This window comes from Papaver somniferum, chromosome 2 (assembly GCF_003573695.1).
Source record: "Papaver somniferum cultivar HN1 chromosome 2, ASM357369v1, whole genome shotgun sequence".
NCBI classification, from domain to species: domain Eukaryota; kingdom Viridiplantae; phylum Streptophyta; class Magnoliopsida; order Ranunculales; family Papaveraceae; genus Papaver; species Papaver somniferum.
Genome location: NC_039359.1, coordinates 60,411,344 through 60,482,781, shown reverse-complemented (window position 1 = coordinate 60,482,781; position 71,438 = coordinate 60,411,344). Strand labels below are relative to the sequence as shown.

General features: G+C 35.9%; 3 protein-coding genes, 1 long non-coding RNA gene and 1 other non-coding gene across 7 annotated transcripts; 2 read left to right on the top strand and 3 right to left on the bottom strand.

The window, feature by feature from the left end:
* The first annotated feature begins 17,330 nt into the window (after positions 1–17,330).
* LOC113353378 lies at positions 17,331–21,196 on the top strand. Its single transcript, XR_003361248.1, has 7 exons — positions 17,331–17,738; positions 17,903–18,086; positions 18,242–18,335; positions 18,927–19,000; positions 19,115–19,234; positions 19,358–19,474; positions 20,718–21,196. It is a non-coding gene; the product is annotated as an uncharacterized LOC113353378 (long non-coding RNA).
* A 1,718-nt stretch (positions 21,197–22,914) lies between these two features.
* Positions 22,915–23,003, bottom strand: TRNAM-CAU. Its single transcript is given in 2 exon segments — positions 22,915–22,950; positions 22,966–23,003. It is a non-coding gene; the product is annotated as a tRNA-Met (tRNA).
* Positions 23,004–23,888: 885 nt separating this feature from the next.
* On the top strand, positions 23,889–27,117 carry LOC113347797 (nucleosome assembly protein 1;2-like). Of its 3 annotated transcripts, none has more exons than XM_026591476.1 (12): positions 23,890–24,063; positions 24,171–24,214; positions 24,302–24,385; positions 24,994–25,086; positions 25,242–25,329; positions 25,414–25,478; positions 25,563–25,747; positions 25,833–26,010; positions 26,117–26,160; positions 26,265–26,475; positions 26,594–26,608; positions 26,707–27,117. In XM_026591476.1, exons 1-12 carry the CDS (start codon positions 24,003–24,005, stop codon positions 26,770–26,772), a joined length of 1,134 nt encoding a protein of 377 aa, XP_026447261.1. In that variant the 5' UTR covers positions 23,890–24,002; the 3' UTR covers positions 26,773–27,117. The 3 variants fall into 3 exon arrangements, with proteins under 3 accessions (XP_026447262.1, XP_026447261.1, XP_026447260.1); XM_026591475.1 differs by having other exon boundaries at positions 23,891–24,063; positions 24,290–24,385; XM_026591477.1 differs by lacking the exon at positions 26,594–26,608 and having other exon boundaries at positions 23,889–24,063; positions 24,290–24,385.
* A 449-nt stretch (positions 27,118–27,566) lies between these two features.
* LOC113347796 (probable ADP,ATP carrier protein At5g56450) lies at positions 27,567–30,743 on the bottom strand. The gene is made up of 2 exons (XM_026591474.1): positions 30,171–30,743; positions 27,567–28,534 (listed from the first exon to the last, which is right to left on the bottom strand). Exons 1-2 carry the CDS (start codon positions 30,492–30,494, stop codon positions 27,902–27,904), a joined length of 957 nt encoding a protein of 318 aa, XP_026447259.1. The 5' UTR covers positions 30,495–30,743; the 3' UTR covers positions 27,567–27,901.
* A 33,725-nt stretch (positions 30,744–64,468) lies between these two features.
* Positions 64,469–69,221, bottom strand: LOC113351167. The gene is made up of 2 exons (XM_026595204.1): positions 69,204–69,221; positions 64,469–65,131 (listed from the first exon to the last, which is right to left on the bottom strand). The coding sequence occupies exons 1-2, from the start codon at positions 69,219–69,221 to the stop codon at positions 64,469–64,471; spliced, it is 681 nt and encodes a 226-aa protein (XP_026450989.1).
* Positions 69,222–71,438: the final 2,217 nt, after the last annotated feature.

The window sequence follows — 71,438 nt, the reverse complement described above, 5'->3', positions numbered from 1 at the left end:
CAGTACACATACGGGTACGCGGACTTAGCTTCTGGACACCCTGAACCAGTAAAGTATGCATACTTTAGTTCAAGGATTTTGGAGTTACACAAGTATGAGTTCACATACAATGTTTATATCCATTCAAGGTTATATATTCTAAACTCTCATTTCAATCATTGAAACATTCTTAGAGGATATTAAATAGAGGTTATTCACATACTATTTTTTTTCATCAAAGCGATTTTCAATATATTCAAATAATCAACATTACTTTCGTCACTTGTACAGATGAACTTGGCCAAAGAGAAAGCTTACCAACACATATTTCAAGAAATATATACGCGGGATAAACTCGGCTCGAAATAGAAAACATGTGTAATCGAACTCTATATAGCAATACGACTTTTGTCTCAATATAGGAGATAGAGTAGATAGACTTTTGATAGATAAGTTCAAGTCTCCGCATACCTTTTATTCGATGAAGATCCACCAGTTCCTTGAGTAGTTCTTCATCTTTGCATGATGAACGTCGTGGAGTCTAGATCTCAACTACACTTTCTATCCTAGTCTGAGACTTAGCTATAAGTAGACTAGAAATCAAGACTTATAGTTTTGGCAACTAAACTTGACAAACAAGCTTGAGATAGCAACGCTTGCGAGTTCGACGGAGCAGTGCTCTAACAGGTTCACATATGCGAAAGCAATATATACCACTAGTACTGAAAATAATAACATTGTTCGGTTAATACATTAACTATGTCAAAATTTGTAATGATAATAAATAAATGATGAGAATAAACAAAGGGTTCTTACCTTCAACATTCCCCGAAAACCATTCAGGCTTTCTTTGATGCACGAAGAGCTTATACCGAGGATCATGTAAGGTTCTGATAATATTGGAGACTCCCAGTCGTATGTTGGTGCTCGCTCTAAATCTTCTAACGATTTGATAAAACCAATTAATGTCACCGAGATAGCATTTGTAAATATACATTGGCATATTGTCCACGGCAAAAACACAGGTTCAATCTCCTCATAATGTTCATGGAACAAATAGGTTATATTTGCTAACTTGTTTTCATTCATTTTTCTAGCATAACGTTGTAAAAAAACTTTCAATCCACCAAATTTATTCATGGGATTTTGGTCTTCTACGATCGGGATTTTGTTAGAGTAATACTCTGTTGAACACACAAGTTTTTCTATCTCAAGATTGTTGTCAATGTTAGATTATTAAAACTATATATTCATTTCTAGTCTACTAAGTCAAGTCTCAGACTAGGTTAGAATTTGATAGTTGAGTATCATACTTCACCCTCGAAGACTGAAGATCGACGAAGACATTTGAAGAAATCTTATATCTGGTATATGTGAATATTAAATCACTCTATTTTTACTCAGTATCTTACCATTCTATATGTCGTATGACTTCTAATAGATTTACAAAGAAGAAGTTCTGAATCAAGTTTGTCTTGTTAAAACTATCGATATATGTAGCAAAGATGTTCAACGATCTTTAAGCAATGTAAGTTCTAAGCAATTTATTATTTGAATTAATTTTTGGATCAATTGAAATTTTCCCATGCAAATGATTTTATCACGTGGGAATGTTTCAAATATCAGAAGAGAGAAATATTGAACTATTGGATATTTCTGCTCAGGGTAGGTTGGTGAACCAGTTCGCAAACCATAGATATTTGAGTTTCAGAAATACAAGAAGGTTGGAAAACTAGTTCACAAACCGTGAGTTCAGTTTGGACCGGTTCACGAACCGTCGTGAACTGAATTTTGAAGTTGGTATTATAGGCTAGAAGTTGGCGAACCCGGTTCACGAACCATTGTCAACTGAGTTCGGTATCTTGTAGGATTTGCAAACCCGGTTCACGAACCATGGTCATCTGAGTTATGTATCTTGTAGGGTTTGTAAACCTAGTTCACGAACCGTTGCACCCTGACTCGTAAACAAGCTTAACGGTTCAAGAACCGTTGTACCAACCATCCCTGTAGATTTTAGCAGATGCTCAAAGACTTTTCATTAATATGTGTCTGCATCATGAAAGAATTCTTAGGTTTTTAAATGAACATCAAATTGCTTTTAGTTATTTGGCATATGCCAAACCGAGCAGTCATTATACATGGTTCCATAACCGGTTCCTAGTGTATATTATTTTATTTTATTTTCAAGACCTAAAAGTGTTTGCTTGGTTCTGAAGTTATCTTATATTGAATTCTAAGCAACCGTGGTCTTTGAAAACTATAAATAGGGATGCTCTTTCAACTAGAAAAATAAATCCCTGACACTTTGTGTCTTAGTTGATTCTAGAATCACCTTCTATAGACCTAGGTTTCCTCTATGAAACATAATTAAGTGTATGACTAAAAGACTTCATTTGGGGATTCGTGATGCCAGGTCCGACTATCTTTACCTTGATAGTTCGTGAATCCTGACCTTCTTTTTCTGTTATCGAGGTTTTCGTAATCTCTTTTAGGAAAGATAGGATGATAATTATACTTTTAAAGAGTTTCATGTTAAGTTATTTGAGATTGTAAATGCTTCTTTCTCTCTTTGAAAGACTATTTCTTAAAAAGATATAATACGCAAGATTCTCAGATCGTTACCATACAGATACGAGTCTAAGAAACATGTTATATCGAAGCTAATGATATTTCCTCCTTATCAACAAGCACACTTGTCGGAAAATTAAAGATCTTTGATCAAGATTTTATGTCTAATAGGGAAAAATACACGTGCACATCGTTCAAAGCCACTTCAAGTTCATTGACTTCAAGTCCTGAAAACTCCAAAAATCAAGTCGCTATAGATGATGAAGAGGAAGCTGAATCAAAACATAATTTATGTCTAGTTACTCAACAATTTAAAAAAAAAAAAATTGAGACAACGAAAGAGAAGTTTTCTTGTATCATCCAAGGATCAAACTCCTGTCACCTAAAAGAAAGATAAATGGAATGACGATGACAATATTCCTCAATGCTACAAATGTCAAGGCTTTGGTCATATCCCTCCAGATTTTCCTACTAAGTATATTCAATGGAAGAGGAATGCATATACTGCAACTCTTGACTACTATCCTAATAAGAATAATCAAGAATATAAGACAGAATATGTTGTAACCATTGCAGAGATCTACAAACTTGATTCGTGATCAATATTAGATACACAATATGAGTTCGTTCCTGAGGATATTTCACAAAAACTTCTTTTTCAAGATAATATCATCAAAAAAGATCGAAAGGATAAAATCATTGCTTGATCAAACAATCTTAAGTTATCTTAGTGACAAGGAAGAGCTGAATAAGAGACTTGTAAAATCCGAACTATCACTAAGAAACGTGTCTCTAAACTTCCCAATAATGTTGATAGTTGTCAATATGAAATTAGGAAAATAAAAGTAAAAAATTCTAAACTGAGGATACTTGTGAATACTCCTTTAAATCAACCCAATACGTCTCTAGCAAGCCAAAGAGACACTCAAGGAAAAGGTTGGATAACTTTATCAAACCTAAGGCTTGTTAGCAGAATATATCAGCACCTTGTTTCCAACGTAAAAAATGGGGACACCATAAGAAACAATGTCTCGATTAGTCACATAATTGCATGAACAATTCAGAAAGGGGCTTACATCCATCTGGCAAAACTGAATCAAAGAGTTCTTCAATTAATACAAAGAGGAATCGAGTGGGGTACATAGATACCCTGATTTAAAGATATCAAGATATTATCTCCACCCTTTAACATATCTTTGAAGGGTGGAGATAATATCTTGATATCTTTCATATCTGGCTTGGAGGGAGATCTTTCATATCTTTCGAGATCCACCCTACAATATGGGGTCTACGAAAAGAACTCAAATGTTCAGGAATAAGGAGTTCTTGGGTTGAGGAAATATGTGAGAAAGCAACGATTTCTAAAGAAAAGATACTTAACATCTTTTGGATGCAATAAGTGGCCTTGCAGCAGAAGTCGCGGAAGATATTTTACTTTTCATTACTGGAGTTGTTAGCTTGTTGCTTGATGGTCAATGTCCTGCTGCGTTGGGTGAATTCATTGCAAGTTCTCCATTAACTCCATTATTGAAACCTGGAGGTGGTATTAGGCCCATTGCAGCGGGTACTATTTGGAGACGATTAGTTTCCAAGCTAGCTGCATCCTCAGTTTGCAAAGAGTTGTCTGTTTACTTGGGAGACCACCAATTTGGAGTTGGAATTCCTTGCAGCGAAGAAAGCATCCTACACTCAATTAATAGACTCTTGGAGAACAAATGACACCAAGCAGACATGTTTATCTTGCTAATAGATTTTTATAATGCGTTCAACTTCGTTGACAGATCAACTATCATCAAAGAGGTGAGAATTCAGTGTCTAGCTATCTCTAAGTGGGTGGAATTCTATTACATTAGACCTGCAAAATTGTATTATAACAATTTCACATTGTTATCATCTCAAGGTGTACAACATGGGGATCCCCTTGGTCCTTTACTCTTTTCCTTGGCTATGCATCCATTGGTTAAGAAAATAGCTTCTCAATGCACTCTTGACTTGCACACATGGTACCTGGATGATGGTACTATAGTGGGTCACACAATCGAAGTATCTAAAGCCCTAAATATTATACAATGTGAGGGTCAATTTAGGGGTTTGTATTTAAACATCAGCAAAACAAAATTGTTTTGGCCCACACCTGATCCTAGAGGTTTTGTGGAAGGTGTTTTTCCCAACAACATCAGCATACCATCATTGGGGGTTAAATTGCTAGGAGCTCCCGTGAGCTTGGATTTAAAGTTTTGTGATGAAATTGTGCAATGCAGGGTTGAGAAGACAATCAGTTTAATGGATAGCATCAGGAAACTAAAGGACCCTCAAAGTGAACTTCTTTTGTTACGCAACTGTACCAGAGTTTCCAGGTTGTATTTCACTATGCGCACCACCAACCCACAAGCCCTGCAACAAGCAAAAGTTAGGTATGATACTCACTTGTTGCAGTATCTAAGGCAGTTAATTACTGGAGATGGTTCTGGTTTTGGCCTTCTACAACAACGTATTACTACCTTGCCGATCAAACACGGTGGCCTAGGTGTCTACATCATGTCTGACATTATCCATTATTGCTACTTGGCATCACAACTTCAGAATTTAAACCTATAGAGAAGTATCCTCACCAACACAATTGTTCCTGAGACCTGTTTACTCCCACAACAAGTTATTTGTGACTACTTTCAGGTATGTGGCTTACCCTCTTCTAATCACAGCTTTTATGAAACCGCCCCCAATTCTATGATAACACTAGCGGTACCATACTTTGAAGCTGTGGTGAAAGAGATACCTGAGAAGTTTATGATGACTGAGAGAGATTCAATACTGTGGCAATGTAATAAAACTGCTCATGCTCAGGATTATCTGCTAGCTATACCTATTGGTGGGCTAAATAAGTGTATGGGGCCGAGATAATTTGGATCCATTTTATGTTACCGGCTAGGTGTACCGCTTTTTGAAGAAAATAGTCCTTGTCTCAGCTCCGGAACTTTTATGGATGCTTTTGGAAACCATGCATTGCATTGTGCAAGCGATGATGGGATCAAGTTCAGGCACTACTTAGTTCGAGACGTACTATCCGACATCTGTTTCAAATGTGGAGTTGCAGCTCGTAAAGAAGTTTCCTTGGGATTCCAGTCAGCCAATGACTCTAATTTGAGACCGGTGGATATTCTTGTATATAATTTGGAGAACGGTCGTGACACGTGCTTTGACATTACATGGGTCTCGCCGTCGAAGGTGGTGGCACTCATAATTTTACACCAGGTCAAGCCATCTCTAGAGCAATTACTCGTAAATGTATGAAGTACTTGGATAAATGCACTTCTCTTGGTTATGGATTCTGTGTGTTTGCTTTTACCACTTTAGGCGAAATTAGTGATGAGGCTGTGGTTTTTATGAAGAGACTTAGGAATTTTTTGTCGAATCATGATTTAAATGACAATGTAGGAAGGTCTCTTTTTCATAGGTTAGGTATTGTTATTCAAAAAGGTGTGGGAGCTTAGCTTGTTGCGAGACTCCCAACCAGCTTCTTGTAAAAACTTTATTTTGCTCGTTCTTTATAAATAAAGTTGTTTTAAAAAAAAGAAAAATTAGTCTCATAATAACTTAACCTAGTTATTGTAATGATGTATCCCTATCATTTATTTTCGATGAGTGATAAGGATGTTTGTATAAATATGCAAATTATTTTCGAAATTTCTTTTGAAAATACTGTTGAATAACTATTTTTCGGTTAATGTAATTTTATTACATTATAAAAAATATATTATCTTCCTATGAAATAGAGGAGTGAAAGTAACTTTTTGTTTCACGGAGTGTTGACAAAATGTCTAACTCTAGTTATAATTCTCACAAAGAGAAATCCTATAGAATCGTCTGATGGTGATTGAGATCCTGCTCCAGATCTAAGCAATGATGTTCCTTGTGGTGATATGTCGTCTCTTAATGATAATCATCTCGAGAATCTCTCACTAAAATTAGACCTAATTTTATGTGAAGTCTGGAACATGGTAGAGGATTTGTGAAGGGAAGTAAAGGATGCTAATGACAACCTTTTAAGTTTTGGATCTAGATTGGTAGTTATTGAAGAAGATTGGAATTCTTTAGGTTTTGTGGATCTTGCTCCAAAGAAAACTGAAAAATTCAAAAAAAATTAAGAGGTTTATTATGTTTTTTATAGAATAAACTAATCAATTGCTGATTCACGTCAGTATTTGTGTAAAGTTTATTCAAACTATCAATAATATGAACGATTAAGTTTTTATTTTTAAATCCTTTGGGTCATTCTTTTGATAGTTACAATCGTATTGGTTGATCTGATTGATTAATTATCTCTTTGCTTTCGATTTATGAGATTTTGTTTGGGTTTTAACAAACCCTAATGTTCGAATCTCATAATATGTATATCTCTTACGCTTTTATGACTTTTTGATATATTAGGTTTCTGATCTAACATATTGGGTTGCTTTATCAAAAAAAATTTTGAAAGAAGGTTGTGATAGACACATTTTTGTGTCTAAGTTGTCCTCAATTTTCTGTATTGTTGGTACTCGATTTCGTACTTATTATGGTGTTTTTTGTATTTGTAGGTATTTTTGGGAAATAAACATTTTTGGAAAATTCGGCTCGAAAAGTTGCTCGGGCACCCCGGAGGACATTTGCTATACGGACCCCAGATTTGGCTAAGGAGCACCATGGATATGTGTAGCCCAAATTCATCCACATCACCCATTTTCTATCGGCACCCCTACTCTGGTTAGGGGGCCACCCTTCTTCTTCATTTGAATTCGAAAAACTGTGGGAAGTAATGGCCAGCAGAAGAACAAATTTCTGGTTCGAGTTTTGGGATGATTTAGCGAGAGTCAATGGCTGGGTCTGCAGGGGAAGACTTGATTGGGATTATCAGGCTTGGTAAAGGCCTTTGGTTCGGTTGAATTTGTTTAGATAAACCGAGAGAAGGAAACAGAGTGCCACGGGTTTTAGTCAGTCCATTCCGAGTTCTATGTGTGTGATCGAGAGATTTTATTGTGCCTGCTCCATGTTATACCACTTCTGGATGATGACTCAACGTGTTGGGTGTCTTATGTCACGAGAAAACAGCATGTGGAGTTAAATCCGGGAAGAAAATATTCCCGAGAATATTTGTCTTCAAAGTCGAGTAATGGAAGATTATTTGCAGTTATGATGGGAGATTTCGGCGCAGTGAGGTTATATAAGTCGTTGAGGGTCAGTAGAGGGGGCACGAAGAGTTTGGGGAGAGTTTTGGAGAAGACAGAGGCGATAATCAGAACCACCAGAAATACTTTTCTGCTGCTACTCATTTGAAGAACGCGAAGAACACACCATACAAGACAGTCGTTTTTCAACAGTGGAAACGACACACAGGCGAGGGTCGAGAATCAGCGACAGTACTGTTCTATCGTTCTTTTCAGTTTGTAACACTTATAACTGTTGCAAACCCGATTTTTAATAGTTTTTCTCCATTTCATCTTTGTAAACACCCTTTGAACAATAAAAATGAATTTTGAGTGTGTTTCCAACATGATGATGAGTTAATTCTCCCACAACCGAGGCAATGAGGAAGCTATTCACGCATGAATAATGGGTAACTATTTCATTCTCTCTAATTTTTAATTATAATTTACTCAATCACTGCTCTTGCAGAGTTTTTAAATGTTTACATAATTTTCTTAATTACTTGTGATTCAATTTGATAGATTATACTTTGTTTAATCAATTGATAGTCTATGCTTGGGGAATACAACTAATATTTGAGGATATGTTTGATTAATTATGAATTAAGAAATAAGTGACTTAAAAGATAATTAGAGTTTTGGATTATTTGCCATAATTTATTCATGTGTGATAGTGGAATCAGTGTCTTGGTTATTCCTAATAATCTTGAATTAAGTTTTGTTTGTTTTTAAATTTCATTAAATCTAAAATCCTTTGCTTTCACAAGTCTCAACGAACTTTTTATTACAACTCAATCAAAAAATCACATCAATTTTTGGCGCCGCCGACGCGGACTTGTCTTTAGGCTAGAGTTTTTAGATTTTTTTTTTAGGTTTTTATTTGTTTTCATTTTTATTTTATTTGTTCTTCTTTACGTTTTTGGGTTTTTGTCTTTTCCTTACAGATTTTGGAGTTTGGAGCAAAATAAAAATTTGCCAAAGCTTTTGGTGAATATTTAAAGATTTGGAGTAAAAGCAAAGCGAAAGGAGCGAAAGAAAAGGAGAATAAAAATTAATTAAAAAAAAGAGATAGAGAATTTATTTTTTTTGAGAATTTTTTTTAGATTATCTTTTTGTTTTGCATTTTATTTTTGGACTCTGGACTGTGGACTTTGGAACTTTTTTTTTAAAAACCCTACGGAAGGGTAGTTTAAATATCAATTGTTTGCAGAGAAGGACGGCGATTACGATATTTCCTCGGCCCATCGGGTTCGTACATGACATCGGAGTCGTGGCCCGAGTCGACTTCAGCGATTCATCCCCCGTCTGGTACGGGAGGTAAGTTTGTCGAAACACTCGCCAATCCCCTGTCAGCGAGTTACTGTATTCCTTCGTTTGCATATATGTTGAGGATTTGAAAACAGATGCTTTAATTTCCTAGTAAAGGGCAAGGACTGGCCATACAAGATAAGGGTTCGGATTTCATCACCGTTCCCTTCTTTCCCGCCTTAGGAAAACGAAACCAAACGCGAACCTAAGCCTAAAATTTGAATAGAACGAGACCTATAGGGTAACGAGCTTAATAGGAAAGTCATTCGAAAAATATTGGTTACTCTTTTAAGCATGCTTCAAAGTTCATGATGGTTTCTGCGAGTTGAATACGTCGCCTTGTAGCGCCGGTGAGGCCTTGGGTATCAAAGCTCCACTGAGCTTCCCTCTTCTCGATTCAACTTACTTTAACTCAGATTGATTCCACAGGGGTTTGCTTAAATTGTAAAGGATTCCCTTTCGAAGGATTAGAAGCTGGTCTAGAAACAATCTAAGTGGAGCCATCATGCTTTTTGTTTCCTATAAATTTTTAGGTTTGCTTTGGTGGAGTCAGACTGCTTTGTGTTTGCATAGAACTTCCCTTCCATTTAGGATTTCTTTCTTTTTCTTTTGTTTTTCTAGTGTATACCCAAGGTTATTAAAGAGCGGGATTGGAAAAGAAACACTCTAGGTCGTTTGATTAGTGATAAACCTAGTAGTTCTTCTTGTGAAGGCGGGGAGATCGAAGACTCTTCTTTTGAGAGCCCTGTTTTTGGAAACTTCAGTTTTGAGAATCTTTCTCTTTGTGAGGAAAATACCCCTAGTACTTCAGTTGTGCCAGCAATGGCAACTTTGAAAGATTACATATTCCCAACTAGGTCCACCCGAGCTTCGTGCATTAAATTTCCAGCCACTACGGCTAATTTCGAGATAAAACCTAGTATTCTTCAGATGATCCCTATATTCTTAGTAAAAGATGATGAGAGCCCTTATTTTCATATTAAGGAATTTGAGGAAATTTGCGGGAAAATTAGAATAAAAGACCTTACTGATGAAGTCTTGAAACTTAAGATGTTTCCCTTTTCCTTGAGAGATAAAGCCAAGACCTGGCTGAACAACCTACCATCTGAATCCATTGAAACATGGCAGGAACTTATTGTTGCTTTCTATATGAAATTCTACCCTAAGCATAAAACTGCGTCTGTTAGGCAGAAAATTAGTGCTAGTGTGCAACAGGAGGGAGAGTCTCTTTATAGGTTCTTAGAGAGATTCAATGATCTCCTATCCCAGTGTCCTCACCATGGATTTGATAAGATGAAACTCGTAGAGATTATTTATGATGGTTTAGACTATTCAACCAAAGCCATGGTTGAGTCTATGTGCGCTGGTGAGTTCACTAGTAAAAGTGATGATGATGCTTTTACCTTCTTAGGAGCTGTCGCTGAAAAATCCCAACAGTGGGAGTCTTGTGTTGAACCCCCCAAAAGACTCCCATAGTCACTGTGTTACTTGTGAGCGTTGCCAGAAGTTAGGAACCATTTCCCGTAGGAACATGATTCCCTTGAACCCTATTTTAGTTGTTGAGGTCTTTGATGTGTGGGGTATTGACTTTATGAGTTCGTTTCCTAATTCTTTTGGTAACCTTTACATCCTTGTCGCTGTAGACTATGTATCTAAGTGGATTGAGGCAGTTGCGTGTAAAACCAATGACCATAGGGTTGTGATTGAGTTCTTGAAAAATAATATACTTACACGTTTTGGTACACCGCGAGTTATAATTAGTGACGGAGGGTGGCACTTTTGTAATGGACATTTTAGGCTTTTGATGAAGAAATATGGTATTACACATAAGGTAGCTACCTCGTATCATCCACAGACTAGTGGTCAAATAGAGGTTTCCAATAGAGATATAAAACGTATATTAGAGAAAACGGTTAGGGGGCCACCCTTCTTCTTCATTTGAATTCGAAAAATTGCGGGAAAAGAAGAACAAATTTCTGGTTCGAGTTTTGGGATGATTTAGCGAGACTCAATGGCTGGGTCTGCAGGGGAAGACTTGATTGGGCTTATCAGGCTTGGTAAAGGCCTTTGGTTCGGTTGAATTTGTTTAGATAAACCGAGAGAAGGAAACAGAGTGCCACGAGTTTTAGTCAGTCCATTCCGAGTTCTATGTGTGTGATCGAGAGATTTTATTGTGCCTGCTCCATGTTATACCACTTCTGGATGATGACTCAACGTGTTGGGTGTCTTATGTCACGAGAAAACAGCATGTGGAGTTAAATCTGGGAAGAAAATATTCCCGAGAATATTTGTCTTCAAAGCCGAGTAATGGAAGATTATTTGCAGTTATGATGGGAGATTTCGGCGCAGTGAGGTTATATAAGTCGTTGAGGGTCAGTAGAGGGGGCACAGAGAGTTTGGGGAGAGTTTTGGAGAAGACAGAGGCGATAATCAGAACCACCAGAAATACTTTTCTGCTGCTACTCATCTGAAGAACGCGAAGAACAGACCATACAAGATAGTCGTTTTTCAACAGTGGAAACGACACACAGGCGAGGGTCGAGAATCAGCGACAGTACTGTTCTATCGTTCTTTTCAGTTTGTAACACTTATAACTGTTGCAAACCCGGTTTTTAATAGTTTTTCTCCATTTCATCTTTGCAAACACCCTTTGAACAATAAAAATGAATTTTGAATGTGTTTCCAACATGATGATGAGCTAATTCTCCCACAACCGAGGCAATGAGGAAGCTATTCACGCATGAATAATGGGTAACTATTTCATTCTCTCTAATTTTTAATTATAATTTACTCAATCACTGCTCTTGCAGAGTTTTTAAATGTTTACACAATTTTCTTAATTACTTGTGATTCAATTTGATAGATTATACTTTGTTTAATCAATTTATAGTCTATGCTTGGGGAATACAACTAAAATTTGAGAATATGTTTGATTAATTGTGAATTAAGAAATAAGGGACTTAAAAGATAATTAGAGTTTTGGATTATTTGCCATAATTTATTCATGTGTGATAGTGGAATCAGTGTCTTGGTTATTCCTAATAATCTTGAATTAAGTTTTGTTTGTTTTTAAATTTCATTAAATCTAAAATCTTTTGCTTTCACAAGTCTCAACGAACTTACTACAACTCAATCAAAAAATCACATCAGGTTGCTTTATCAAATAATCATAAGTAAATATTGATTAAACTCATCTGTTGAAGTCATGATCATACTAATATCACTTTATGTTTCATAAGTTGTGTATTTAGTATACATATAAGTATCAGTTTTAGCTTTTTACATTGGCATGTAATATCTAAGACCTTGTTGACCTTTCTCTGGTAAAGGTTGTCTCGTTTGATATTATTTTGTCTTGCAAGGAATAACAACAAACCGGGGGAGAATTCTATTTTAAACTGGTGTTTAAACGTTATATCTTTGTGGGGTACGTGGTGGTGGAAATCGAGGGAATAATTTTGATAAAAACTGAGGTAAGATTTATTTATATAAAAAATCGAGGTAACGCTTTATTCATGATTTATGATTTTTTAATCATTTTTCTATTAATAAAAGCTGATTTTAATTGCATATTCTTTCTTTTGTTTAACGAAATACGGTACAATTGTTATGTTACAATTCATTTCGGTAAAGAAAACTAAGTCAACTCTGATATTTATTTTTGCTTAACAAAAGGAGGTTCAATTGCTTTAGTCAAATTGATTCCTGATAAGAAAAACTAAGTTAATTCTGACCTTAGTTTCGACTTATCAAAACGAGGTAAGATTATTCAAGTCTAATTGGTTACTTGATAAGAAAACTAGTTATCTAACCTACTTTTGTCTTGTCTAAATGATGTATAATTATTCATGAATAATTGGATCCTAATAAATAACTAAGTTAATTCTGATCTTAGTCTAAACATCAAATCAAAAGGAAAATTGCTTCGGTGAATCGTTTCCTTGGTAAGAGTCAAGCTAATTACTTTTGTGGTTTTTCATTGAACTTCTTATCTCAAATGACATGTTAAACCTTTGTGCTTAACTCTTATATGTTGTATGAGTTCTTATGAACCTTGTAAGATCCTTTCGTTTTGCTTATGTATTTTTTTTTCGTTTCTTTGTCATTTTATGACAAAAAGGGGGAGAAATATATGGAGTATATTATAATTTACAATCATTGAGAAAGGAGAAACATATCATCATGTTGTGTAGTATTACATACTAAAAAAGGGAATAACAAAGATGTTCAGGTTGAATATCTACTTAGCTTTTATTTAGGGGGATGTAAAGCTTTTGTTATTCAAATGTGTCACCAACGACATTTATTTTTGAATATAGGAATGTTATTGTACTGTTGAAACTTGGAATCAAGCGTATGAAGAATGAGTTAAGAGGTTGTTATGTAATACAATATATTTATCTTTTAATTCGTGTATTCTCCATGTGTATTAGAGTTTTGTCACTGAAATTTACAAAAGGGGAGATTGTTAGAGCATTGCTCGGTTGAACCCACCAAGCGTTGGTATGTCAAGGTTGGTTGTCATATTTTAGTACAAAAACTCAAAAGTCACTTGATTAGATTACTAGAGTCAACCTCGTTAGGTTAGACTAGTAAGTCTAGAAATATTGAGACATACAAGTATTACTCTGAAGACCTGAAGATTTTGAAGACGTATTGACAACAACGAAGACATCCTCCTTCTACTTGGGGCTAGTAATACAATACTGACTTGTTTCGAATGGAGATTGTGAAGATCGCAACGCCTGAGCATTTGAATCTGTACATCCACTTGGTTCCAAAATATTGCAAGTGGATGCAACATCTGAAGACATAAAAGTTGTTAAGGTGTTGGTGGATAAGAACTACAAGTCAACACAAATACGATCAGGCAATGAAGCTTACCCTGTCTAGTATTATTTCTGATGCATTAAATATTTTAGATAGACAAATAGAGGTGTTGGAGTATCTTTGCGTTGCAACTCGAGATGAGTTCGATGGGTACTCAGTTCATTCTCATGACAAAGTGGTGTTAAGTTGGTACTCGGCTTGACTGAAGCAGATATGTATGGTAGTTCAAATTAAATTTTATGTTATTATTTGTTTTGTTCTTTCAGAGAAGTTGAGATGTGGATGTCTTTGTATTTTGGTTGGACTGAAATTCTTACAAACATTAACAAGTCTCCTAGTAACAGAGCTTGTTCTGTGGTATGTGTTGCATTATCTTTTTTTCCCCGACCATATCCTTAATTGATTAAAGAATGGGTCATTCAAACTGGAGATGGTATGGTTTTATTAAAAAAAATTGTGGAGAGATCACTTGTGTTCTGAAGTGGAGTAACAAGGGTTTTACTCAATAAATACTTTTATATATTTGTAGATATCTTAAAAAGGGTCACGAAATTAATAACTTTATGAGAGTTTTAAAGAATTTAGCAAATTCTTGCAGAGTTATGTAGAGTTACTAGAAATAACCCGTGGCATAGCGGCACACATTGTAACATTTATCTTCTATCACGATGAACCCTGAATCTAACTAAATTACATATAGTATGGTGTTAATGTTCGATAAAAAATAAGATTAAAAAAAGGGTTTATATAATTTAATTATTGCTTCTAGTGAAATATAGTTGGCCTCTAATATATCCTCAAAATATGGTTACGCTGAATCTCACACATTTCGTATTAGTATTTTATGATATTTTTGTTAAGATTAAATAGGATGGTATGTACATGTATATACAATTACCTATCCTTCCACTTTCCCTATCATTCCAAAATAAAAATGTGAAAAATTAGAAGAAAAAAAGAAAGGTCTGCACAAAATGTGTTAAAATAAATACGATATTTCATCCCAAAATATATGCGACTATATATTTTCTATCTCCTAAAAATACCGAATTTTTCAAAACTAATAATTTCCCTCAAATATTCATTGTTTCCAGACTTGCAGAAGCTGCAAGGGTGTTCCTTCTCTTTCTGGATAGGTCTTGGGCACCTGTTACTCTGAATGGCAGGGGCAGTACTAAACTTGTGATCCTTGGAGTTACAAAATGGGCAATAAAGGGCTTCCTCTTCAGGTTTGTTACATTTTTTATAAAAATGTTCCGTTGATCCGCATATGAAACATGTATCTTTCCAATCTGGTGGCAATTTGAAATATGGATCAATCTTTTCCTTGTCTCTTAGAGAAAACCATATACCAGCTTGGTCTTTATCAACAATATCATCATCAACCCACTTAAGAACTTCATACCCTTTTTCAATTGCAACACAAGTTAACCTATTCGCGACCATGTTCAATTCTCTTTATTATTGGACCAAACAACAAAACGAAGCCTCGAATTACTCTACACCCAATTGAATGATTTTACTCGCGATACTTATGTAATTCAATGGACACGCAATTTCCCCATTTAGTGTCTTGATTACTGTTGAACAGTCACATAAGACTGTTAAATCAAATTGCTCTAAAGACTTAACCTTTTTCATCGATCTCCGCCATGTCTTTGGTTTTCACTTCAAATAAGTTAGTGAAACCCTTCAAATTCTCAGGTGATGCAGATCAACTGAACGGATTTTAAATCCGTTCTTTGATTTTCCATCTCATATCTACTAAATTATTTCGAAAGGGCGATTTAGTGATTTCATAAATCAGATTTGTGGTGTGCACGTGGTCGAGTAGAAAACATGTAAAACTCGTTATGTAATTATGATTCTTTGTACATTTTTATTAATTAAAGGGTTTGATTCATAGGAATATAAATATTGGTTGTGATTCTTTGCACCAGGCGTCTTCATATCACCAAGGTCATTTACAAACAATTTTGTGCTTTGATTTGTTTCTTTGTTTCTAGGTATGCTATAGGATTTTGTTATTTATGAATGACTTGCAAATTATTTTTCTTTTTGATGCATGATTTACAAAAAAGAAAAAGAAAAAAAAGAACTCGCTATCATGGATTTTCTCTATAATTGGTTTTTTATGTACAATCCTTGAGTGATTGGAAAATAACTTAATTTTCATTTAATTTTGTGGATTTATTTGAATTTTTCTATTGTTCATTTGAGAAATTATTTGGTTATTCATTATTCATTTATTTATAATGTCATACAAAGATTTATAGAGTCAATAGTTGTAAAAACTGATTTTACATGGAAATCTGCAAAAATCTAAATAATTGTATGAAAAACTTGACATGATAGATGCAAATAAAAAGTTTATCATAACTTACTTTTTTTTTGAAGCAACTTCAATTAATCTATCATATCTTACTTACTATACCAACTTCAATTATTATTTTTTAACAAAAAATGTTATGTTGTATACAACATTATTTTTTTGCTAAAGAACTGCAATAAATAATTAAAATAAAAAAGTTTTTAATCATATCATATAATAAGATGCATCTATGGTGTGGGTTTTATAGATTGTACATTTATGAAATAAAATAATAAAACTACATAATAGATCCGCTATTTTTGAGGAAAGGAAAGAAGTTTATCCAATATTCCTTGATTTCAAGGAGACATTATTAATCATGTAATAAAATATAAAATAGAACAAAGAGAGAAAAGACAGAAGACTTTCAGAATCTTACATATTTTGTAAGACTTTCATCAAAGCAAATATGTATAAAAAAGTCACTTAAAGTCTCGAAAATAGTAAACTCTTTGAATTTTCATATTTACGACGAGTAACACAACTTTAGAGAACTTTTAACCAATCTGTAATCGGTAACATTAACTTTGAAAGAAATGTTAAAAGTAAACAACCAATAAAAACAATACTGGGGAAATGCGTTGAAGTCTTTAAAAATCACTCAAAGTATTTATTGAGTAAAATAATCCATGCATCTACTCATTGTTATTTTAGTTAATGCCTTGTGTCAGACAACTGCATAACCAGAGGTCGATACACAAAAAGTCGTTTCTCTGGAAACCTTGATGAAGCAATGGACGAAGTAAGAATTAAGGACCAGTTTCTCAAATCCAACATCTTGGAGATGACTATAAAGTTTGGAAACACAGAATTCATGTTGGAGCGTGTTCAAGTATTTTCTTTCCTGTGTTTGGACTATAGAGTGGGCAAAATGGGACACACATTGATGAATTTGGTTGTTAGAGGGCGAAATGAGATGATATTCAATTTCATATGTACTCTAGAGCAGCAAAGAAACCAATTATACATAGATTTGTTGTACTCGATGAAAACAGTAACAGTATACTACATGTCACTACTTTCTTTTTCTTTTTATAAGGAAACGATTACAGATTACACATTAGCCCTTATCAATCCGTGGTCATCACACAGTGGAGGCAATAGCCATACCGGTGGTACAGAGTCTACAGACCAAATCATGTGGCTTTTGTTACTTTTAGCCCACTGTGCCAGGTCATGAGCTACTTTATTCGCTGTTCGAGTAACATACAGGAAAGATACAGATTGAAATTTAGTAATTAGGGTTCATGAGCTACTTTATTTGCGGTTCGAGTAACATACAGGAAAGATACAGATTGAAATTTAGTAATTAGGGTTTTGATATCTTGAAAGAGAACGCGAGTTCTTTGATCCCCTAAGAAAGTCTTCATATTGATTTGTTCTACTATCGTTGCCGCATCACTTTCAACAATGATCTTGTCTTTCTTCTTCTCCCAAGTGCATTTTAAAGCATCTCTGATGGCCCTTGTCTCTGCTTCCTCTGCTGAAAAACAAACAAGGTAAGTTGATTGAGCAAAGATAAATTCATGAGAGGAATCTCTGATGATGAATCCCATTCCCCCATCTTGAGAACTTAGATTCCAGGCACCATCCGTATTTATTTTAATCCAATTTCTTGGTGGAGCAACCCAATCAGAATCTGTTTGTTTATTTGTAATTGCAGAGATACAATTCCAGATTGGGGTTTTAGGGTTGCTCAACAACATTGATTGCGCTCGAGCAAAGATTGCCACTGGTTCCTCCAATTTCTTTTCATGCACAATTTCTTTTCATGCTTGTCCAGATTGACCACATCAGGCAGGCAATTTTTGGGAAGAGATCATCTCTATCAGAGGAATCTACATAAGGTTTAAGCCTTAACCAATATCTAATCCAATTATCAAATGTAAAGCTCAGAAATTGCGTGTTTTGGATATTTAATATTCTCCATACTGCATCAAGTTTAGCATAAGATACAAGAGAATGCATTATAGATTCTGATTTCCATTTACATCTTGGGCAGATAAAATCCGATATATGGATACGCTTATGAAGAATTTCATTTACTGGTATGACACCTTTCAGCGCTTTCCAGACAAATAGCTTCACCCTAGCAGGTAAATTTTGTTTCCATAAGGATTTCTATAGATTAGAATTGGACAAGTCCCCACTTACACTTAATGTAGAGTAGGAAGATTTAGTATTGAAGTTACCATCTTTTGATGGAACCCACACCCGTCTATCAATAGAGGGCTCAATACTAAGAGGGATTTTTTCAATCATATTTGTTGAAGATTGATCAAAAACAGCACTTCGTTTTGCCGTATCCCAGGTTCTAGTTTCCTGAATGATGAAATCATTTACTCTTATGTTCACGTCAGGCGCAGTGTTAGCCTTTGGTGTGGCACTCCCTTTTCCGGAGATCCAGTTGTCACACCAAGTATCAATGAAATTTCCTTCCCCCACTACCCATGAAATAAATGGCTTAATCTTAATCATGGTATTGTGGAGGCATTTCCAAGCCCAGGAAGCATATTTTGTGCATTTAGCATTTAGAACATCTGTCATTGGGAAGTACTTTGCTTTTAGTACTTTGGTTAGGAGGGAGCCTGGTTTCCACCAGCCTCCAGACACTCCTGGCCATCATCGCCGAATTGTTTACTTCACACTTTCTAAATCCCAACCCTCCTTCATTTTTTGATTTACAGATATTTTCCCAAGCAATCAGGTGGAGCTTCCTAATACTTGAATCTGGGTCTTCTCCCCACCAGTATCTGTTTAGGTGAGTATCAATCTTTTGACACAGGTTTTTTGGAATCAAAAATATTGCCATTTGGTATAGATACATTGCTTCGCCTACATGTTTAACTAACGTGGTTCTTCCTGCCTGAGACAGAAATGGAGTTAACCAGCAACTAATTCTCTTCTGCACCGCAGTTAGGAGAGACAGATGGGTTTTGGTTTTAGACCTTAAGATTGCGATAGGAGCTCCTAAATATTTTTCGCCAAGAGTGAGGTTAGATATATTTAGGATTTTTGCCAGTATCTTTATATGTCTTGGATGAACCTTCTTACTAAAGAAAAGTCCAGATTTCTCAAAGTTTATTTCTTGACCACTAGCTTTGCAATACTCTTGCAGGTAACCTTTTATCGCATGAAAATCAGGAATGGTTGCTTTTGTAAACAGAAGACTGTCGTCAGCGAACAACAGATGACTAATTTGAGAAGCAGAACCAAACTTTATGCCATGAATCAGGTTAGTTTCCTCCAAATGTTTGATATAAGCAGACAGTGCTTCTGCACATATGATGTATAAGTAGGGGATATGGGATCCCCCTGCCGTAGTCCTCTTTCCGGGTGAAACTTTCCCAAGGGGCTGCCATTCATGATAATAGAAAAAGTGACTGAATCAAAACAGTTCACAATAAGCTTTGTCCATTTTGGGTGAAACCCCAATTTAGACAAAACTTTAGCCAAGAATGACCATTCAATCCTATCATAGGCCTTGGACATGTCCAATTTTATGGCAGCATAACCCACCCACCCACCCTTCCTTTTTTTTTTTTGCTTAATAGAGTGAACTAATTCGTGAGCTAACACTACATTATCGGCAATTTGTCTTTTAGAGACAAAAGCACTTTGGTTTGGTGAGATCACTCTGTCCATCATAGACTTCATTCTGTTTGCCATTGTTTTCGAGATAACTTTGTAAGTAAAGTTACAAAGACCAATTGGTCTGAACTGGTCCACTGACTCTTCCATAGGTTTTTTTGGGACCAAAGCTATGTTTGTGTGATTGAATTGAGTAAGCAAGTGTTCAGACTCAAAGAAATGCTTGACCATTTGGGTTACACTTTCTCCCACCACATCCCAGTAGGTTTGGTAGAAAATTCCAGTGAACCCATCTGGTCCTGGAGCTTTTTTCGCACCCATTTGGAAGGCGGCAATTTTAATTTCTTCGTCAGACAATGGAGCCAGCAAGGCCTCATTATCCTCTTGAGTGACTTTTGTTTTAATGGTTTTAATAATAGTATCCTGACCATCATTGCCAGAGGTACTATAAAGTTGTTGAAAATATGATATAAATTCCTCTCCAATAGCTTCTCTTGTAGTTAGCCATGTACCATTTCTAGCTTTAATCCAGGAGATATTGTTCCTCTTTCTTCTGAACATAGTAGATTTGTGAAAAAATGGCATATTGTTATCGCCTTCTTGTAACCAAATTTCTCTGGACTTGTCTTTCCATAGGATTTCCTCAAGAGAGTATAAGTATGTTAATTTGTCGGTAACAAAGAAATTTTTCTTGTATCCCCGGGAGATTTCGTTTGCACATCAATAATCTGCTCTTTAGTTTCATGTAAAGAGAAATTTATGTTCCAAAAGAATTTTTATTCCACTGATTTAGTTTCTCTTTAGCATGATTCAATTTTTGTTTTAACTGATAGGCCTTTGAGCCCCTCACTTTGATTGACCAAGCTTGTTCAATAACCGTTTTGCAGGTGGGATCCTTTGTCCACATGGACAAGAAATGGTAAGATTTATGCAAGTTCTCCACACCAGGGATAAGGGAGACCAAGATGGGAGAATGATCAGAACTTAAGCGAGGGAGGTGGAGGGTATGTGTACGAGGAAAAGCAGTCTCCCACACCATTCACAATTGCACGATCAAGTCTACCCATTACTAGGTTATCACCATCTTGTTTGTTTTTCCATGTAAAGTCAGGACCAGAAAACGGCATGTCTCTAAGATCCCACAGGTTCATCACATTTTCCAAATGTTTAGTATCAGAATCAGTAATTGGTCTTTCCCCCCACTTATCTTGTTGTTGAAGCATGCAGTTTAGATCCCCCACCACGATAGTAGGAATTGAGAGATCATGGTTTAAGAAGTTTCTCCAACTGGTAGCTCTCAAACTTTTATTTGGTTCCCCATACACAAAAAACAAATTGCATACTGTGTTAGCTTTAATAGAATTGGAGGAGCAAAAGAAGCCTCTCTGGCTAGAATTGATCATTTTCATATCAAACCCATCTTTCCAGGCTAAGGCTAACCCTCTTTTTTTTTTTTTCCAATAGAAGGAATGATATTAGAATTAAGATAACCCAAAGAGCGTAATTTTCTAGCCGTAGTATCGACACTACACATGGTTTCGCAGAGAAAGATTATATCAGGGGACTTGAGTTTGATAATCTCCCTGAGTTCACGGACTGCCTCTGGTTTCTTGAGACCATGGCAATTCCAACTTAGGAAGCTCATTTCACCCACCGGAAGATTCACATATAAATAAACCACGACAAGGCCAAACTCAGAGAGACACCAATTATTACTAACGTATCCAAGGTCCAGCCGGAGAGACCACAACAGACGATGAAAATTTTGAAGTCTTAGATGACTAACAATTACTAGAATCAGAATATATAGAAGTAAAAAAAATGGATAAAGAGGAAAGTAAGATAAGGACAGACAAACCGCAAGAGGATAGATATCGCATATCAAGCCAGAAACCCAGACTGAAGCAGAGATAGAAAGCACCGTAGGTAGATAATCCAGGGATTTTAGAGCTGGGATTATTTTGAGTTTCCAAGACTTAATAACAAGAATCGAAGTATCTTAGGTCTTTGAATCTCTGTGTCTTAGTAACCGGTAGATTGGTTGGGAGTTTACAAGTGAGTGTCTTTGAGTAGCTTGGATCATAGAACTGGTTTTTTCAAAAGCTGTGATTGGTGATTTTGATATATTTCATGTGAAAGTATTCTCTGTTTTAGTTACATCTAACTAAGCCGACGTGGTTCCGGTTGTCTTCAAAACGTTATAACAAGATTATCTGATCAATCTTGTGACATGGGTGATGAACTGATTACGGAATCAAAGGTGGTTTCTGTTCTCCGGCAAGTTCCCGACTATTTCCGATTGTTTTCTGACTGATATTTAAGAGTAACGGGAAATTAACAGTCAAAAAAGATGTTTCCGGAGTTTAGCAATTTGAAAACAAGAAAGAGAAAGAGAGAGAGAAAACTTGGAAGTGCCCATGTCACTACTGAGTTAGCTCATAATCGTCAACTCTATTATTTATCTTGTGCAGTGTTTCAGATCAAAGAGAAATATACGTACACATACGGTCAGATATTATTACACATTTTTTTCTAATTCTAGACGGAGTTTTGCAAAGGTAGAGTTCCTTGATCCGTTTTGGCCGGATGGGAGTTAGCTTGCAGTATACTTTTTATACAAAGAAGCAAATTTTTCTGCTAACGCCTTAAGCCAAGAGGGGTTCAAATTGGCTTAGCACCATGCAGATGCCTTCCGTGATTTTTTTTTGCTCTTTGATATTATGTATAAAAATAAAAATGGTAAAATTAATGTACTAAAAAGAAGTTTCAGTAGTGTATTCAATCTTGATTATTAGCTTTCGATACTCGAGAATGATTGAAAAGGTATGTTAGATGTTGTGGTGAAGATCGTGCTGGACTTGGGATTTTTCAGTTTGATGCCAAGCACACCATATTATTTGATGGACACTATATGAATGATTTGGCTGCCAGAGACTAGGCCAGTGAGTGAGGGTCGTATAGCACAACTTTATGGAACCAAAAGAGGTTCTTTTGTGTGCCCTCCGGTCCATGCCTTTTCGATGCAGTACAATACTTGTCAAATGTAGTGACTGGAAAAGAATTCGAGCAAAAAAAAAAAAGAGTTGGGGCGAGAGAGGCTCGAACTCTCGACCTCAGGATCACTCAATAAATAGCTATGAGACCTACGCGCTAGCCAACTGCGCCACCGCCCCAGTTGTGAAATTCCGATAATTCTAAATTAAGAACCATTTACCTATGAGAAGGACATCATCAGTTAACAATTTTGACTAAGGTGCCCTACACCCAAAATTCATCAGGTGAAGTATGGCAAATGGGTTTCTTTTCTTTTCGTGAGCAATAATGAATTGACTTCACACATCTCCACTATTATGCTGCTCAAAATATTTTTCAGTTTATTTATGGGTGAAATCACCTGATTCACCTAGATCTGATTAAATATGTTTGTTTTTTTTGACTCAACTCAGTGAAACAGTCTCGTGAGTCCGAGTCAGAAATTAGATCTAAATCAACTAGTTTGTTAGATCCGACACAAAAATTATAAAAACAAACGGTCTGATGTCCGACTCGTGTTAAGTCATGAATTGACTCGGGTCCAACTCGCGAGTCAAATGCAAACAAACATGTTGCTAGTTCTTCCTGAAACACAAAGCTCTTATCATACCATCTAGACCAATAAAATCAAAATCTAAAATCCCAAAAACTAGGAATCAAGATTCATAACTACTGCGGACTGCCCAACGTGACCCAATTTACACCCACACCACAACCAAAACTCAAATTTTAGACAAGCAATGCTATTTTTGGCATCTAAGCCAACAAATGTTGAGCTGGTTTAAGGATCTCCATAATCATAATATTACTTCACTCACTTAACAAAATTAGACAACACATTAACCATTTTTCCAAGTACAATCTTTTGTGGTAGCGTGTAGGGCTTGGTGTCATTAGGTCTTAGTTGTAAAGACCCATAAAGACATTTAAAGAAAAAAGAAAAATAAAAAATACGTACACTCTTTAGCGTATAAATACACATACACTGACAGCACAAAGGAAAAAAAACATATAAACCCCCGCCTCCCCCAATCTCTTTCTTTCTTTACCTTCACTCCGTCTCCCGATTCTATCCCTTGTTTTAGGGTTTTGGTTTTTCTAGGGTTTGGGCCTTTTTAATACTCTTTACTACCAACATCATGTCTAAAGATCAGTTTAACATGGCAGATCTTGGTGCTAATCTTCCTGGTGCTGCCGCTGGTAAAACCCTAATCTCTTTCTCCTCCTTTTTTTTCTGATTTTTTTGTGTTTTTTTTTTTGGGATTTTTCAGTTTCAGTAACCGTTTAATCTGATGATTTTTTTGTAGCTTTGAGTGCGGAAGATCGTGCTGGACTTGTTAATGCTTTAAAGGTTAGTTTTTTTTTGGATTTTAAATCATTTTTTTTGTTGATTTGTTGGGGATTTTTGGCTGATTTTTGTTTGCAGAATAAGCTTCAGACTTTGGCTGGACAACATTCTGACGTACTTGAAAGTCTTACACCAAATGTTAGGAAGCGTGTTGAGGCTTTGAGAGAGATTCAGGTTTGTGGCTGATTTTTTCCCTCTAGTTTAGATTTTTCTTAGGGTTTATGATTGTTTTTTTGTTTGCTTGGTTTTTTTTATTTTGTGATTAAATTTGTTTGGGGTGATGGTAGGGTTTAGATTTGGAGAAGTTTAATTAGAATGAATTGGTATTTTCGTCCTACAAGGGTTGTTTGTTTTTGGTGTAATTTATGAGACTGGTAAGCAGCTTATGGGCTAAGTCTGTAATTAACACCACGCTGTGATACTCGGGCGGCAGGGTTTTCATTTCTAAAGTTGTAGGTTAAATTGTTGCTTTGAATCTTCATCCTTTACTGGTTTAAATGATGAATTAATTTTCATCTTTTGACGATACTAGGAAACTGTTTCATGTATAGGTTGTCTCTGTAAAATACATCACATCAAATGTGTATTCTGTATTGATTTGTAATGTCTGAATATCTTGATCATTTTCATCTTTGCTAAGTTACACTGTAGGGGCACAAATTTGTCTCATAAGCATTAACTATGTTCTTCATGCTTATTTCTGTGCATTCGTGTTCAGTGACTTGTGGGTCTTTTGGTTCCATCTATAATGGGTTTTTGACATTGTTGTTTCTCCTTTGCAGACTAAGCATGATGAAATCGAAGCAAAGTTTTTTGAAGAGAGAGCCATACTTGAAGCCAAGTACCAGAAGATGTATGAGCCTCTTTACAGTCAGGTACAATATCTATTCTATGAGCACCTAACCACAGAAGGGGCATCTGCTTCAGTGTGTTTTGCTGATGCCTCTAAAGGAGAACCCTCAGTTGGATTCTGATTTGAAATTTACCTACTGTTAGCAGACTCTCAAAGTGATGTTTGACTTGAATGCAGAGATTTGATATTGTAAATGGTGTCGTTGAAGTCGACGGAGTTACAAAAGAGGTTGAGGCTGACAAAGAAGCCGATAAAGATGCAGAAGGTATAATATATACTTGATCTATGTTTGAGTTTTTCAATTTCAAAACAGTGCTTGAATTATCTTAACTGGATTGTGTACTTGCAGTAGAGAAGGGTGTTCCCAATTTTTGGCTCAATGCTATGAAGACAAATGAAGTTTTGATGGAGGAGGTAAATGATATGATTAGCCACTTTTCTCCTTGTTGCAATCAGATTCCAGAATTGTTGGTTTAATTTACTCTTTCTGGAATGTAGATCACAGAACGTGACGAAGGTGCTCTCAAGTATCTGAAAGATATCAAGTGGTGCAGGATTGAGGAGCCCAAGGGATTCAAGCTTGAATTCTTTTTTGATACCAATCCCTATTTCAAGAATGCTGTCCTGACAAAAACTTATCACATGATTGATGATGATGAACCAATTCTAGAAAAAGCAATTGGGTAAGCTTCTGGCATCATCCTTCGACTACTGTTACCTCAGTAGTTGTTTAATCCTTTCTTACTCATTATGATTGTGACTATGCAGGACTGAAATTGATTGGTATCCTGGGAAGAGTTTGACCCAGAAAGTGCTGAAGAAGAAGCCTAAGAAGGGGTCAAAGAACACAAAGCCCATCACAAAAACCGAAGACTGTGAAAGTTTCTTCAATTTCTTTAACCCTCCTCAAGTCCCTGAGGATGATGATGAACTTGATGAAGAGACAGTAAGTCTTACTTGAGTTGAAACACTAGAAAATTAAGAAATATGTAGGCATTGGAGAACTGTTGAGAAATATTTTTTTTTCTAAATTTGCTTGCACTTGTAAACAGGCTGAAGACCTTCAGAATCAAATGGAGCAAGACTATGATGTTGGGTAAGTAGATATGCCTTACTTTATAGTTGCAGATCTTCTTGGAGCCTTAACCAAATTGTTGTGGTTGCTTAATATGTTTGAAATTTGTGCTTCTCTTTTTTCAGCTCCACCATCCGTGACAAGATCATCCCACATGCTGTGTCGTGGTTCACTGGAGAAGCTGTCCAGAGTGAAGAATTTGATATGGATATGGATGATGAGGACGATGACGAAGATGATGAGGAAGATGAGGATGAGGATGATGACGAGGAAGATGAGGACGAGGATGACGACGATGAAGAAGATGATGAAGATGAAGGCAAGAACAGGAAGAAGGTAATATCTCTGAACCTCTTGATCTGAACTCTGGTGTTTATGTTACTCAATATCTGCTCTTCTCAAAGCCGTTCTAATATGTACCCTTTATTTGCTCGCTTGACTCAAATCCCCACAGCCAACATCCGGAAAGGTAAAGAATCGTCTCTCTATTTATTGAGTTCATGTCGATTCAATTTATTCCACTGTTGTGGTAACTGTATCTGAGCTTATCTACTTTCTGAGTTGCAGAAAAGTAGAGTTCCAGCTGCTGAAGGACAGCAAGGGGAGAGACCACCAGAGTGCAAGCAGCAGTAAGGTTTGGTTTAGCAGCAGCCAAGTAAAACTGGGTTTATAGTGTAGTGTGGAGAGTGGCCTGAATTCTGGAGTGGAGTGAGAAAGATGAAGGGGAATGGGGAAGAGAAAGCGAAATGGGATAGCAGTTTTGATTTATCCTTTCTTTGGTTATTGTCATTGGTGTTAGTCGACAGCTATATTTTTTATTTAGGGTTTTGTTGGGAGGGTGAACTGGAAAATTGTTGACATATTATGCCCTTTTTAGTTTTCCTTCCTGTGGTGGTCTGTGGTTATTCCAATGTTTTGAACTTCCCTTTCAAACTATTTGAAATAGTAGTATATTCTTATATTGTTCTTCTTATAGTATTTGAACAGTCTTGCCATCATCTAGTAGTATATATGTTTCCGGGCCTTGTTATTTCTGCTGGAGTCTCCCTTTGAAGTTTGAACAGTCTTACCATCATCTACTAGTATATGTTTCCTGGCTGTGTTATTTCGACTGTTGGAGTCTGGAGACACTGATCAATTTTGCATTTTGCATTCAAGTAAAAATTCTTTGGCTTGGCATGCAACTTGGTAAATCTTTGGCTTCTGTAAGATTTTCAATGTGAAAATTAAATGGATGCTTGGACTTCTAAAACTGTTCCCCTGGTGAAATGTAGCCTTGCTTGTAAAGTTAGTGATAATATACACTTAGTTTGATAACTTCTGTCATCAAACTGGAGTTCGTATCCTCTTTGCGGGTCTTACAAAGAAAAACTGAAAACAAAGCTAATATGAAAAGAATACTGCAAAGAAAAAGAGTAGGCTTGAAGTGAATCTAATTCAGTAATTGTATCTGTTTTTGCATTCTTTCTGTCTGTTGCTGAGTACTGACAAACAATAATGGAAATGAAAACCAAAATGACTAAGAGAGAAGTGAACTTCACAAGAAACAACTTCCTCTCAACAAGAATGCTAACTCCATTATTTGCTAAAAACACGTGGAAAACCCCCCATACAAAAAAAGAAGAGTAAAGCATGGCTACTGAATCTCATATTGTACATATTCCACAATAATCTGCTATAAAATCCCGTTAGCGTATGAGACACTTCCGGATTCTGCTGGGACCAAAAAAATTATCTATGTCGAGAAGGGGTTAGGTTTCTGCTACAAACCACCCCAATTCATGAACTTCTTAACTTCATCGTATAGAACCAAAATTGCAGCAGCACCAGTACTCCTAAACATATTTGAAACTGCACCACGATAATATGAACGCACCCCTTCAGTCCTGTAAATCGTCTTCCAACAATCTAGTGTACTCTGGTACATTGGCTTCTCCAAACCAGATTGCATCATCATTCGCCTTCGAACAGTGTCTAAGGGGTATGACAATAGACCTGCAGAGGTTGTTACAGCTTGGGCAGCAACCCAGCGTTTCCATAACTGCAACTCGAGATCAGATTTTTCTGACATCTTTTCTTTCACTGTATCAAAACCCCCAAAATATAAACCCCGATGGACAATCATCCCATGTAAAGAGGCAGGTAGGCCTCTATAGATACCCTTGATTCCATCTTTTTTACGAATAGAGGATAAGAAGTGGATGATTCCTTTGAACTGGCGAGCTTCATTTCTCCCAAGGTCTGCTGCAAGGCGCGTATGAGCAATATCAAGTGGGTAGATGATAATCAGTGTTGTACAGCCAGCAGAAGCACCAGCAATGAAATTCGCTGGGGCACCAGCCATAAACTGGTTATATGGAGATCCTTCACTCCTTAAAATGTTTTTGTACAGATCCTGCAGATAAAAACAGATTTCTATGACATAATGGGAGTGAAACTCACAAAAACAACCATCTTCCATGCTATCTTACCAAAAGAAAACTTGTAGCAGATTAGTTGGTAGGAAATCCAAAAGCATCATTCATGTCTGGTAGATTACTAACTACTAAAATTTCCTTTATACTACGTGTATGAAAATCAAGCCCAACAGCCAGCACCCCTAGATGAGGTATGCTCATCGGCTTCCTCAGCATAAAATAAAAATGAAGACTAGTTTGAGAAGTGGAAGAAAAATATTAAACATGAAAGGATAAATAAACTATTAAGTTTAATGTAGTCGTTACATTTCACCACAACGAAAAAGGAGTAAATTGAACATGTAAATCTGTCGATTTTACAGAACCAAAGTCACAACTAGTGCTTTTGCAGGTCTACAGAGTTTCCCATCGACTGTTTTTAATCTTCCAAGCCTTTAAGTGTCTTGTTAGAGACATAGTCCTAACTCTTATCATCTTCATGTGGCCAAGCAGGCACCAAATCAATCCAACATATAGTTTACCCACAAACCCACCTAGTCCTTGACCCATTATAACTTGAGAAATATTTGATCATAGAATTTTTGCAGCAGTCCAATCAAACTGTATTTACCACATTGTAAGGATTTGTTTCTGTGAATATAATATCTAATATCCAAACACAAATAGAATAGCACATATGGACTGGTCTACATTGAGTTTCTGCAATCACAATGTTTGACATGTAAAAAACCCACACTAACTTTGTTCCTACCTACACATACGTATGTTCCTACATCGGAGGTCCATTTCAAAAATGGTCTATTCTTGCACAATATAGGAAACTTGATGAAAATGTAGATAATTTCAAATCATTTATAAAAGGCCACAGATATATTACGAAATATCATCCACAGTTATAGCAGATTGACAACACAATTACTATATTCATTAATAATAAATCTTGTTCAAACTAAATCTTACAAACACCATGACAAACTCATCTAAATGAAATTGCAAAACATGTAATCTACCGTTAAATCTTTCCAAAGTTTCATATGCCCAAATCAGTGACAGAACTTCTTTCCCTCAGTTCTCTTGTAAATTAGATGAAATGTTTGCAATAAGATCTGTCTTTCATACACTTCCACAATGTGTCTGCCTCATGATATTCCAGTCCAACAGCTCGTACATCTTACATGATACAATATCCCCAAGATACTAACCAAATGAAACACAACTAAACCAAATACCCGAATCCTAAATCTTAAACTACATGGTAGATAACCACCGAAATAGGTCTGATTCTCTATTTTCTCGCTCTTTCATGATGAAAAACCACATTCTGAAAGGCCCCTTTCCCCAACATACTACTCTTATGTTCAACCCTCTTTTATCCCTAATGTCCCTGAACCAAAATGCTAACATAAAGTAACATTTGCACCAAACCTACAATGACATACAAATTCCTAAGTTTCCCAATGAGCCCAAACCTAGTAAAACATCTAAACTTGCCCATATGAAACCAAATCACACTCTAACAACCAAAATGAACAATCAAAATCAAAACCAAAGCATACCGAATAACCACAAAATCGTAATAATCTAAGGTAAAGGAAAATGAGAATCAAATCATACCTTGAGAGAAAAGTTGAGAGCAACAGAAGGATAATACCTAATAACACTACTACCATTCCCTCTCCATAAAGAAATAACACCTTCTTCTCTAATAGTTCTTAAAATACAATCAACCATTCCTTTAAATCTCTTGTTCTTTCCGTTAACAATTGCTATATTGCTTTCCTGTGTTTGTAATAATAGTTTTGCCCTTTCTATTGGTGCTACTATTGTATGAACAAATCCACCCATTACTGCTCCTGCTATCAAATCTTTCTGGAAATTTCCTAACCATTTTCTTGTTTCTCTTAAGGGTTTCTCCTCTTCTTCATTTTCTTCCTTCATTCCTTTTACAAAAGAATCAAATCTTTTTATCTGATGTCTTGATAATGGTGAATGTTATCAAATCCTCCTTTAAATAACAAAATTTCTGGGGGTTTTTGGTAATGGTGAGTGAAAGGGTTTCTCTGGGTCTATCTGATATAACAGAAATTCAAGGGTTGGACAAAAAACTTGATCAGGATCTTCATTTTGTTTAGTATTTGTGAATCTTTGATGTTCCCATTTTTTTTGTTCTTTGAAAATTGTTCGTCTGGACTCTGGGATATCTATATGCAAAAAATGGTTATTTGTGGTTTAGTCCTTTATTTTATGCTATAATTAGCACTACACCACTATGTATTTTTGCATACGAAACCTAATATTAATAAAGATAAAGATTAATGACTTTGACCATTAGCTTTGCCTTTTCTTTTTACTGTTTGACATAACATTTCAGCTTTTTTTTTATTTACTCTATGTAAATTTTCAATTTACTGTGAGCGTCAAACGTCTTAACCATCTCCTAGCGGTTAGTGAATATTCTTTGAACTTGTAATTTGAAAGCTTGCTCCACGGTTTGAGAAGAAAACAATCATATCCTTATGATTTAGACAGGACTATCCATGGTTGTCTAGGGAGTCTTAGTTTGCAATGTTCGTATTTGTACAACTAATAACCTTTTAAGTTTAATATGACTAAGAAACTTTCTTTCTCCGGAAAAAAAATCCTCTTTGAAAACCCAACGAAATCCTAGCGCCGTTTGAGTCTTCTCTTGCTCGGATCTTGCTCTATTGAAGCGGATCTGAGCAAGAGAAGCTCACACCATCTTCTTCCTTTGCCTTTTCATTTTTTACTGCTTTGATTTCATCTTTTTAGATTAGTTTTTGGTTTAAATCTGACTGATTTCTTTGAAAAATCTAGTTGGGTTTTCATCCTTTGAGTTTTAGATCGGTGTAGAGTACTTCTTCTCTGGTTTGTGTAGATTCGTTATTAGGATTGATAGGTTTTCTCTCTTTGTGGAGGAAAATTTTTGTTTTCAATACTTCTCCAGCATCTCTTAAATCAAGATCAATAGCAACAACAAAATCACTTGTTTCAAAAGTAGCAGCAGCGATCACAAGAGTTTCAACTACAGCAGCAACAACAATCACAGAATCAACAAGAAGAATCACAGAAACAGCAGCAATAATCACATACTCAACTCTTAGATCAATCAACATAACATCTGATTCAAAGAGACGAAGTAGCAAGATCGTATCAGTAATCAATACCCCTGTATTGGGTTCCTTTCAGTTACTATGTTTCAAAAAAGTGGATCATTGTATGATCCTGCTCTCCTGTTCGTGACCAGGAAAGGAGTGCTATATGTGGTTGTTCATCTCCGCACACCCAAAACCCTGAGAGATGGATGGATTTTTTTTTGGATCCTAACAATTTTACTTTGGGCAAAATTGTTAATTGATTTGGAAGAAATTAGTTCTTTCAAAATAATATCATCTAAACTTCATAAGGAAAGAATTCAATTAGTTGTATTATTGGGTGATTCTCTTTGCTATGTCTCTAGAGTTGTTAGTGTCCATCTTAGTCAAATCTTCTCAAATTTCTTACATCAGATCTGTAAGTGTTGTTGCTCATACTATCCTTGTAATTTCTGTTGCATACACTATCTCTGTAATGGTCCCTGTAATGGTGTTGATGAAGTTGTAATGGTTCCTTAAGGTGCTTTTGCCTTAAGTTTTTCTAAAAACAAAAAAAAGTTTAACATGGCTTGCTTATATTCAAAAAGGAAAAAGGAAAAAAGAAGACGCTTGCTTATACTCTTGACAAACAACTAACGCAATACTGACGACATGGTGGTTGCATTTGGAAAAGGACAACAAATGTATTCCAATATTTATTTTCATGTATTTTTGTTTGGGTTGAAAACGAAATCGAGCTGAGCTCCAAATGTATGGATAAATCCAAAGCTAAAGATGAAACCAATATGCGCTTGCTTTTATTAGATACACAAAATTGATCAAAAAGACTAAAATCAATAATTTCTGGGTGAAAAGAACATTTAGATTTTGATACTGTTTAAATGAACAAAAATGTAAAAATTACCAGAATGTAAACAGTTTCGTCCTACCCATTTTTAAATATTTTTTCTTATTTTTAATTTACATCAGGATGCATCCAGTTTCATCCTTACTATTTTTTAAGTTTTAGTCAGGATGAATCCAGTCTCATCCTTGCTATTTTTTTGGTGTCCATTTCACTCATAATAATTTTTACTCGTCCATTTGAACCATGTTTTAAAAGTATTTGAACAAATGACACATTTTCCGTATTAGATAAGAAATTGTAGTTCTATTTTGTTGGTTTAAGTTTTGTCGGGGTTAATGAAATGAAATGTTGTTTGGTACGAAGCTCGAATCGTCAACGCAAAAGAAAAGTTCTCTGCTCGTAACCAATACCGGTTTGGGTAAATGGGCCGGGCTGAGGAGATCAGAGATTAATGTGTAGTTGGGTATGTTTAAGGTGCCTTTTTTTTCTTCTCTTTCTGTGCCTTTCATACTTTTATTCTCGCTTTTGGATGTATTTTTGGTGAGTAAAAACTAAATGGTATCAAATTTGAAACTAATATTTTGAAATGTATTTCTCTTATAAACTCTACATACCTATAAAAAATGAGTCTATTTGGAAATACTAAACTTCACAATTAACCAATCTTAATTTTAATAGTTAAAAATCTGCGTTGACAATGGACGATTCATTTCCAAAATAGTAGATGTTGGTCTTATACATCGCTGAATAAGCTCATTTTTCGATAGCAATGTAGAGCTTGTAAGACGAACGTAACTCCTTGATATTTACTTCATATTTATTACCGTTTAGTTTTATCCACAAAAATGACAACCAAAATGTGAGATAGTCTGAGAATAAAAGTACCAAAGATCCTCATTAAGTTTTGCTAACTAAGGGACCAAACAGGTCGAGATGGTGATAGACTGATAGTGAATATGGTTACCCCTTAAACACCCTGTTCCTATTAAATTAAAAGACCATGGATATATCTGCACAAAATTGGTTGAATAACCCACTTAAATCTTTTTTTTTCTAGGTAATGTAAAATAATACTCCAATTAAATCCCTAACTGTTTAAATACTCAAGATTCGCTTAAATACTTTTTTAATATCCAACTTGGATATTTCATATATAACACAACTATTTTTTCTTGTTAAAACCGAAATATCCTTCTTTCAGTTTTACTTAACTGAAACATCTAAGTAATGGACGATAGAAGCAAACCCATTATGTATGTTTGGCCACCAAAAGCTAAGTTTATAATAGGGGTAATTTGTGTTATTTTCCCTGGTGAAGATCATAATTTGAATTACCTCCCCGACAGAGATAAAATTAGTTAGACCTCCCATCGGTACATTTTTCGTCCAAAGTTGGTTATCTGAGTCAACAACTTTGTACAGGTGGACCATTTTTTACCCGTGGATGTTTGACTTTCCCAATATGTCTCGCCGGATTTTCCACCACCAGAACCGACGAACGTGTATATGAATTCTGGTAATGAGCGACGTTGCAGACGAGATTCACTATCTCCTGTGGTTTAGGCCTTTTGTCGAACATCAGATGCGCCGAAGCTGGTAAAGCAAAGACACCGATTTTGTTGTTTTACTGAGTTCACTTTAACCTGCAAATGTGATTTCTAAGACAACCCCATCATTCATACATAAACAAGAACTCCATACTTCATCAATCATGGCCATTTAAACAACGTCAGCAAGCTTTTCTTTCATGACTTGAGCTTCATACATTATATCTCAACTAAACTTAGAAAAATTCATCGAGTAACGAACTTAGAAATCAAATTTAGTACCATTATATCTTAACTGAACTCTAATTGAAACCAATCGAAACTCCAATTAAATTCCTAACCGAAGTCAGCACAAATCCTAAAGTCCCATTTGAACCTATCTACACCACAATAACCAACACTACCAGTACTACCACCATAACCAACATCAACACTTTCCACCGTTGCCAGGAAAGCTTTACTCATCATAACTAATTTCTGTTGAAATCCCTACCCAAAATCCAACCGCTCTTCCCTAAATTCTGTTGATGCATAGGAGAAGGTGAGGATATTTTGGGTAGTTCACCAAAAAAAATTCTTTTTTGGACACCTGTACACAGGTGCTGACTCACATAACCGGACCTGGACGGAAAATGTAACGAGGGAAAGTTTTACTAATTTTATATCTGTAGGGGAGGTAACTCAAATTATGATCTTCGCCGGGGAGGTAACGCAAATTACCTCTTTATAAAATTAAGCCAGTAATGAATACATTCGTAACTTGTTAGTAGCGGACATCCACCCATTAATAAGGGACTCATTCACCCTAAGTTTTTCATTTTTCTTTGAAACAATTATTTTAGAGATATTTTTTAATATGGTCATATATTATGGTCTAATTAGGGTCCAGGTCAGGGTCGTGAAAGATGCACTTGATGCGTAAGGGTCGTAGATTAACTTTCATTGTCTGACTTTTTACCAAATCACCCTTATAAAATTAGTAAAGGACATATTATTCTAACACAGTTAAAAATTTAACTCGGTCTAACCGATCCGGCATGGCATCACGAACTGACCCATGTTTTCCTTTCAGATATTTTGCAATCGTTGATTAAACGACAAATGGATGGGTAAAAGCTATCATCATGAATCATTTTTGGTCATGGATCACTACACCAAATTTAAAGTTTAGCAACAGCTGAGATCTGTTGTTGACCGGTCTTGCAACAGAGTATTGCTGTTGCTAAACACCCTGTCGTAGTTTTTCGCAACAACTCTAGCTCCGTTGCTAACTTCGGTCAGCAACGGAAGTCGCAACAGAAACCAGCTATTGCGAAACAAAATTTAGCAACAACAAATAAGCTGTTGCTACTTTGTTGCTAAGTTTAGAGCTATTCTGGGATATTTTTTACTAGAACTGGAAATAATTATTCTGATTCAGATTTAGCAACATGTTTACGCCGTTTGCAACAAGCAAAAAAAAAACCCAATGCCCCCAACCCAATTATCCTGCAATGTTCCAGTTCCCTGCAGTTGTCCTGATTCTTTTTGCTCTGATAATTTAATCAAATAACCCCCACATTCAACATAAAATTTTAATGAAACTAAAAAACACAACACAAAAGTCATGACATAACAAGAACTGTCATTTGGATATATCTATTAACTTAACAATACATCAAGGAATCTTACAAAATATTTGAAAGGGAAAATGAACTTTCTCTAAGGCAAACAAAAAAAACAAAAAAAAAACTGAAATACAAATACATGAACTACCTGCTCATACTGTTTAATTAAGCTGAAATACATTAACTCTTTTATTGCACAAATGAAAAGACGGAAAGTATGGATACCTCCGCTCCAATCAACTTTTAAGTTCTTCCATACCAGGGACCGTTAGTACGAGGATAAGGCTATGAGGTCGTGAACCTGAGTCATGAAATGAATGATGCATTTGGAAATAATCTCAAACTATTTAATATTTGAAGGTCTAATACAACAGAGATGGAGTGAATGTATTGACATTAGAGTTTCAGTAATCACACCTCCTGCTCATGGAATGGAAGGAAGAAAGACGTATGCCCTGTGCTTTGTGTACGCAAGTGAAAGCTTCATTCGTTTGGCTTAAGGTAAAGAGTTGGATTTCTGCGCAAGTACAAGAAGAAGTATCAAGGAAAATCCATGAATCTCATTCGAGTATTTAACAAAACCTAATAACATACTACAATAAGAACTGAAAAAGGAGAGATTTTCCATAATTATAACATGTTATATAATATTATCACCTTAGCAAGCATCTTCCAATTAAGGACACCCACTAATAGTCCATGTCTTTTGGAATCACAATATTAAGCTTTCAGTTGAAGCAGTACTGTACCATTAATAAGTTAGCATATTGGTAGCTTGATAGCTTCTTGTACTGCAGACTTGTGAAGCTCTCATGACTGAAATTGTTGGCTTATTCAGCAGAGAGCATTACTCTGTCAGAAATACAAATTCATGCCAGCATCTCTCAGTAATGTAAGTTGAGATGCGCCCATGGGTAGTAAAAGCACGGACGTGAAAGATAATTCAATTAGTAATATGGAAAAGCTACATGAGAATGATACAAAACAATTATAATGACATTTAGCAAGAAATACCTTTATGATCAGCTTCCTCACTGACAACCGCAAGTCATATAAGGTAATGCTGCAATCACTGAAATCCCCCAAAAATTGGAAAACAACAAACGTTTATCTACAATGTGACACTAAACGAGATAGTTGCATATGAATTACAGTCTGCATCCTGAATGGCAAGTGGCAACAGTTTTATCTATACTTCTTCCGTAACTCCAGGTAAATGTCGTCCACATGCTGCAGTGCTTCATTGCAAACCTGAATAGCCCAAACTGCAACGAAAACCAAATATGCCAGATCTTCAACTTTAACACCTGGTAGCTGGTTTACCAAGATGATTCAGGATCCGTTTCAGTTTTCATTTCCTTCCAACCACAATCTGTTTTAATTCAACAACACAAACATTCAAGTTAATTCTACCGTTCCTTACAATAAATCTATTCAACTCGAAAAAAACATCTTCATTGCAGTGCAACACCCTGAAGTTCAAATTTTTCTGTCATTTGGTTGTGTGTGGGCGGATGGTAGATCAGAAGATAAAGTAAGTTAGCAGAAGAAACAGAAAATGCAAACACTCCCAGATAATACGGAACTTAATACCTTACCTAACAACTTCGCACGATCGGAGGTGCTTCCAATAGCATAATGGTTCATCTCTTGCAATAGCTTTTGAGCACCCTCATTGTTTGATCGAGAACACAACTTGGATAGTTTCGAGCGAACAATTATGCTAATTTTGTGACAAGTAGTTGGTCAACATAGTGAACCACATTCCAAATTCTCAAGCCTAACCATAAAAAATTATGTATAACAAAGCATGAATAGCATACCACATATTTCTACTAGTTTCATTCGTGTATCCTTTCTATTCCCAAATGGTTTTGCACTTTTGAAGTTCTTCTCATTAAATAACTGAAAGAAATTACAAGTTCGTTTAGGTGCTATGGAATTACATGTCAAATACTAGAAAATATGAAACTAAGCAAATGTAGTGGTCTTGTTCACATTATTAAAAAGAAATTTGGCAATGGTGGCAAATCATTGTTAAGTAGATTAGTCTGTGCTGAAAACCAGGAAGCTTACTGAATAATTTCCCGCATAAATGTACTGATCATAAATGAAACGTCAAGGTAAAGGCCTGTGCAATTATAAGATATGACAAGGGTTGACTTAATAAATAGACATAACCAATAATTAATAGTTTGTAAATTCCACTATAGCTCAATACAACAGACATTAGCAAAATAGTGACAGTAGTATCTAAACGTGTATAAAGAAGGTGATTGATGATAAACCATGAAAACAGGAAAGATAAAGTGATCAAGATACCCTGTGGAAGACGTCATTGGAGGCGTAGATTTAACTGTCTCTTTCCATGATAGATTGATCTTCTTATCACCAATAAACAAAGGTGCTTTTAAGTGCAATGGCTGATATATAACACATAAACAATCAGGTGTAAGTTTCACAAGATTTCTATGACCGTACGAAATACGGACAACTTGAATTCTCGTTTACCTTTGTCATTAAGAAAATACTGTTGCAGTCTGAAAGACTTACATACAGGATTACTTATGTCAAGGATATTCGAAGATTCTTCTACACGGTTAATGCACTCAAATTTAATCAGAAACCTACACAGAAAATATGCATAGGAGATGCAAAAAACCATTAATATAAATAAATAATCTGCAGGAGATGCAAAAAACTATATATAGTTTTTTTTGTAATAGGCTCGTGAATACTCAAAATCACTATTATGCACCAATGAAGAGAAAGAGAGCATGTTCAAAAGGGTCTCAATGGTCAGTATTCCATGTTTCAAACAGCACCACCAACATACCTCTATCACCACTAAATTTTTCCAATCCCTTGCCATTAACCAGCACCACCAATATATCTCTCCCACCACTAACAACCCATTCAAACACCACCTAAAAATACAGATGCTGAAAAACCCAAATTTCAAAAACCTAGGGTTTTATTCCAATGAAAACCCCCAAATGGATTTATATATATGAAAGAACTAATTGTAATTAAAAAAAAAATTGAAACATTAAACTCAAAATGAGAAGATTAGAAATCAATACCTGTACGGCTGTACCACTAAGTTTTTCGAGTCTGCTGTTGATGGTGACTTTTGTCAGAGAAGATCGAGTGGTGATTATGGTTGTGGGAGAAGAAGACGAAGGTGTTGGTGATGGTGGGTACCAGTTCTTGTGGTGATGGAAGTGGTGGAGTGGGATTTTGAAGAAAACAGAAGAAGAGATTTTCTCTCCCGATCTGGTAAACAAACAAGTGAAAGTGAGAAACAGCTGGAAGAGAAGTTTAAAATCTTCAAATCTGGTTGAAGGGTAGTGGTTATTAGGATTCTTGATGATGACGGTGGTCAGATGAGACGCTTCTGAACTCGAAGAATAAGAAGAAAATGGAGGAGAAAGAGAAGTAGAAGAAAGTGAGAAGGGGGGAGGCGAAAGAAAAGAAGAACTAATCTAGAATCTAGGTTTTATCTTTTAAGTAACCAAGGTCACAGACGAGACTCGAGTCAAGGGGGAATAATCTTAGATCTTCAAAACGATTTCAGTTGACTGGGCGGTAAAATACTATAAAGTGTTACCTGCCACACATCGAAGTCGTACGCGTAAGGTCTCCAAGGTTGCTAATAGCAACAAAATAAAGCAGTCACGAATTTAGAAACAGAAATCAGCTGTTGCTAAAGTTTAGCAACTATTTTACATTGTTGCTAATTCGCGACAGCTTTAGCTCTGTTGCTAATTTGGGTTGCTATATTGCAAATTTGGTGTAGTGGATAAAGAAGCTAAAATCCCTAAACACTAAACATTAAAAACCTAGATGCAGATTGCTTCAAGAAAAAAAATAACTAAATGCAGATGAAGCATATCGGTCAGATTCATCCAACTCTATTAAAGATTCAATTCAATTCCAAGTGATGTAGATGAGGAAGATAATATACCTAATATTGTTGGAAGAAGATTGTCATTAGAAGGTTAATGAGTTTATAACTTTAATTATTGATGTTAAGGGAAAGAAGAGATTGTTGAAGATGAAGATTCACGAAGAGGAGTTGATGTGGTTAAGCTTGAAGTTGAGATATGGAATAGGGTACTTACCTGGAGATTACATAGTATTATCTCAGAAGCTTAATTTGCTATAGATGATCGATTTAGGATGGAAAAAATTTATGAATAAACAAAGTTAGGAATGAGTATTTGAATCACGGATGATGATAGATGGAGGTTAGCTTCACCTTAACAAAAAAGTCAAGTATAAACAATCTCCCGTTAGTCTGTGACCCTTATGCATTAAGTACGTCTTCTACGACCCAGGCCCTAATTAGACCATAAAATTACGACATTTTTACAAAATGTATCATTATTTTAGAAATTAATATTTACACATGGAAAATAAAGTAATAACCTAAAATTATGCATTACAAAGTACAGACTACTGAAATTTTAATGCATTTTTCCATTTAGACTTTATTATACTCTCAATTTTTCATCTTTCAACGGCTGCCTCAATGATTCTTCCTTCAAAATGTAGACCCAATCCACTTTCCATTTAATTTTCTCTTAGTAGAAGTTCTCCCGCAATCCAACCAGTTCGCGCCGGCACCATTCTAACTTCCACCATCATATAAAAATTTAAATTTCAGAGTTTTGAGACAATATGAATTTTACAACACTTATTTTTATTTATACGTACTGGAAATTATTACAGCTGAAGAGATTACAAAAGCATTTCTTAAGTTGTGAAAAAAGAACTTCACAACCCAACTTTAATTCAATATAAAGGCCAATGGTGATTAAAGTACAATGCATTAATAATTCCAACAAAGAGGAATACAAATGATCAACCATACCCGCTAAAGTTTTGTTGGTTGTTGTCATTTGTGAATAAGCTATGAGTTAACTAGGAAATTCATGACCAACTTACCCACAATAGGAGCATCAACAGTAACAACCACATTAATCGATGAGGTAAACAAGGCATTCATCACTGGTTTTTAGTTCAATTTATAGAAAATATTATCGTATTTCTAAATCTATATATGATAAAACAAGTTGAAACCAGTTTCAACCCAGTCCAAAACATGATGAAACTGGTATTATCCTAGTTTAAGCATGGCTGAAACTAAATTCAACTCAATCTAAAACAGGTTGAACCAATTTCAAGCTAATTTAAACATTACAAAGCAACAGAAAGACAAAGATAACAGATAAATATTTGCTTCATTTGGTTGCTGCAAAACTTGGTAGTTATTTTGATTGCAAAATTTGGTGCATATGTATATGTAGGCCTAGTACTTCATTGTTTTGTCAAAGTTTGAATTACATACCGACTACCAAGAAGTTTCTTATATGTACATACAATTATTAGCCAAGCATTGGACAAATCGAAAGAGTAGTTTTATTGATGGCGACATCAACGTGAATTTAAATCTGCATTGTGTAATTGTATCGGTCCCAAATTCCATGGCATTGGCAAAATGTAAGTAGAAACAAGACTCCAATGAATAAAAAATAAACCAAACAACACTTACGTCCTTATGATACCATAGTTTATGAACACATGAATACCAAACATGAACTATATGAGAAAGAGAAAAGGGCTCATGGATTAAATGTCGATATGTCGAAAGCCTTTGACCTAGTCGAGTGGCACTTTCTAATGCAGATAATGATAAAAATTGGATTTTCTAACAACTGGTATAATCTAATTCACAATTGTATATTTCTTACGAACCTTTCCATCTTTATAAATGATTCTCCTTGTAGTTTTTTCAAACCTACGAGAGTTCTAAGACAGGGGGACCCTCTATCCCCCTGTCTTTTTCTGTTTTGTATGAATACCTTGACTCGCACCATCAGTACGTTTAAAATATAAAAATGATAAAAGGTCATAAAATAACTGACCCAACTCCTTTTATAATCCATCTGCTCTTCGCTGACGACTTTCTAGTCTTCTGCGAGAAACTTTTTTCCGACTTTGGTAAGCCCTCTGGACAATTAATAAACCTGAATAAATCAAGAGTTTTTTTCAGTGCACACAAGAATCCAGATATTATGCACATGATCCAAACAAACCTGAACATAAATTCCATACCCTTAGAAAAAAAACACCTAGGTATTTGTTTACACATAGGTCTAAGATTAAATGTTTCGAACCTATTGTTCAACATATGAAAACTAGACTCCTACGTATGCAAAGATTAAACATGAGCAATACAGGCAAAACAGTTACGATAAAAAAATGTAACATCTTCCATTAGTATCTACCAAATAAAATGTTTTAAACCAAAAAACATATATAAATACATAAACAAAATTCAACGTGATTTTTGATGGGGCAAAGATATTGAAAACCAAAAGGAAATACCTCAAAGAGCGGGATAATGTTTGCACATCAACATAAAATGGAGGGTTAGGTTTTCAAAACATAGAACACTTTAATAAGGCTATATTAGCCAAGATGGCATGAAGATTTAAACAAAACCCAAAGTCTCTATGGGATCAATCCTAAAAGCGGTTTACTTTCCTAACAAAGATATTATGCACATTGGCCTAAATCTCAAAAGAACTGACAGCTGGATGTGGAAAGGAATAAAAAGTGGTATTAATTTTCATTCAAGAAAATTGCTTCTGGACTATAGGGAAAGGAGATAAGATTGACATTTTGAACGAATTCTGGATTCCAATAGTGAACCCATAAATCACCAAAACTGAATATAGATACTACTAATCTGAATTTGGATTTTGATCTGATCACAGTTGATAGAACTTGGGATACTACAAAACTTGAGGCATGTTTTGACAGGAATACTGTGAACAATATAAAAGAAATTAACATCCCCACTAATGAGACAGAAGACACAACTGTTTGGTCCCTCACAAAAGATAGAAGCTTCACAGTAAAGTCTATGTATAAAAATTTCAACTATAGCGAAACCATTGATCCTGATTGGAGCTCAATCTGGAAGTTAAAAGTCTCCCCTTCCATTAGGATGTTTATGTGGAAAATATCTAGCTCAATTCTATTAAATAGTATGGGAGCGGTGGCTGTTATTCCACACATCAATACCACCTGTCAACTTTGTAGCAATCACAATGAAACTCTTACTGATTTATTTCTTGAACGCTTTTTTCGCAGTATGAAACCACCTAATTTTCAAATAAGCTATGTGAAAAATAATATGGATACTTGTCACGAATGGATAAACAACTGGTTCTTACCAGAGAAAGAGATAGCATTTTCATTGGATGGGAAGAACTGTACAGTACCGTAACTTGGTTCATATGGAAAACCAAAAAGAAAACCAAAATAGCTAGAATACAACCAATTCCATTGTGAAATTTTAAACTCAACAAAATATGTTCAAGATGTAAACTATAGTATCAACCAAACTTTCTACTATAATCCTCTTCTTGACCCTGATCTTAAAATAACTCGTTTAACTGCTGGACTTACCCAGGAACTCCAGATATAGGATTAGCATAGCAATATCAATGTTACAAGAAGTTTGTGATTCTTCAATAGGATTAGCTCTGATTGACGATGCAGGTAACTGAAAGAAGCTAGAGGAGAGTCTTCCAACTGAAACTCCGGAGAACTGTTAGAGCAAAATGGAGCTGAAGCAACATTTCAGTGGTCAGTGGAGTTGAGTGGGCATCACGTCGAACTCTAGAGCGATTCCGAAGCCATCCTAAAGCTGCTAATTGATATGTACGCCAAATAAAAAAAATAAAGATTCCAGAATAGTATTCATTTTGAAAACCAGTACTACAATCTTTTTAACTTCAAGGCTATGTCCTTTAATCTAGTTAACGGATTTGATAACTTTCTTGCAGCGAGTATTGCCAAAGAGTGTAATCTAAGTATCATCAATTCTAGATGGTCTGCAAACAACTTAGCCAATTTTATTTAGGAATTTCAATCGGATCCTGATTATAGTTGGGTCATGTATCTTCCTAGCAACACCGCTGAAGTGTTGGCAGGTTCAATTATCTATTTTCTTATAAAAAATAAAATGAAGATAAGATAAAAAATGAATTTGACCACTAGCTTTGACTTTTATGACTTGGCGTTGTTTGTTTTTCAGTATTACTTTTCAATTTATTTTTAGTCATTTTTAACTTCATGTAGATTTAAAATTTATTAGGATCATTTGGGGATATTATGGTGAACAGATTTTTTTTTGACGGGTCAAGGTGTTCAGGCTTCTTTGTTCTCTGGGAAAGATTAATATCGTGTTTGAATAATTTTTTGATTTCTAGAAATCAAAAAGTAAGAAAATCAATTTGGGTAGAGAATTTAAAACGACTTAAAAAAGCCAAAAGTTAATTTTTTATAAAATAAAGTAGTTTTTCTTATGACTTCTCGTCTAGTGAAAACAGAAACACTTATGTTACTAATATCCGAACGCACTATAAGGCCATTGACCTAGTCGGATTAAAATATGTTACTAATATCCGAACGCACTATAAAGCTATTGACTTAGTTGGATTAAAATATGTAGGAAATACCATATAGTCCTAGGAATAATATATCACAAAGAGTCTAGTCCAGTTGACTCAGTCATGTGTCTGTTTGGTCATATTTGGGAAAATATATTATAGTTTGGTCCTAGAAATTATGGTTTGGTCCTATGGTGATGTCATGGATGATGTAATTTTCATTGTGTGGTGGCAGAAATATCCTTATATTGTTGTTTGGTCCTAGAAAATAATGGTTTGGTCCTAGGGTGACCACATATATACCAAAATTACTAGAAAATATCTTATTCTCAGATTTACTATCTCTCTCATCTTCTTTTCTTTTTCAGATCTACTTTTCTCTCTTTTTTTTTTCTTGATGATTTTTGATCGGATTTGATGTTGAAGACGATGACGAACCCGATCTACTTGATGAAGACCACGTCGATCTCATGTTGCTGCTGCTTCTTGTGTTGAAGATGAAGATGAACTCTATTTTTTAGGGTTTTTTCTGTTGCTGTCTTGATAAAGAAGAAGATGAGGACGATGATGTTGTTGTTTCTGTTGAAGCTGACGATGAAGATGATGAAATCCATAAAGATGATGTTGAAGACGTCGATGAATATGATATTGTTGAAATCGATGAAGAAGATGAAGGTTTGGGTGTTTTTCGTCGTTTTTTGTTGCTGTTGTTGTTGAAGATGAATGACGACGATAAATTTTGATGAAGTTCTTTGCTGCTGCTGTTGTTGTTGAAGATGAAGATGATGCTGCTGATGTTTTTATATGGAGTTCATTCCAGAAATGAAGTCTGTTTTTTTAGGTTTTTATATGGACTTCATTTCTGGAATGAACTCTGGTTTGTATAGGTTTTTATATGGACTTCATTTTTGGAGTGAAGTCTGTTTTCTTAGGTTTTTATATGGACTTCATTTCTGGAGTGAACTCTAATTTGTATAGGTTTTTATATGGACTTCATTTTTGGAGTGAAGTCTTTTTTTTTTAGGTTTTTATATGGACTTCATTTCTGGAGTGAACTCTGGTTTGTATAAGTTTTTATATGGACTTCATTTCTGGAATGAAGTCTGTTTTTTGAGGTTTTTATATGGACTTCATTTCTTGAATGAACTGTTACAAAAAATTAAATAAAAATTAACACGGAAGGGTACTTTTATCAGTTTAATATTTTTAAATAATTATGGACCAAACAGTAAAAACGTTTGACCAAAGGACTAAATTGACATGGACCCACCTAAAAAAGGATCAAACGATATTTTTCCCTTTTAAATATTTGTGAAAGTGGTCTTGGAAAAAAAAAATCGAACTCAGTGAGTGTCAAAACTTTTGACCATATTCTTGATGGTTAGTGAACAAATAGTTGGCCGAACTTTAAATTTTAAATGCGAACCAAGTAACTTTCAGTTCTCAAGTGATGGTCAAAGGCTCATTCTGAAAGTTGAAGTGAAAGGATAGCAACAATGTGACCCATGCTAGATGGGCTTAGTTTCCATTTGGGAAACTTTAACAAAAAAGAAATCCTCATACATATATATATATATATTTTATTTTTTTTGAAAGAAAACAAGTTTATTAATCATCATCAACAACAAGGAGTTTATAATTATTGGATGGAAGCCTGATAGGCTAAAGCTGGACCCAGGCCCCTACCCAAATCCAGCCACTTAGAGTAGCCCCATTGCTAGACTCAATCCCGCCAAACCCCTCTATACAACTAATTAAATACAAATCTCTACCACGGTGGGATCGAACCCCTGACTTCTTCCTTACTGGAATTGATGGGATACCACTAAGCTATGCTCTTGGACCCATATATTCTTATTATGGTTTGGAGTCTTTCGACAAGACTAACTTGGGAGTCTTAGTTTGCATCCGGACAACTTACTTTATGGTCTTCTGATATATTTTTTTTTTACACGAAATTGGTTAAAAAGACCAAAATCAACAATTCCTGGGTGAAAAAGATATCTAGATTTTGATACTGTTGAAATGGACAAAAATGTAAAAATAACCAGGATGTAAACAGTTTCATCCTACCAATTTTTAAATATTTTTTCTTATTTTTAATTTACATCAGGATGCATCCAGTTTCATCCTCGCTAATTTTTGCTCGTTCATTAGAACCATGTTTTAAAAATATTTGGACAAGTGACCCATTTTCCGTATATTTTACGGTCCGCATGACTTTCTTATTCAAAAAAACAAAGAAAAAAAGAAAGGAAAAAGAAAAGTTGTCGGGTGAAAAGTTGTCATAAATTCATCAAAATCCTGCCTTTGGCTAAGGAGTGAGCAGCACTATTACCTAGTCTTTGATGAACCAGTTGCATGCTTGCACCCACCACAATGGTAATGTAAGAGCATCTCCAATGCTAGGGGTGAAGGTAATCCTAGGTGGAGGTCCTATTAATACCTTTTTGTTGTGGGTCATTACTATGTGGCTAAAAAAAATGAAAGTTATACTTTCTACCTCAAATTTCATCTCCAATGCCAAGATATTACTACCCTAGAACTTAGAGACAAATTAATTTTGGAATAAAGAATTGATTATGTGTCAAAAGACCTTGGGTCATGGAGAAGGTAAAGATATGACTTTCTCCTTTACCCTTTCTTATGAGATGGCATCCATGTCATGCTTTTACCTTACCTTGACCTTGGCATTGGAGATAAATTCTTGGTTAGAAAAGTGCTAAATCCTAGGTGTCTTGTCTTTTTAAGACCTTCACCCCTAGCATTGGAGATGCTCTAAGGATAGAAATAAAATACTAGAATTCATTGGTCGTGCATGTTTGCCATTTGTTGGACTATCTGGGAAGAGCTTAAAAGAGTGGGCTTGGGCTCTCATATATGAGGATTTTCTTTTGTTCATTCTAATTTGACCTTAACCGTTTCAGAAAAAGAACATGAAATACATGCATACATCAGATAGCTGACACACATTAGAAATGTATCAACAATGATATAAACGAACATTATAAAAAATGATACAAACCCATCCATGATACATTTCGTTCCATACATGATCATATGGTTATAAAATACTACTCCCTCCCTTACACCTTAGATGAGTGTGTAGGGTTATTTTTTTGTTTCACATTACTTGATAGTTTTCATATTTTTTCCACAAAACTACCAAAAATTTGTCTTGGAACCATAAGTTTATTTTTAAATACACTAATAACAATTAATGTTTGAATACTTTTTTCAAGAGCATAGATAAAACTTTTTTATATCTCTCTCCATTCTAAATCTCCGTAAAAACTCTTAAAACATCATCTAAATTGGAACGGAGGGAGTATATACTTGATTAGTTGTTGTTATTGACCCGTTGAACTCAATGTGACTGTACAAATGAAAGTTGTGAGCAAGATATATACAGGTAGGCATTCATCTCTATGATGAATTCTTTATTACGATGGTGGAGTAAACTAAACAAATACAGTAAAAAATATCAAAGGGGAATTTCGGGCTATTAAATTCGTAGGTCAAAAGCTGATGTTTGTCGAGGGTGCTGCAGAAATAGGTTATTCTAACATTTAATTTATAAGTCGGGCACCATCTAGGTTGGAATTTGTAAATTGCATTCCGGCCGTACTTTAAAGCCTGAAATATGGTTCACAAAGGAAAAATGTCCAAAATAAATTAATGTTTTTTCTTTCTTTCTTAATAAGTAGTCCGCTGTATGTAAACTCCAAATTGCGCCATTTAACATTTATATATCTGACCACCGTTTTTTCTTTTTTAATAAGTATTCCTATTAAAGAACAATATTTGTATATGTAAACTCCAAATTGCACCATTTAACATTTATATATCAGACCACCGTGAAGTAATTAAGAGAAATAGGACTATTCAACAATCAATTTCGCTAAAAGAATACTGATATTCATCATATATGTTACAACTTACAAGGATCGAAATGAAATTCAACTAAACCTTCATGATCAAAGCGGCTCCACCCTCTCTCCTCTCTAACCAAAGCGATTTCCGGCAGGGAGGAAAATTTATTTCCGTCAACCTTAACTGCTCAGATCTTCTTATATCTGAGCAGTAACAAATCTAATCTTCTTAATTTAGCTTCGATCTAATCATCTAGAGAAAGAACAGAAACAGTAAACCCAAATCCATAACTCAACCTCCACCTTCATTAACAAAATCCTAAAACAGCCGTCATGGATTTAGCAATCATCTTCGGCTAAATTCTCGATTCACCGGCCATCAAACTCAATTGGGTTGCTTGATTGATATTTATTGCGATACCCTACTTGTTTCCTAGGATTTTAACCTAATTTCTTGGTACTGATCGAAAAGATTTTATCGGATGCGGTCTCCATCGACAACCTATCAGACACTGGTTCACCGATGCAATAAAATCTTCATTGTTCAAATTTGAGGTAATTTTCAGATTGGTACCTCTTCAATCTCATCGTCGAAATCTCAGAAGCAACGTTATTTGGCTATTATATTATATCATATTATATCATGGTGTTAAATGTTCTCAGTAAAACGCTCTTGCTGGTTTGCCTAGAGACTATTGATATTTTCTCTTTGGAATTTCTTCATCCCTGTGAAACCCTTTGATTTTCATGCTTACCTCACATGATAATCCAAAAATTACCTACTTAATTTCATTGAAATTCGATCTGTTAGGCCTCTCTTGCACTTATTTTTCATACCCAATACCCTTTCTTTGATGGTTTTGTGTTGTATGTAGAACCTTGTTTCTTTTGAGTCTGTTGTTTGTTTTCCTGTATAGCCTTTCCTTGGCTTGTGAAATATCTTTGTTAACTTATTGTTTTCCTATATGAAATATTTTGAAAATTTGAAAGACAATTGGTTTAATCCACCAAACTAGTTTGAGTCAAAAATTTTTCTTTATTTTTATTGGTGGTGTGTGTCCCTTGGTTCAGTCTCATCTCCTTGCCTTGTATTTCTTTGCGTTGTAGTGCAAAGTCCGTTGTGATTTTAGATTTTAGAGTTGGTTGAGATGTCCTTTTGATTTCGTATTTTAGTTTCTTTCCAAGGTTCTGGTGATTCTCAGATAGTTTGTTTTGGGTATCATTTGAGTCCCTATTGCTCCTTGGAGGCCTTTCATGATCTGTTTTTCTCATTTTTAGTCTCTGGAAAATAGTATTGCACCTTAACCAGTGTATCCACACAAAATGATTCATGTTTTCATGCCCCAACATACTTTCACTTCTGCACCATAAATCAGCCAAATGATTTCAGTTCCCTCTCTCAATATAGATTGACAGTACTCATCTCCAGCTTCTCAATTAACCTCATACAAGCCTTAATGCATTATTAGTGGAACCTGCGACAAGCCATCCTCTCACTTTGGTCCTCTTTAGGATTTTCAGTTCATCTATAAATCTTGACCAAGGTGATATATCTTTCTCTGCGGACAGCATCATCAGTACCTTCACATGTTGATTTCTTCGAGTGTTAAAATACTAAGTTTATATCAAAGCTTCGGCTTCATTATATACTTCAGCAGCAATCATATGACCTAATTGGTATGCGAATCGGCCGGTGAACTCGACAAGTTGTTTCTTAATTTAGTTGTTTTTATATTTCAAGCAAAGTTGTTCCCTTTTAATTACCTTAGTTTAAATCAGTCTGGTATGTAATCCATCTTTTTTTAGTTTTCAGTTTGTGTGATTGTAGCAAGTTCAGTAGTAGTAGTAGTGTTTATTAGCTTCACTTAGTAGTAGTATCTATTAGCTTCATCCTTTGAGGGAAATGAGTGGATTCTACTTCAACATGGATAAAGCCTTCATACAAGAAGTTTGGCAGAAATCGATTGAGCAATACTCCGCATCATCTGAAGACAAATGCCTAATCAGCATCTCACATCAATTGCAACGAGCCACATCACCAATACCCAAGTTCTCATGGACACATCGGTTTCCATCAAAAATACAGATTTTCTTGTGGAAAGCATTCGTCGAAGCTCTGCGAAACCTTGACAACCTCATCCTCGCCAATTCCAGCTACCCCCGCTGCAATCTGAATCCGAAAAATGCTACTGGCACTACGATTCAATACCATGTTACTTTAGTTTCGTGGCATATCTGTCCAACTGTATTTGATCTTACGGGTATCACGTACCACTTTGTAATAGCCCTCTAGTAGTTAATAAAATTTCATGCTTCAAAAAATAAAATAAAATAAAATAAAATAAAATTACTTAATTGTTACTTATAATGTCATGAGAATTGTATATTATGTGGGTGCCCCATTTCCGTTTTCCTTTGACTATGATTCTAGTTAGCCGTTGTTCGATATAATAGACAAATAAGTACAAGTCTGAGAATGAATCGCACGGCTTATGATAGCTAGGGAAAAGCCTCAAGATGAAGAGTTTTTTTCATTTAATTTTCATCAAGGAAAAGGAAGTACCCGATTGAAAAATATGTACAAGAAAAGAAAAATAAAACGGGAAAAATTTTCCAAACACAAGAAGATAAAAAAGAAACAAAAACTAAAATAAGGCACAAAAATATTATGCACAAAAACCATCAAACTGTATTTTGACGGGTGATGTGGCCAGGGGCGGAGGCAGCCCTGTGCAAGGGTTGGCAATTGCACCCGGTGATTCTCAAAATTTCCACTGAGTGTTAGTTTTTGAAGCCCAAACAAGAAAGAAAAAACACATTTACACCCACTCAAAATCCCAACGGAAAAACAAATTGTTAACTTCCCTTGTTCGTTTCTCCCATATATGTATTCTGCATTCACGAGGCATTTTCTTCTCTTAATTTTCCGTTGCTCTATCTCATTTTGTTTCCTATTAGTTTTTTTGGATTATGTCTTACTAATCACCATTTTCTCTTTCTCTCTATCCCTACTGTTTTTGTTTGTCTGCTCACTTTCATTTTTGCAGGACCAGGTTCCATTATGTACTCTTTTCAAACGTAACCCTTTTGCTCAAAGTCATTTCTCCAAAGTTCTAGCCAATATCAAGTACCGAATCTTGGAGAACATACGACTGGATATTGCTCTTGGGTGCAGTTGGTAAATGTGGAGACAAATATTTTTGGCAATAAAACGGACGTTGGTACTAAGTCTTGGCACGCATTGACAACGAGCTTAAGGTTTGCTTACTCAAGTCATACACTTCATTCTTTATCCAAATATCTCAGTTTTACTCTTTCTATTATCAGTTCATATTACCTCAATTTCATTTGGTTTGTCAAACCCCCTTTGCTTTAAAATTAACTCTTATTATCATGTGAACTTACATCTTTTAGACTACTTTTATAACCCTTATCGCTGCTTTAGCCCTTACCAACCTCAAGATAGAAACCAAAATTGTGAAGGGGAAGAGGCGGATTCTCGTGGAATTTCTATTCCAGCAACAGTTTCTCCTAATCTTGTGCATGAGTCTCATGGATTGGATCAATCGGAAGAAGATGCAAATTCCTTTTCTTCGGATCCGTCAATTCCCCCTGGATTCGAAACATATAACCGTTTCCAAGGGATTGAAGAAGATCAGGAGGTTGCTTCAAAAATCTCCGACATCAACACCACCAAACCAGCATTGTCTGAGCCAATTCAAGGAGCCAACACTAGGGTGTGTAGAAAAAAGAAATGCTCTTCGAACCCCCTTACTAGTCCTGGTAAGATCTCAGCGGATAATCTCATGGAGTTTGGTTCTATAATGAGGCTAAGCTTTCCCTCTTCGAAGAAAATCGTAATGAAATGTTTAGTGGTGTGGAGAAAAATCACAAGGGTTTTACTATGGACGATGCAGATAAAAATCTTACTTAAATGTAACTTGCATTCTTGATTTAGTTCGCAAGTAATTTGGTTGCTTGGTTTCTAAGGTTTGTCTAGAGGTCTTTGTTGCTTCTTGTATATTCTTGGAATTTTTCGCTTTGGTTGGGGTTGTTTTCCTCTTATTTTGGTGTATTCGCTTGCGCACCATTTGTGTGTTTCTTAATACAATTCCTTTCGTTCGATCAAAAAAAAAAAGAGAAAAACAGAAAAAACAAACAATTGTTTAAGTACTACAACAATTTCTTCCATGTGCAATTGATTTTTTTTTTGTTTTTGCTAATCTTTTTTTTCGTGCACTCCTCACCTAGAATCCTAGCTCTGCCCCTGGACGTGGCTATATAAGTTAGTTAAAGTCAAACAAAATCAGTAATAAATTCTTTTAAGGAAATGATTAACGGCATATCCCAAACACAAAGCACATGCCTCATCAAATAACCACACACATGACATATCCAAAATTTATTCATAGTGTTTGGTTAAAAATTCCATGATACAGATTCATCAATGATTCATTTCGTTTCATGCTTGATCTTATGTGTATAAATAGTATATTTGATTGATTGTTGTTGTTGTTGAGAAGAAGAGATGTTCAAGAAAGAGTTGTATTTTGAAAATTTCACTTAACCACCAAAAGTTGAGATGTGAAGGAAATATTGTCAATTCGACAATTTGAGATAATGAGTGAAACGATGGTCAAAAAGACCCGATCAATGATTCTAATTAAGATGTTGATCAACTGCTTCTTCATAGGTTTTAGATGACTTTCATTTTCTTTTTACTCTTTCAGTGAGCTGGCCTAAGCATGCTCTACAAATCTGACTATCCTTAATCAACAATTTAACGTGAGTATGATCCTTAAACATATAGAAACCGATTGTCATGTGTGATCCTTACTCAATTTCTTTTTTTGTCATGTATAAGAAATGGGTACTAGAGAAATCGCCGATATTCAGTAAAGTTCCGACCCGAACCAAATTAGAAATATTTCTAACCCTTGCAAACGTACACAAACTATTTTAATATGTTTAAGGAAGAAGGAAAAAACTAGAACAAAATTTGTGTGTACATAAATTTCAGTTCCTCATCTTTATAGCATTTATAACTAATGGAAATATATGTGTACGATTGTTTAGCAATTATCTTCACTACAAAAATCTAGAACATGCGTCCTAAGTTCCTACTTGCTAGGAATCTAAAGGAAATTGTTAGTTGCTTGTGTTGTCATCTCATGTATGCTCATGGTGGGTGTTTGTTTTTGCATTTTTCTTTGACTATCATACTAGCTACTAGCTATTATTCATTATTCAAGAACGTTACTTCAATATAACTTTTTTTTTCTGATCGATCAAAAAAAATTGTATTAGGAAACACACAAGTAGTGCGCAAGCGAATAACCAAAATAAGGGGAAAACAACCCTAACCAAAGCGAAAAATTCCAGGAATATACAAGAAGCAACAAAGGCCTCTAGACAAACCTTAGAAACCAAGAAACCAAATTACTTGCGAACTAAATCAAGAGTCCAAGTTACATTTAAGTAAGATTTTTATTTACATCTTCCATAGTAAAACCCTTGTGATTTTTCGCCACACCACTAAACATTTCATTACGATTTTTCTTCGAAGAGGAAAAGCTTAGCCCCATTATAGAACCAAACTCCATGAAATTACCCGCTGAGATCTTACTAGGACTAGTAAGGGGGTTCACAGAGCATTTTCTTTCTTTCTACCCACCCTAGTGTTGGCTCCTTGAATTGGCTCAGACAATGCTGGTTTGGTGGTGTTGATGTCGGAGATTTTTGAAGCAACCTCATGATCTTCTTCAATCCCTTGGAAACGGTTATATGTTTCGAATCCAGGGGGAATTGACGGATCCGGAGAAGAGGAATTTGCCTCTTCTTCCAATTGATCCAATCCATGAGACTCATGCACAAGATTAGGAGAAACTGTTGCTGGAATAGAAATTCCACGAGAATCCGCCTCTTCCCCTTCAAAATTTTGGTTTCTTAGAGCATCAACATGAAGTTGAATTCCATGGACAATCATCTCCATAAACTCTTGCTTAGAATCTGGAAAAGTCATTCCCGTAGCAGTGGGGCTTAAAATTCCTTTTGCCATATCAAATAGAGCACCAAATTTGTATTCCAAATATCTTTGAGCCTTGCTTAATTTAACCGGATCACACTGTCTGCCCAAAAAACAAGAATCGTGAGGGGTTTCAATGCTGCTAACCTGGTAGGCTGGTTTTGAAACGACCGATTGATTTAAACCTTGAGAACCCAGCGAAGAACAGAGTGGAGTATCCGATTGATTTGATTTTGAATGCTCAATGTTCTCCCTGCAACTTGAAATTGGGATTCCTTCTTCTAAATTGGGATCACAGATTTTACCCTGATTCTGCGGATTAACCATCTCTTGAGAATTGACTGAGCTATGTGGGGAGAGCGTAAAAGAGGGCAAGATCAGAAATGAGATTAACCATCTCTTGAGAATTCTGCGGATTAACCATCTCTTAAGAATTTATTTGGGGAGAGGTAACAAAAGGACTATGTTTAAGAAAAAACCAAGAGAAGCAGAGGTGCATTATTGACGAGGTGAAAAGTTAAATCTTCACTTGAAGTTCCAACTTAAAACATTTCGATCCTTGCATGTTTAGTCCGTTAATCACTTATTAGAAATCAGTTATTGAGTGAAATTAAGCTCTAAGTATAACAGAGTCGCTTGAGCTCTTCCATTTGAGGGCTTTTTTCTTCTTTCTAATAAATTTACCTTTGTTGTTTGGATAAAAAGAACATGAACTACCCATGCCTACCTCAATTAACGACACACATTAAAATTTTATGAACAGTGATATAAGCAAACATTGGATGATACAGATTCATCAATGATGATTCCATACTTGATTATATGCTTATAAATGGTATACTTGATTAATTGTTGTTGTTACTCGCCAAATTCAATGCGACTATACAAATGTAAGTTGTGAGGAAGCTATAGGAGTATCCCGTTGATATTTTTACTAAGATGGTGGAGTAAGCTAAGTAAATGTAGGAAAAATTGATCTCAACTTTCTTTTGAAGCAAAAATTGCTCCTAGCTAGTTTTTGGTTAATAAATTAGTTGGGCAAAATATAGCACTTCTGAAGTTTGGTTATTCTACCATTTAAAAGTTATGCCTCTATAAGTTGCAATCTCAGCATATTTCAAACTCTCAAAGATGGTTCTCAAGGGGAAAATGTTCAAAGTGAACTACATTTTTTTTTACGCTGGTAAATATGTGTATGCCCAGGTACAAACACATTTTCACTTTAATCTCTCTGAGGAATAAAATAGACTAATACTATTTAAGCAACAAACTTAATAGTATGTGTACGTATACTACAAAAGATCTTGGGCGTCCATCATATCAGTTGCGATCTAGATGAAATTGTTTTCTACTTATGCATGTCATGAGAATTTATATGTTCCATGGGTGTTCGATACAGTGCCAACAATAGAGAGACTACAAATTATGATAAGTAAAAAAAATAATAAAAAAGAATCCACCCGTTGACAGTAGCTGCACACATAAACTATGCCATGCGTGTGGAAAATCAGGAAGATAATTTTTAAGCACGAGTAAATAAATCGACATCTTCTGGGACATGATTCTGGAAGCTTGCCCCTCTGCTACAAAATATGATAATGTTACATCGAACCACGTTTTAGGAGGGGCTGATCATCCTTCACAGAAGCCTGCAAGGTTATTAGGCTTCCGCCTCCCAGTTTTGTGAAAGTATACACGCACAAAATTTACAGAGATAGGGTTATGGATACAATCACAGTTTAAAAAATATAAATGTGGCATACAAATTTGTCAAAACCAAATAAAATACGCAATAGATTGTCACTGTATGAAAGGATTTGATTGCGTTGCCAACATGAAACACATCGCCTAGCTACATCAAATAACAATCCACTTGAAAATTCTATTTACAGCCGTTACTCAAACATTTCATGATATATATACAAGTTCATTAAATGATTGTTCCATACTTGATCATATGCCTATAGGTATATAAGATTTAGTTGTTGTTGTTGACTAACTCATACTCGATGCAGGAAGAAAAACAAAAAAGGAATATGTGTATACAAGAAAAAGTTCATTTTTGTTTGAAATTTTCATACCAGTAACAGAACTTCAGATGGTGGAGTAAACTAAATAAATATGAGAAAAGTGGAAAAAAAGAAAAACGGGGAAGATAATTTCTCCACTTCCATTGAAATGTTAATCGGTTCATATGTTGTTAGGCTGGAGAAGACGCTTTCATTAATTGCATTGGTCATTCTCGAGAATCTTGTATTTTGATCCAATTAGTTGCTCCTATAAATCTAAAGGAAATTGTTTTTCAGTTATCGCATCTTCATTGTGGTTTTTTTATTTTTTTGATAGTCATACTCATAGTGGGGTCGTAATAATTGACAACAAAGTCCGTACTGGAACTACGTATTTTTGTACCAAGAAATTAAGGGAGAGATACAAACAATGTATTTCACGTGAACATAAATTAAGGAAGAGATGCAAATAATTTTTGTACTAGAGAAGAACTAGAAAAGGCAGGAGCAAATGTAGTTTTTCAATCGGCACAAAATTGAGTGGATATATATTATCACTTTCAAAAGTGACTTCCAACCAACTTTTATGTTGCTACTAGGAAAGTACGTAGAAACAAGAAAACAAAGATACAAGATTACCACAGATTTTGGAAACAACTCAAAAAAAAATTAATGAAGGATTTTACTCTTATCAGGAGAATTGATATAATTTGGACAGCTAAACTAGCTGTTTTTTTGTAACAAATATGCAATTAGACATAGTTGGGTGAATCATAGCGTATGGGAAATTTTAATTTATTTAAACATCCAGTCATGAATGATGATGAAATGACATATCGTAATCCTAGTTAGTAAGTTCGCGAATGATTCACGAATCATTCGCGAATTTCTCCGTATCACGAATTTTACCGTCTTATTCGCGTACGTTTGCAACTCCGAACCCAAGTCGCGTATTATGTGGCATTCCCGGATTATTCGCGAACCGTTCACGAATTTTACGTATTCCGAATGATACGTCCGCTTAATTCGCCATAAATTCTTTAGCTTTTACTTTTCAAAGACTCCACTTTTTGGGCTTTACTGCCTTCCGAGCATACACGACCGAATATTAGACGTGTTGTAATTTTTATGAAACAAAAACGACTGAAGAGATTTGAAGGTGAAGGTGAGAGAGATCTCAAACTCACTAACCAAGCATCTAAACCACCATACGACGTCCTCTTGGATAACTAATGTTGTATATATTATTAATATCATCATATTAAGTTTATTTTTTCTTTAAATAACTCACACATATGCATAAAAATTGGTCTATGACCTTATAAATACAAATTATTTGTTATATATAGATACCGAATTTTCAGAGCCGAACTCACATTTATAAATCGAATTATACACGTACGTATGCCGTTCCGAATTACTGACGAATCACGTCCAGTTGACCGAATTTTGGACCGAATCTGGATTTTACAAAACCGTATAATACTCGTACGTTTGCCGTTCCGTACGTTTGCCGAATCCCGAATTGCTAACTAGGATCGTAACTCTCCAATTGGAAATTAGGCTAATTTAATATCTATGCAGTTTATCCTCTTTTTCTTAAAACAAAAAAAGTGAACATAAATAAATTCATGATTTATAAAGGGGATACCAGTTTTACTAAGTGCTCATGCCGTTTTATATATGACAAAAAAATCTTACCGATCCTGACCATTGGATCGATGAAATGATATCAGCACTTAGTAGGACTGATATCCTCTTTATAAATCGTGAATAAATTGAGTCAAAAGTTGAAAATTATGATTAAGAGCATCTAGATTTTTAACCCTTTGATTCTCGTACAACTATGATGTTGTCAAGGAATATTTCTCCTTTCTCGAGAGATCCTATTGTGTTCTAGGCTTCTAGCTAACCACAAGCCCAAGTTGTAGGCTTGTGGCTTGTGAAAGTGTGGTACCAAATTCTCTTGCCAGCAGGACCATCAATACCACTCCAAAATAAACAAGACGAAGGATGTTGTTAACAATTGTTGTATTCTTATAATTTGGAAACGTACATTAGCTATTCACGGAATTTAATCTAAGTGATAAACAATACTGATAGTGGCGGGCTTTTTGTTTAGTTAGATTTACTAACTTTAGTAGTGATTATTACTATATTCAAAACATAAGATGTAAGCAGTGGTCGCAAAGTGGAAGAGAAAAAGGAACTGTATTTCTTGGTTCATTTTCTTCTCACATTTTCAAAACGGGAGTTATACGTACATCTATTTATAGCAAAGATTGACGCATGATACAAGGACAGATGTTTAACCACGTGTTAACACTTCAAACTTTGCTTAGCCTTTAAGGTGTTTAGGCTTATCCTCTGTTTAGTCGGTTTACTTTGCTGAGAAATAGATCCAGTGAAAGCTGGATTGTTCGAGATATCAAAATGGTGGGCCATTCCTTAACTCATGCTTACGTAACACTCCCCCTTGGGCCACCATTTCTAAGAACGTTGCCTCATTAAAACTTTGCCGGTAAAACCCAGTGGGACAAAACCCGGACGAAGGAAAAAAGAGTACAACAAAAATCTTAGAACGGTGTTGGACACGCGTATGCTGCCTCGTTAAAACCTTGACAAGGAAAACCCAGTGGGACAAAAACCTTGGCGAAGGAAAAAGAGTACAGTGCGTTATAGTCCAAAACTCCCCCTGAACAAAACCTCTGTTAATTTGTCTGCTTGTACATGTGGCGCATTCCAATTCCATAAACCAACTTCCGAAAAACTTTAGTCGACAGAGACTTGGTGAATAGATCAGCATAATTCTCACAAGATTATATCTTCTGGATATCAATCTCCTTATTTTTCTGGAGGTGGTGAGAATAAAATAACTTCGGTGAAAATTGGTAGCAAAAGGAATATGTCCTAAAACTACGTTTTATCCTAACCTGCAAGTGCACAGGATCTAAAGTAGAAAGTGAATAAGCAGGGGTTTGTCCACAGGGACTTGGAGGGAGCTATTGTTGTTTTCCTAAATTTCCTAACTAATTTCCTAAACTAAGTGATAGTGGGAATGAAGGTGTGATTCTAGGGTTAAGATTTCCCTTTCACCTGGCTAGTTCACCTAGGTTAAATCCTTGTCCCTAATGGACAAAAGGGTCTAGTTCAAGCTAGTCTCTTGGCCAGGGCAGTTCAATATGTTTAGTTAACTAACCTTACAGCCCTAGCTAACCCCTAGCATTGGTTGTCTGTTTAAGGCACATCCAATCACAGTCTAACTAGGCAGTGGCTTACTAACTAATGTAGCTGATTAACCCCTTAGAGCCACCACTGACCCCTAGCATTAGTGGTCTTCTTACAGCACCACTAATCACAAGTCAGTTGGGCTTTTAGGAATCTAACTAGCCTAAGCTATTTTGAGTTCAACAAAAACTAACCTAATGGCTAACCATCATGGCTTAAGGGTCCTCTCACCCTAGTGGTGGATTTAGAACATAAATAACATTTGAAGATAACACTAGATTGAATTAGGCAGTAATTGAACTTGGAATTGAAAGTGAAACAAAGAACTGAACATAAAAAAAAACTACACAGTTGGGGAACTGGCTAGTCCAATTCTCCCAATTTTGACACTGGCTAGTCCAGCATTCCCCAATTTCACACCCAACACCTTCTATTTATACAAGCAAGCAAAAACCCAAAAATCCCCAAATTATCAGAAAATTAGGGTTTCACCAAAAAGTGAAATTGACTCACCTAACTCTCTGATTTCATCTCAATAGTCTCGACCCATGCTTCCTTCTCTTCTTCTCCTGCTTTTCCCATGCTCGTCCTTCCTCTTCTGCTCTGCTGGTCTGTGCTGTTGCTCTAGCTCGACCTATCTTATTGTTTTCTCATCTAGGGTTTCAGAGAGTTGAGAAAACTATAAAATAGATAGCTAGAGGAATAGGGGGAGTGATGGGTGTTGGGGTTTGGTTGATTTGAGAGGAGATGGTGGTGGTTGAGGTGGTGGTTGAGCGGGGCAGTGGAGTTGGTGGCGCTGGACATCGAGTTGCAGAAGAGAAGAAGGGGGAAGAAGAAAGAGAAGGTTGATGGGATTAGGGGTGTGTTTGTCTGAAGGGTATAGGGTTAGGTTGTTCGAGTGTGAGGCGGGCTCATCAGATTTCGATGTTAGGCGAGTGATAGGCGTTGGATCGATACATCTGAAATGCATCCAACGATAAGATGGAACATAGCCTTCAGCGACCGTCGGATGAATAGATACAACGAAACTAACGGCGTGAGATGGAGTTAGGTGCTGTAGTGTTGGTCAGGAATTTCAGACTTTGATGCACGAAGAGGAGGCGACCGTTGGATGATGATATGGATCCAATCTGACGGCTACATGAGAAACGGGTATGGATATAGGAAATGGACTTGGGTGAGGGTTTTGGGCATTGGGTATGCAAAGCCCATATCTTCTTTAAGAACAATTCTTCCTCTTCAAGCCCACTTCTAGCCTTTTGGTCTTGTGCACAACATTCTTCGCGGCTTCCTTGTGTAAATCCTCCCGGCTTTTCACCGCTTTTCTGCTCTTTTCCGCTCCGCTATTCATCCAAACTTTATTTATTACCTAAAAATGCAAAATTAATTAATAAAAATATTTATTCTTGAAAACAAAGAAAATACAGAATATGGGATAAAATGTAGAATTAATGCACAAAAGATGAGTTAAATGCCAAGAAAAATATATAGAAATATGAACTTTTTAGCACTCATCAAAAATGTGCTTTACTCTATCACCCTTGATGTAGACTTCTTTCATTTGTGCTATGCACGCCGAGTTGTCTTCACAAATTGTCGTTGGCACAGTAGTTATGGAAGTCAGACCGCAAGAGATTCTGATGTGTTCGATTAATGACCGCAACCATACACATTCTCTACTTGTCTCATGGAGAGCAATTATCTCGGAGTGATTTGAGGAAGTAGCTGGGATGCTCTGCTTACAGAAACGCCATTAGATTGCAATACCGCCAACGGTAAAAACGTACCCTGTCTGAGAGATTCCTTTGTGCGGATCTGATAGATATCCAGCATCTGTATATCCTGTTATATGTGGATAGTCTAAAGAATCTTTCGAGTAGAATAAACCCATGTCAGTAGTACCACGAAGGTAATGGAAAATCTGTTTTACCCCTGTCCAATGTCTTTTTGTTGACGCAGAACTATACCTGGATAGTAAATTTACTGCAAAAGAAATATCGGGCCTGGTACATTGAGCTAAATATAATAAAGCCCCAATTGCACTTAAGTATGGTACTTTCGGACCAAGAAGTGCTTCATCCTCCTCTTTAGGACGAAATGGATCTCTTTTGGGATCAAGAGATCTTACAACCATTGGGGTGCTAAGCGGATATATTTCGTTCATTTTAAAACGTTTCAAGATTTTCTCTGTGTAAGTGGATTGATGGACAAGAATTCCGCTTTCATAATGCTCAAGTTGTAGGCCAAGACAAAATTTTGTTTTACCAAGATCTTTCATCTCGAACTCCTTCTTTAAGCATTCAATTTCTTTTGAGAGTTCACCAGGAGTTCTAATTAAATTGATGTCATCTACATATACAGCTATTATTGCAATTCCAGATTCTGTGTTTTTAATAAATACACATGGGCAAATAGGATTGTTTACATATCCCTCTTTTATTAGGTATTCACTGAGGCGATTATACCACATTCGCCCGGATTGTTTCAATCCATATAGAGCTCTATTTAATTTTAGTGAATACATATGACGTGGTTTCCCTTCAGGTAATTTGAATCCTTCCGGAAGTTTCATATAAATATTTGTATCTAGCTTTCCATATAGATACGCAGTGACCACGTCCATTATATGCATGTCAAACCTTCCAGAGACTGCCAGACTAATTAAATATCGAAAGGTAATTGCATCCATAACAGGGGAGTATGTCTCTTCATAGTCAATCCCAGGTTTCTGTAGGAAACCCTTTGCCACTAGTCGTGCTTTATAGCGAACGAATTTATTTCTCTCGTTACGCTTTCTTACAAACACCCATTTGTAATCTACAGGATTCACATTTTCTGGTGTCTGTATTGGGCGCCCAAAAACGTTGCGTTTAGAGAGAGATTCCAATTCATCTTGGATTGCCACGTTCCATTTAGGCCAGTCGTCTCTTTGTCGACATTCTTCTATAGAGTGTGGTTCAATATCATCATTATCTGTGGCGATTTCAGTAGGTACTGAGAATGAAAATATATCGTCGACAATTATTGTATTACGATCCCACACTTCCCTGTCGCATGCATAATTTATGGAAATTTCCTCATTCACAGGTACTTGTGTCTCAGCGGAGACTTTATTCTCTTCAGGAGGTTCATCAGAGAAAGTGGATCGTTCTTTGATTGTCTCTTCAGGAGCACTATCTGTAGCCTCTTCAGGAGCACTACCTTTGATTGAGACAGATTGGCTCTTCCTCTTTCGAGGGACAGAATCTTTTGAACCAATTGGTCGTCCACGCTTCAGGCGTGGCTTTGATGACTCGTTTGCCACTGAGCTCCCAATTTGTCCCGTCGGTACATCAATCCGAGCTGGAGCATTTCTAGCAGGCACATAGGATTTTGTAATTCGACCAGTATCAGTAAATGCATCAGGCATTTGGTTTGCAATATTTTACAGATGTATAATCTTTTGCACCTCAATTTCAGATTGATTAGTGCAAGGGTCAAGATGAGACAGACTTGGTGTGTACCAAGATATTTCACGCCGTTCTTTTGACGTCTTATCATCTCCCCCTAACGGCGGGAAAAGTGTCTCATAAAAATGACAATCTGCAAATCTGGATGTAAAGACATCACCTGTTAAAGGCTCTAAATACCTTATAATAGAAGGTGAATCAAAACCAACATAAATACCAAGGCGACGTTGTTGGCCGAATTTAGTGCGTTGTGGTGGTGCAATAGGCACATAAACAGCACAACCAAAGACACGTAAGTGCGAAATATCTGGTTGCTTCCCCAAGACAAGTTGTAGAGGGGAGTATTGATGGCTAGCAGTTGGTCGAAGTCGGACTAAAGCCGCTGCATGCAAAATAGCATGTCCCCATGCAGAAACTGGTAATTTAGTCCTCATAAGCATGGGTCGAGCAACCAACTGAAGATGCTTTATAAAAGACTCAGCTAATCCATTCTGAGTGTGCACATGTGCTACAGAATGCTCGACATCAATACCAACTGAAAGGCAATAAGCATCAAAATCCTTAGATGTAAATTCACTAGCGCCATCAAGCCGAATGGACTTAATAGGAAAGTCCGGAAAATGGGCTCGCAACCGAATAATTTGGGAAAGCAGTCTGGCAAATGCAACATTACGTGTTGGTAATAAGCAGACATGAGACCATCTAGCAGATGCATCTATCAATACCATAAAGTATTGAAATGGTCCACAGTGTGGGTGGATAGGCCCACAAATGTCACCATGTATCCTTTGTAGGAATGTTGGTGACTCAATAATAACTTTGGTTAAGGATGGTTTTATAACCAGTTTTCCTAGGGAACAAGCAACACAATTCATATCCTTACTTAACAAAAGTTTCTGGTTTTGTAACGGATGTCCATGAGCATTTTGTATTATTCTACTCATCATGGGTGTCCAAGCCGGTCATGCCAAAGCTTGAATAATTCAGGGTCATTAAACTTCTGGTTAATGACAATATGAGATTCTACTGTTCGAGTTCTCATAAGATATAACCCAAAAGAGATGGCCTTAAGCCTCTCCACAACGTGCTTCTGGCACGAGGCAGATGAAGTAATATACAGGTACTCCATATTATGCTCATCCGCTGTTTCAAGGTGGTAACCATTATGCCGAATATCTTTAAAACTCAACAGATTCCTTTGGGATCTGGTAGAATATAAGGCGTCTTCAATAATTAATTTTGTACCACCTGGTAGAATGATACACGCTCTTTCGGAGCCGTCTGTCATATTACTCGAACCCGAAATGGTATTCACATTACCCTTAAACCTCTTCAAGGTTATAAAATATTTATGGGTTCGAAAAATTGTGTTTGTTGTTCCACTGTCAACTAAACAAACATCCCCATCGTCCATTTTGGATAGATTACTTCTGGAATCCATATCCTTTAACACAAATAGACGAGAGAAAATTAAACAACAATACTACCAAAATGTCCACTTATATTACACCAAAAAATGTGGTATACATCACCAAAAAGAACACACCCAAAATTATAACAAGAGAAAAGAAAAAAAATACATACAGAAAACACAAGGAAATATACTACAGGGCATAAGGAAGAAACAGTCCTACAGCTCATCAAAAGAAAACTGACTAGGCTCGCCACTTTCAAGGTCGACGAGATAATCAGATACATCCAAGTGGGTATCACTGGTACTGGGGGCACTGGCTTCAATTAAATTTGTCTATATGTCTTCTGCAGGTCGCTTCAGGGACGCCTGATAGAGCCTAACAAAATATTTCGGCGTATGACAGGTACGCTGCCAGTAATCAGTTAAGCCACACCGATAGCAAACACTTTTCTGAGGAGGTTGACTAGAAGAACCCTTTCCCTTTTCTTGCTTCGGTTCCTTTGGTTCCGCAATTTTTAGCGGCCGTTGGTACGGCTGGTAACGGGCACCCTTTCCTCGTTCATTTTTGTGGCCCCCACGTTGGTTTCCTTTACCATTTCCACGTTTGCCTTTATTACCATGATTATTTCCTTGTCTAAAATGCGTAGCTGCGTGTGCTTCAGGCACCGCTGCGGAACCAACAGGACGAGCTTCATGGTTTCTTAACAAAAGCTCATTATTCTGCTTTGCAATCAACAAACAGGAAATTAACTCAGAATATTCTGTAAATTTACGCTCTCGATATTGCTGCTGCAGGAGCACATTCGAGGCATGAAAAGTTGTAAATGTTTTCTCTAACATTTGTTCGTCAGTGACATTTTCCCCGCACAATTTTAATGTCGAGGTAATTTTAAACAGAGAAGAATTATAAGCTGCCACTGATCGAAAATCTTGCAGCCGCAAGTTCAACCAATCATTCTGAGCTTTTGGAAGTATGACCAACTTCAGGTGGTCAAACTGTTTTTTCAGACAGTTCCATAAAGTAAATGGATCTTTAACTGTCAAATATTCCCTTTTTAAATCATCATGGAGATGATGGCGAAGGAAAATTAGAGTCGTAGCGCGGTCCTGGTTGGACGCGTTGTTTCCTTTTGTAATAGTATGTCCGAGGCCTTTAGCTTCCAAATGAAGCTCGGCATCATGTGCCCAAGAAATATAATTATTTCCTGAGATGTCAAGACCTGCGAATTCGAGTTTCGTTAGATTTTCTATTTAAGAAAAATATCCAAAGGAACAACAACTACCTATACTCCTTGTATTTTAGTTGTTGAACAGTAGTAGCTTGGCCATCGAGCGTCGGGAGCGATTCGTGCTGATAACGTCTTATAATTTGAAACCGTACATTAGCTATTCACGGAACTTAAGCTAAGTGATAAACAATACTGATAGTGGCGGGCTTTTTGTTTAGTTAGATTTACTAACTTTAGTAGTGATTACTACTATATTCAAAACATAATATGTAAGCAGTGGTGGCAAAGTGGAAGAGAAAAAGGAACTGTATTCCTTGGTTCATTTTCTTCTCACATTTTCAAAACGGGAGTTATACATACATCTATTTATAGCAAAGATTGACACATGATACAAGGACAGATGTTTAACCACGTGTTAACACTTCAAACTTTGCTTAGTCTTTAAGGTGTTTAGGCTTATCTTCTGTTTAGTCGGTTTACTTTGCTGAGAAATAGATCCAGTGAAAGCTGGATTGTTCGAGATATAAAAATGGTGGGTCATTCCTTAACTCATGCTTACGTAACATGTATTACTTTCTTGTGTTCGTAACAGTAATTTTGCCCTTTCTATTGGTGCTAGTCTGGGTTGCACGGATGCTCCATTTATTGAGCCGTGTCCGCGTCCAACTCGTGTCGTACACGGGACGCTGACACGACGCGTGTCCGACGTATCAATTTGCGCGTCCTGCGCGCGTCTGCTTTGGACGCACCGATGACGTGTGTCCGACGCATTTTTTTTTCATTTTCATTTAAACTTTTTTCTTTATTTTTATTATTATTAACCAAATAAAGAAAGACAAACATTTAGATCAATAATTCAAAAAAAAAAGAATATCAATTTTATGATTTAAAAATCTTGCTATGAATACTTTAACCTTTTTGAAAACTCTATTTTGGATGGCTAAACAATGAGGTGGATTAAAAGAAGAAATTTTAGAAAATAAAACTAAAACCATTTTGAAAAATGGAAATATGAAGGTAATTTCAGGAAGGTCTAAGATTCTCGAAATGGAATGATTTTTCCGAAGTTTGATATAATATTGAATTCACGGACGGACCCAGAAAAGATAAATTTCTTTTTAAGATCCGGACTAGAAATCTTGGTCGAGAAAAAAAAGAAATTGGCTTGTGGACTGGGAAGCCTATCCGGACTAAAGCCCCCTTTAGCCCAGCTGTAGGTCCGTCATTGATTGAATTTGAAGTATGTGATTATAAAGGAAAGATAAAAGATACCTCCAATAATAAAATGAAGTGATTACCGAAATGGTAAGATATTTGAGATTATAAAGAATTTTGGAATTGAAATATATTCTTGAAAACAAGGATTAATAAGAGAACATCTTTGATGATCAATAAAGATGCAATGACCGGAGAAATCGATTTTTAGATGCCATAGAAAATGAATGTCTGTACAAACACATATATTTGGCATACAAAAAATAAAAACGACCATGAAGTGATCAGTAAGTGTGAATTCAGCTTATGAAAGCATGAACAAGACAAGATCAGAATATCTTTATCTTGAATAAAAATCCAAAATAAAAAAAAAGTCACATAAACTACAACTATGAACCAAAATATTATGAGAACTTCGGAAGTTTTAAGATATCCAAAATAGGAAACGATACATCCGTATTAAAATGAATGTTCTTGACAAAAAGAACAAAAAAAGTTGAGATAAGATGATAAACATCTTACTTAGGCGTCAAATGTGGATGCCAATATGTATATGGAGTACCGATTATTTTGGTAAGAAACCACAAGAATTATAGAAAATATTATGAAGCAGTATATTCTGCCAGAAATATCTATGAATAAGGAAACTGTTAATTTCCGAAACAACATAATACACGAAAATGGAAATATTTTCGGAGTTAACAGCAGAGATATTTCCGTAAAGATTTCTTTGGAAGAATATGAAACCCAAATATGGAAGATAAAGATTGTACTTAAAAAAGAAAAATAATTTATGAACACAAATGGTTAATCATTAAGTAAATAAACACAAATATTTTGGTCGACGGCAAGATGGGCGGGTATGGGCGGGTATAAGCTAAAACCAACCTCGCACCCACATACTGCGGGTTTTTTTTTTCATAACCAACCCCGCACCCACAAACAGCGGGCGGGTTTTGTTACCCGCCCGCTACGGGTTGGGCGGGTATGGGTTTAAACGGGTTTAAACCCGCTTTATATTCAAGTATTTAGAGTAACTTCTATTCTCCTTGATTAAGTGAGAAAAAAAAAACCAAAACCCCCAAAATATTCATATCTAGGAAGTACACAGATGAAGATTAAGTGTTGAATCTGTTCATTTTTCGATTGTTGTCGATTTCTGGTGAAGATTCGAAGTTGTTGTTGTCGATTTCTGGTGAAGATTTCTGGTAATTGTCGTTCGTAGGTGAAGAAGAAGAACTGAGGAGGAAGAAGAGGAGAGGCCGAACAGAAAGAAGAGTGTAGAAAGTGAATGAGGGTTATCAGTTATCCTATCTACTAGTATTAGGGTTTCATAATGGACGACTAGGATTAGTTTTATCTAATGGTATATAATCTGCGGGTTTTTTGGGCGGGTATGGGCGGGTATTAGCTTAAACCAACCTCGCACCCACAGACAGCGGTTTTTTTTTTCATAACCAACCCCGCACCCACAACGGGCAGGTATGGATTAAAAACCCACGGACTTAGCGGGTACGGGTGGGTTTGGGTATCGTGGGCGGGTCTTGTGCAGCCCTAATTGTGCTGGAAAAGAAAACGAAAGCTTCATTTGAATAAACCCTTGGGTTAGGTGTTTGATAAAGAAAATCTTGAGAAGATGTGAAAGATTAACATCAGCAAAGGTGATTATTTTCAATTACTTAAGTGATTAAGCATTGAAAAAAAAACGAGCAAACGATTTTATCCAAGGGAACTTAGTACCGAGGGAAAATATGATTAAGATATAAAAGATTGGCAACTTCTGATAAAAACATGATCAATAGATTATGATTTTATGATTAAACCACTAAGATATAGGACGAGCAGGATAACACAATTTTTGCTAATAAAGATAACTTTTCACAAACCAATGGTAAACAAAAGAGTTATACGATGGTAACTCCCATAAAACTCAAAAGTCATCAATAGTGAGAAAGAAACTATTGTTGAACATTAACAAGACTATATAGATGAAAAGAGATTTGGAAAAAAAAGATTAGAAAGCCGAAGTGATATGAGCGGACCTCACCACTCTGATACCATAATAAATTATGAGTATCATCGAGACGGATCACCAATTAAACAAAATAAATTAAACATAAATTAAAAAGACGAGAGTATTAAAATGGTTCGGTCATTTCAATCTACATCCACTGGGAAACCCTGAAGAATGAAATGTTATTGATCTTCAGCACATGCTAAGATTTTACGATGACATTTACACTCTTACTAATTAAAAATATTCTTTGTAATCTTTATAGAGTGACATCACTAAACTTAATTAATTAAAAAGATAATACTAAATTATAAATATCTTTGACTAGGTAATTTAGGAAACTATAAAGATTATAGAGAGTATTTTATAGTGCAATCTTTAATACTTCTCTTCATATACTACAGGGACAACTTGGTGGTCTCTCTTCACGGTCATTTGACTTCTTGTATAGTATTGATATTCCAATACCAACTACTATCAATACCCAACAGAGATTACGATCTCGTACATGAGTCTAGAATTATTTCTCTTCCTTTCAGTCAAAACCAAAGAGTCCATCATACCTTCTTTTTTGGACGGAAAGAGATGACATCTCTTAAGAAACACTTACCTCCTCATCTTCGTACATGTTCGCATTTCGAAATCCTCACGGCAATGTCTTTGGATATGTCTAACAATAGCATTCAATCTTGATTCCAAAGAAGATGTTCGTCTTTTTTATACTGTGAATGGACCTGGAAAAGACCGCATAAATTTGCAGTAGGATTCTATGGTAACACACTGTTTTATGGGATGGCATTCTCAACGACAGAGAAGTTGTGTAAAAACCCACTTGGATACACATTGGATTTGGTTATAGATTCTAAGACAAAACTTCTCAATACAGAAGCTGTAGGTGATAAAAACGCAACAATGAAGAAGAAAATTTTTAGATCATGGACAGATTTTATGACCAACTATGCTTTGGCAGGGAGTCACTACTTTGTTATAGATGCCACAAGGGCAAGATTTGCGAAAGTGGATTATGGATGGGGAAAAGCAGTCTATGGTGGGAATATGAAAGTAAATTCTCTTCCAAAACCTAATGAGAGATGCTTTTACATCCCTTTCGAAAATAACAAAGGAGAATACGGTATTCTTGTACCTCTTTCTTTCCCATTGGAATTCATGAAGAAGTTTGTGGTCGAGGTTGAAATGATGGTTAGTCAACCACCTGGTAGGGGCTGTTATCAGTCTCAGACATAAAAAAAAACTGGTTGCTTATGCACTTTAAATTGTTACCAGTTGATCCAATTGTTAGAGTGATTAGAACAAGTGGTGATCGAATAAAATATCATGTAACTACATTTTTTTATATATTTTTTCTTTTCGAAGGAAAGATAGAGTTGGGAATAAGAACAACTCCAATGGATCCTTAAAGTGATTAGAACAAGAGGGGATCTAATAAAATATCATGGGGGAATTTTGATAAAGTGACCCAGTTTTGAATTAGGATAAAAAAAGTGTCCCTTCTTTTTTGCACTTTTCTAAACTGCCTTATTTTTTTCAAATAACGCTTTCCATCCCGTTAAATGCAAGGTGGAAGTTATCTCATCTGTTAAAAAATCATATTTACCTCTGAACTATGTCGTGAACTATGAACCTTAACCAGGAACCATGAACCCTAAACCCCTAACCCTGAACTATATCGTGAACCATGAACCCTGAACCATGAACAACGAAGCCTGAAATATGAACCCTAAACCCCTAACCCTGAACTATATCGTGAACCATGAACCCAGAACCATGAAATTTGAACCCTGAACCTTCAACCCTGAACCTCGAACCCTGAATCCATAAACCGAGCTCGGCGAACCTGAAAAAATGAAGTAGAAGATAAACGTGACGAGTAAAGGGTAAATAAGTAAAGGGAATTTTGATAAAGTGCCCCACTTTTGAATATAGCAAAAAAAAGTGCCCCCGTTTTTTCCAACTTTTCCAAAGTGCCCCATTTTTTTTATAAAACGGGTAACGGCTTGTTAGGATGGTTAAGTGCCAAATGGCACCTTACAAATGACTTATACACCCCTCGAGCGTGCATCTCACACACACAGTAGTAACAAGGCTGGAAATTCTTCGCACGTGCAACTCACACGGACTCAGGTAACATAACGGCCAGAAAACACGTGGCATGATCCTGTGCACACAAAAATGAACGACCATGATTAAGCTGACAAAAAACGGTTATATTCATCTTCTCCACCCTATAAAAACCAGAGAAGAACCCTAATTCATTCATATCAATCAAACCATATTTTTTTTAAGTTACTCATCAAATTCAAACTTAGAAAACGCAAACAAGTAATGGGTGGTGGTCAGAATGAATCTCCAAGTAGTAGCAACATCAAGAATAAGGGGGGGAAAGGCATGATTGATTGTGCAATGTGTAAACAAGGAAATCATGACACACAAGTCTGTCCTTGGCTGTAGTCTAGGTGCAAGCATATTCCATGTGTTGGTGTGAGAGCATTACTTAGATCTACAACAACTTAAAACTATGAAAAAATATTCTTCAAGTGCACAATACCAACCTGTAGTTACTTTCAATGGTTTGAAGATGCTTTAGACCACTATAAAGCCAAGGACATTATGCTACCATCAACAAAAAGTTGTTGTGCTTGTGGAGAAGAATACCACTGCTACAATGATTGTCCACTGCATAATCAGGTTTGCTTTTCTGCAACCTGCAAATCCAAACTCATACTGAAAATGTACAAAAATCAACACAATAAGAATATAGCTTACCTTGCCTGTCAAGATTGTGAATCTTTTAGATGGGCTTCAGATGCCCTCTACATTGCTGCAA

What these genes read in the sequence shown, in the direction of transcription:
- LOC113347797 (XM_026591475.1), top strand. Translation starts at nt 24,003, where the DNA reads ATGTCTAAAGATCAGTTTAACATGGCAGATCTTGGTGCTAATCTTCCT. An exon ending in AGCCGATAAAGATGCAGAAG is followed by an intron (nt 25,330 to 25,413) that starts GTATAATATATA and finishes GTGTACTTGCAG; the next exon opens with TAGAGAAGGGTGTTCCCAAT. An exon ending in ATGAAGTTTTGATGGAGGAG is followed by an intron (nt 25,479 to 25,562) that starts GTAAATGATATG and finishes TCTGGAATGTAG; the next exon opens with ATCACAGAACGTGACGAAGG.
- LOC113347796 (XM_026591474.1), bottom strand. Translation starts at nt 30,494, where the DNA reads ATGAAGGAAGAAAATGAAGAAGAGGAGAAACCCTTAAGAGAAACAAGA. An exon ending in CTCTCAACTTTTCTCTCAAG is followed by an intron (nt 28,535 to 30,170) that starts GTATGATTTGAT and finishes TTTTATCTGCAG; the next exon opens with GATCTGTACAAAAACATTTT.